The sequence below is a fragment of the Anabrus simplex genome, chromosome 1, assembly GCF_040414725.1.
Source record: "Anabrus simplex isolate iqAnaSimp1 chromosome 1, ASM4041472v1, whole genome shotgun sequence".
NCBI lineage: Eukaryota > Metazoa > Arthropoda > Insecta > Orthoptera > Tettigoniidae > Anabrus > Anabrus simplex.
Window position 1 is genome coordinate 114,343,875 of NC_090265.1, and position 72,089 is coordinate 114,415,963.

Genomic DNA, 72,089 nt, shown 5'->3' on the forward strand with positions numbered 1-72,089 from the left:
TCACTTGCCTACTGGCATTCACAATCAGGTTGGGAAGTTTACATTATAATTGCAGGCCCCATTGCCTACTATGCGGACAGAATCGATTTGGGGAGTTTTCGTTAAAATGGCAGCCCCCCTTTCCTACCTCCAGACAGATTACAGTTTTTATTATAATGGCAGGCAATTACCCTACTATCACTCGAAATTGAGTTGTGCAGTTATCATTATAATGACAGGCCCCTTTTCCTACTGCCAGCCAGCGTACTGCCAGTCACACCAAGTTGGTGAGTTTCCATCAAAATAGCAGGCCACTATGCCTAATGCCAGTCACATTTTAGATGAGTACATTTCTTTATAATGGCGGGCACCCTTGCCTACTGCCAAACACAATCGGGTAGGGGAGTTTTAAACAAAACTGCATGCTCACTTACCTTCTGCAAGTCAAATCGAGAAGGGAACTATTCATTACAATTGTAGGCCTTCCTTACTAATGACAGTTACACAGGAGTTGGAGAAGGAACCCTTTCCTACTGCCAGTCAAAGTCGGTGTGGGGAGTACTGATTACAATAGCAGACCGACCCTTTCTCGATCGCTAAATCGACATCAGTGAATATATATAGATCGACATACGAAAGTATATGCGTGTTTACAATATTGAAGACCTTCATTTACAGATTAACTGCTACTAAACGTACGTCATATCGACAAAGGATTATACCATAAGACACGCCGGATTTAGTAGCCTAAATGGCTGGTCCAATGATATGTCATCTATTCTTGGGTCAGATTTAGAAACGTGGAACAGGGTAAAGGTTTTGTAAGATCATCTCACATTACATTACTTTTCGGATAATAATGTGACAGCTACATACGTAGCATTTGGCTCACATATGGCTACTGAGTGGGCCAATTTTCGTGAAGAGTTTGATGATTCTGTATTTCATATAAGTAATTGAAAGTATGAATAATGCATGTGAAAATTCCAAATTGACTTAACATCGATTAATAGAGAAAAATCAAACGTAAAAGGGATACAGATACGGCATAAAGTCATAAGACCAAGGTTGTAGATCATTCCAAATTGAACGGAGATTGTGCAATCCGTTACGTGATAGGAATTTCCGAAGGTCTGCACCATCATTAAAATTGCCTGCATATTTCGATATTCTTCTATATATATAAAAGCAAGTCGGGCTGGAGCGATGTATATATAAATATTTAAAAATGAAAAAAGACGTGAATTAATGAGGCACTTCCAGAAATCTCAGAAATTTGAAACTTGGTACGAGGGAAACTGATGACCCCAGGATCCCTAGAAAAATCGGAAATTTTCAAAATTCCCTGAAGGGGGCACGCTGGGGGGGCTCAAATTTTGGGCTCGGTATAAGAACACAGTCGTATAGTATATCCAAAACGATAACCTCTAGGTTTCGTGGGCTTAAAAATTTTCGGGAATTTCCTCATTTTTATCCCCCATCCCCCCAAATCAAGATGGCGGCACAACCTGCGAGACGAGGTAGACAATTGAAATTTGGTGAAATTATAGCTTTTGAACCCTAACCGACGGGAAAATTCCAAGATGTTCAAATTTTTCACTTTTTACCCCCAAGGATATCGAAATATGGAGGCAATTTTAATGACTGTGCAGACATTCCTTCTGAGCTATTTTTTGGCTAAACGGTAAGTCGTATCACAAAAAGGATGGCACAACGTCCCTTCAATTCGGCGTGATCTACAACTTTGGTCCTGTGACATTTTGTCGTATCTCTCTCCCTTATACGTTAAATTTGGCCGTATTTCTGGATTGTTCGTAAATTTGGTGATTTTTACAAGTATATTTTATTGTTTGACACACTTATAACAATGATAGGATCATCACGTTGTGTGCGCACATTGGCACGATTAAGGGACATATGTGTACCAAATTTCATGATTCTAGCTTATACATAAGTAGGCAAAATGTAATGTAAAATGTTAAAAATGCACACAAATTTCACCCTATTCAAAATTTGAACTCAATTTACCCCCTTAATATGGGAGATACGAGGAAATGGTTTAGAAACAAACATGTAGAGCGATACATCAGGCGTCTGATGGCGCAAACCGTTTCTTAATATCATAAACCGTTTAGGAGATATGAATCTCGAAGTGGAAGTCTGCACTTTTCAACGTGCTCATGCTTATCCGTCATCTATCTATATATATAAAAGCAAGTCGGGCTGGAGCGATGTATATATAAATATTTAAAAATGAAAAAAGACGTGAATTAATGAGGCACTTCCAGAAATCTCAGAAATTTGAAACTTGGTACGAGGGAAACTGATGACCCCAGGATCCCTAGAAAAATCGGAAATTTTCAAAATTCCCTGAAGGGGGCACGCTGGGGGGGCTCAAATTTTGGGCTCGGTATAAGAACACAGTCGTATAGTATATCCAAAACGATAACCTCTAGGTTTCGTGGGCTTAAAAATTTTCGGGAATTTCCTCATTTTTATCCCCCATCCCCCCAAATCAAGATGGCGGCACAACCTGCGAGACGAGGTAGACAATTGAAATTTGGTGAAATTATAGCTTTTGAACCCTAACCGACGGGAAAATTCCAAGATGTTCAAATTTTTCACTTTTTACCCCCAAGGATATCGAAATATGGAGGCAATTTTAATGACTGTGCAGACATTCCTTCTGAGCTATTTTTTGGCTAAACGGTAAGTCGTATCACAAAAAGGATGGCACAACGTCCCTTCAATTCGGCGTGATCTACAACTTTGGTCCTGTGACATTTTGTCGTATCTCTCTCCCTTATACGTTAAATTTGGCCGTATTTCTGGATTGTTCGTAAATTTGGTGATTTTTACAAGTATATTTTATTGTTTGACACACTTATAACAATGATAGGATCATCACGTTGTGTGCGCACATTGGCACGATTAAGGGACATATGTGTACCAAATTTCATGATTCTAGCTTATACATAAGTAGGCAAAATGTAATGTAAAATGTTAAAAATGCACACAAATTTCACCCTATTCAAAATTTGAACTCAATTTACCCCCTTAATATGGGAGATACGAGGAAATGGTTTAGAAACAAACATGTAGAGCGATACATCAGGCGTCTGATGGCGCAAACCGTTTCTTAATATCATAAACCGTTTAGGAGATATGAATCTCGAAGTGGAAGTCTGCACTTTTCAACGTGCTCATGCTTATCCGTCATCTATCTATATATATAAAAGCAAGTCGGGCTGGAGCGATGTATATATAAATATTTAAAAATGAAAAAAGACGTGAATTAATGAGGCACTTCCAGAAATCTCAGAAATTTGAAACTTGGTACGAGGGAAACTGATGACCCCAGGATCCCTAGAAAAATCGGAAATTCTCAAAATTCCCTGAAGGGGGCACGCTGGGGGGCTCAAATTTTGGGCTCGGTATAAGAACACAGTCGTATAGTATATCCAAAACGATAACCTCTAGGTTTCGTGGGCTTAAAAATTTTCGGGAATTTCCTCATTTTTATCCCCCATCCCCCCAAATCAAGATGGCGGCACAACCTGCGAGACGAGGTAGACAATTGAAATTTGGTGAAATTATAGCTTTTGAACCCTAACCGACGGGAAAATTCCAAGATGTTCAAATTTTTCACTTTTTACCCCCACGGATATCGAAATATGGAGGCAATTTTAATGACTGTGCAGACATTCCTTCTGAGCTATTTTTTGGCTAAACGGTAAGTCGTATCACAAAAAGGATGGCACAACGTCGCTTCAATTCGGCGTGATCTACAACTTTGGTCCTGTGACATTTTGTCGTATCTCTCTCCCTTATACGTTAAATTTGGCCGTATTTCTGGATTGTTCGTAAATTTGGTGATTTTTACAAGTATATTTTATTGTTTGACACACTTATAACAATGATAGGATCATCACGTTGTGTGCGCACATTGGCACGATTAAGGGACATATGTGTACCAAATTTCATGATTCTAGCTTATACATAAGTAGGCAAAATGTAATGTAAAATGTTAAAAATGCACCCAAATTTCACCCTATTCAAACTTTGAACTCAATTTACCCCCTTAATATGGGAGATACGAGGAAATGGTTTAGAAACAAACATGTAGAGCGATAAATGAGGCGTCTGATGGCGCAAACCGTTTCTTAATATCATAAACCGTTTAGGAGATATGAATCTCGAAGTGGAAGTCTGCACTTTTCAACGTGCTCATGCTTATCCGTCATCTATCTGTATATATAAAAGCAAGTCGGGCTGGAGCGATGTATATATAAATATTTAAAAATGAAAAAAGACGTGAATTAATGAGGCACTTCCAGAAATCTCAGAAATTTGAAACTTGGTACGAGGGAAACTGATGACCCCAGGATCCCTAGAAAAATCGGAAATTTTCAAAATTCCCTGAAGGGGGCACGCTGGGGGGGCTCAAATTTTGGGCTCGGTATAAGAACACAGTCGTATAGTATATCCAAAACGATAACCTCTAGGTTTCGTGGGCTTAAAAATTTTCGGGAATTTCCTCATTTTTATCCCCCATCCCCCCAAATCAAGATGGCGGCACAACCTGCGAGACGAGGTAGACAATTGAAATTAGGTGAAATTATAGCTTTTGAACCCTAACCGACGGGAAAATTCCAAGATGTTCAAATTTTTCACTTTTTACCCCCAAGGATATCGAAATATGGAGGCAATTTTAATGACTGTGCAGACATTCCTTCTGAGCTATTTTTTGGCTAAACGGTAAGTCGTATCACAAAAAGGATGGCACAACGTCGCTTCAATTCGGCGTGATCTACAACTTTGGTCCTGTGACATTTTGTCGTATCTCTCTCCCTTATACGTTAAATTTGGCCGTATTTCTGGATTGTTCGTAAATTTGGTGATTTTTACAAGTATATTTTATTGTTTGACACACTTATAACAATGATAGGATCATCACGTTGTGTGCGCACATTGGCACGATTAAGGGACATATGTGTACCAAATTTCATGATTCTAGCTTATACATAAGTAGGCAAAATGTAATGTAAAATGTTAAAAATGCACCCAAATTTCACCCTATTCAAACTTTGAACTCAATTTACCCCCTTAATATGGGAGATACGAGGAAATGGTTTAGAAACAAACATGTAGAGCGATAAATGAGGCGTCTGATGGCGCAAACCGTTTCTTAATATCATAAACCGTTTAGGAGATATGAATCTCGAAGTGGAAGTCTGCACTTTTCAACGTGCTCATGCTTATCCGTCATCTATCTATATATATAAAAGCAAGTCGGGCTGGAGCGATGTATATATAAATATTTAAAAATGAAAAAAGACGTGAATTAATGAGGCACTTCCAGAAATCTCAGAAATTTGAAACTTGGTACGAGGGAAACTGATGACCCCAGGATCCCTAGAAAAATCGGAAATTTTCAAAATTCCCTGAAGGGGGCACGCTGGGGGGGCTCAAATTTTGGGCTCGGTATAAGAACACAGTCGTATAGTATATCCAAAACGATAACCTCTAGGTTTCGTGGGCTTAAAAATTTTCGGGAATTTCCTCATTTTTATCCCCCATCCCCCCAAATCAAGATGGCGGCACAACCTGCGAGACGAGGTAGACAATTGAAATTTGGTGAAATTATAGCTTTTGAACCCTAACCGACGGGAAAATTCCAAGATGTTCAAATTTTTCACTTTTTACCCCCAAGGATATCGAAATATGGAGGCAATTTTAATGACTGTGCAGACATTCCTTCTGAGCTATTTTTTGGCTAAACGGTAAGTCGTATCACAAAAAGGATGGCACAACGTCGCTTCAATTCGGCGTGATCTACAACTTTGGTCCTGTGACATTTTGTCGTATCTCTCTCCCTTATACGTTAAATTTGGCCGTATTTCTGGATTGTTCGTAAATTTGGTGATTTTTACAAGTATATTTTATTGTTTGACACACTTATAACAATGATAGGATCATCACGTTGTGTGCGCACATTGGCACGATTAAGGGACATATGTGTACCAAATTTCATGATTCTAGCTTATACATAAGTAGGCAAAATGTAATGTAAAATGTTAAAAATGCACCCAAATTTCACCCTATTCAAACTTTGAACTCAATTTACCCCCTTAATATGGGAGATACGAGGAAATGGTTTAGAAACAAACATGTAGAGAGATAAATGAGGCGTCTGATGGCGCAAACCGTTTCTTAATATCATAAACCGTTTAGGAGATATGAATCTCGAAGTGGAAGTCTGCACTTTTCAACGTGCTCATGCTTATCCGTCATCTATCTATCTATATATATAAAAGCAAGTCGGGCTGGAGCGATGTATATATAAATATTTAAAAATGAAAAAAGACGTGAATTAATGAGGCACTTCCAGAAATCTCAGAAATTTGAAACTTGGTACGAGGGAAACTGATGACCCCAGGATCCCTAGAAAAATCGGAAATTTTCAAAATTCCCTGAAGGGGGCACGCTGGGGGGGCTCAAATTTTGGGCTCGGTATAAGAACACAGTCGTATAGTATATCCAAAACGATAACCTCTAGGTTTCGTGGGCTTAAAAATTTTCGGGAATTTCCTCATTTTTATCCCCCATCCCCCCAAATCAAGATGGCGGCACAACCTGCGAGACGAGGTAGACAATTGAAATTTGGTGAAATTATAGCTTTTGAACCCTAACCGACGGGAAAATTCCAAGATGTTCAAATTTTTCACTTTTTACCCCCAAGGATATCGAAATATGGAGGCAATTTTAATGACTGTGCAGACATTCCTTCTGAGCTATTTTTTGGCTAAACGGTAAGTCGTATCACAAAAAGGATGGCACAACGTCCCTTCAATTCGGCGTGATCTACAACTTTGGTCCTGTGACATTTTGTCGTATCTCTCTCCCTTATACGTTAAATTTGGCCGTATTTCTGGATTGTTCGTAAATTTGGTGATTTTTACAAGTATATTTTATTGTTTGACACACTTATAACAATGATAGGATCATCACGTTGTGTGAGCACATTGGCACGATTAAGGGACATATGTGTACCAAATTTCATGATTCTAGCTTATACATAAGTAGGCAAAATGTAATGTAAAATGTTAAAAATGCACCCAAATTTCACCCTATTCAAACTTTGAACTCAATTTACCCCCTTAATATGGGAGATACGAGGAAATGGTTTAGAAACAAACATGTAGAGCGATAAATGAGGCGTCTGATGGCGCAAACCATTTCTTAATATCATAAACCGTTTAGGAGATATGAATCTCGAAGTGGAAGTCTGCACTTTTCAACGTGCTCATGCTTATCCGTCATCTATCTATATATATAAAAGCAAGTCGGGCTGGAGCGATGTATATATAAATATTTAAAAATGAAAAAAGACGTGAATTAATGAGGCACTTCCAGAAATCTCAGAAATTTGAAACTTGGTACGAGGGAAACTGATGACCCCAGGATCCCTAGAAAAATCGGAAATTCTCAAAATTCCCTGAAGGGGGCACGCTGGGGGGCTCAAATTTTGGGCTCGGTATAAGAACACAGTCGTATAGTATATCCAAAACGATAACCTCTAGGTTTCGTGGGCTTAAAAATTTTCGGGAATTTCCTCATTTTTATCCCCCATCCCCCCAAATCAAGATGGCGGCACAACCTGCGAGACGAGGTAGACAATTGAAATTTGGTGAAATTATAGCTTTTGAACCCTAACCGACGGGAAAATTCCAAGATGTTCAAATTTTTCACTTTTTACCCCCACGGATATCGAAATATGGAGGCAATTTTAATGACTGTGCAGACATTCCTTCTGAGCTATTTTTTGGCTAAACGGTAAGTCGTATCACAAAAAGGATGGCACAACGTCGCTTCAATTCGGCGTGATCTACAACTTTGGTCCTGTGACATTTTGTCGTATCTCTCTCCCTTATACGTTAAATTTGGCCGTATTTCTGGATTGTTCGTAAATTTGGTGATTTTTACAAGTATATTTTATTGTTTGACACACTTATAACAATGATAGGATCATCACGTTGTGTGCGCACATTGGCACGATTAAGGGACATATGTGTACCAAATTTCATGATTCTAGCTTATACATAAGTAGGCAAAATGTAATGTAAAATGTTAAAAATGCACCCAAATTTCACCCTATTCAAACTTTGAACTCAATTTACCCCCTTAATATGGGAGATACGAGGAAATGGTTTAGAAACAAACATGTAGAGCGATAAATGAGGCGTCTGATGGCGCAAACCGTTTCTTAATATCATAAACCGTTTAGGAGATATGAATCTCGAAGTGGAAGTCTGCACTTTTCAACGTGCTCATGCTTATCCGTCATCTATCTATATATATAAAAGCAAGTCGGGCTGGAGCGATGTATATATAAATATTTAAAAATGAAAAAAGACGTGAATTAATGAGGCACTTCCAGAAATCTCAGAAATTTGAAACTTGGTACGAGGGAAACTGATGACCCCAGGATCCCTAGAAAAATCGGAAATTTTCAAAATTCCCTGAAGGGGGCACGCTGGGGGGGCTCAAATTTTGGGCTCGGTATAAGAACACAGTCGTATAGTATATCCAAAACGATAACCTCTAGGTTTCGTGGGCTTAAAAATTTTCGGGAATTTCCTCATTTTTATCCCCCATCCCCCCAAATCAAGATGGCGGCACAACCTGCGAGACGAGGTAGACAATTGAAATTTGGTGAAATTATAGCTTTTGAACCCTAACCGACGGGAAAATTCCAAGATGTTCAAATTTTTCACTTTTTACCCCCAAGGATATCGAAATATGGAGGCAATTTTAATGACTGTGCAGACATTCCTTCTGAGCTATTTTTTGGCTAAACGGTAAGTCGTATCACAAAAAGGATGGCACAACGTCGCTTCAATTCGGCGTGATCTACAACTTTGGTCCTGTGACATTTTGTCGTATCTCTCTCCCTTATACGTTAAATTTGGCCGTATTTCTGGATTGTTCGTAAATTTGGTGATTTTTACAAGTATATTTTATTGTTTGACACACTTATAACAATGATAGGATCATCACGTTGTGTGCGCACATTGGCACGATTAAGGGACATATGTGTACCAAATTTCATGATTCTAGCTTATACATAAGTAGGCAAAATGTAATGTAAAATGTTAAAAATGCACCCAAATTTCACCCTATTCAAACTTTGAACTCAATTTACCCCCTTAATATGGGAGATACGAGGAAATGGTTTAGAAACAAACATGTAGAGAGATAAATGAGGCGTCTGATGGCGCAAACCGTTTCTTAATATCATAAACCGTTTAGGAGATATGAATCTCGAAGTGGAAGTCTGCACTTTTCAACGTGCTCATGCTTATCCGTCATCTATCTATCTATATATATAAAAGCAAGTCGGGCTGGAGCGATGTATATATAAATATTTAAAAATGAAAAAAGACGTGAATTAATGAGGCACTTCCAGAAATCTCAGAAATTTGAAACTTGGTACGAGGGAAACTGATGACCCCAGGATCCCTAGAAAAATCGGAAATTTTCAAAATTCCCTGAAGGGGGCACGCTGGGGGGGCTCAAATTTTGGGCTCGGTATAAGAACACAGTCGTATAGTATATCCAAAACGATAACCTCTAGGTTTCGTGGGCTTAAAAATTTTCGGGAATTTCCTCATTTTTATCCCCCATCCCCCCAAATCAAGATGGCGGCACAACCTGCGAGACGAGGTAGACAATTGAAATTTGGTGAAATTATAGCTTTTGAACCCTAACCGACGGGAAAATTCCAAGATGTTCAAATTTTTCACTTTTTACCCCCAAGGATATCGAAATATGGAGGCAATTTTAATGACTGTGCAGACATTCCTTCTGAGCTATTTTTTGGCTAAACGGTAAGTCGTATCACAAAAAGGATGGCACAACGTCCCTTCAATTCGGCGTGATCTACAACTTTGGTCCTGTGACATTTTGTCGTATCTCTCTCCCTTATACGTTAAATTTGGCCGTATTTCTGGATTGTTCGTAAATTTGGTGATTTTTACAAGTATATTTTATTGTTTGACACACTTATAACAATGATAGGATCATCACGTTGTGTGAGCACATTGGCACGATTAAGGGACATATGTGTACCAAATTTCATGATTCTAGCTTATACATAAGTAGGCAAAATGTAATGTAAAATGTTAAAAATGCACCCAAATTTCACCCTATTCAAACTTTGAACTCAATTTACCCCCTTAATATGGGAGATACGAGGAAATGGTTTAGAAACAAACATGTAGAGCGATAAATGAGGCGTCTGATGGCGCAAACCATTTCTTAATATCATAAACCGTTTAGGAGATATGAATCTCGAAGTGGAAGTCTGCACTTTTCAACGTGCTCATGCTTATCCGTCATCTATCTATATATATAAAAGCAAGTCGGGCTGGAGCGATGTATATATAAATATTTAAAAATGAAAAAAGACGTGAATTAATGAGGCACTTCCAGAAATCTCAGAAATTTGAAACTTGGTACGAGGGAAACTGATGACCCCAGGATCCCTAGAAAAATCGGAAATTCTCAAAATTCCCTGAAGGGGGCACGCTGGGGGGCTCAAATTTTGGGCTCGGTATAAGAACACAGTCGTATAGTATATCCAAAACGATAACCTCTAGGTTTCGTGGGCTTAAAAATTTTCGGGAATTTCCTCATTTTTATCCCCCATCCCCCCAAATCAAGATGGCGGCACAACCTGCGAGACGAGGTAGACAATTGAAATTTGGTGAAATTATAGCTTTTGAACCCTAACCGACGGGAAAATTCCAAGATGTTCAAATTTTTCACTTTTTACCCCCACGGATATCGAAATATGGAGGCAATTTTAATGACTGTGCAGACATTCCTTCTGAGCTATTTTTTGGCTAAACGGTAAGTCGTATCACAAAAAGGATGGCACAACGTCGCTTCAATTCGGCGTGATCTACAACTTTGGTCCTGTGACATTTTGTCGTATCTCTCTCCCTTATACGTTAAATTTGGCCGTATTTCTGGATTGTTCGTAAATTTGGTGATTTTTACAAGTATATTTTATTGTTTGACACACTTATAACAATGATAGGATCATCACGTTGTGTGCGCACATTGGCACGATTAAGGGACATATGTGTACCAAATTTCATGATTCTAGCTTATACATAAGTAGGCAAAATGTAATGTAAAATGTTAAAAATGCACCCAAATTTCACCCTATTCAAACTTTGAACTCAATTTACCCCCTTAATATGGGAGATACGAGGAAATGGTTTAGAAACAAACATGTAGAGCGATAAATGAGGCGTCTGATGGCGCAAACCGTTTCTTAATATCATAAACCGTTTAGGAGATATGAATCTCGAAGTGGAAGTCTGCACTTTTCAACGTGCTCATGCTTATCCGTCATCTATCTGTATATATAAAAGCAAGTCGGGCTGGAGCGATGTATATATAAATATTTAAAAATGAAAAAAGACGTGAATTAATGAGGCACTTCCAGAAATCTCAGAAATTTGAAACTTGGTACGAGGGAAACTGATGACCCCAGGATCCCTAGAAAAATCGGAAATTTTCAAAATTCCCTGAAGGGGGCACGCTGGGGGGGCTCAAATTTTGGGCTCGGTATAAGAACACAGTCGTATAGTGTATCCAAAACGATAACCTCTAGGTTTCGTGGGCTTAAAAATTTTCGGGAATTTCCTCATTTTTATCCCCCATCCCCCCAAATCAAGATGGCGGCACAACCTGCGAGACGAGGTAGACAATTGAAATTTGGTGAAATTATAGCTTTTGAACCCTAACCGACGGGAAAATTCCAAGATGTTCAAATTTTTCACTTTTTACCCCCAAGGATATCGAAATATGGAGGCAATTTTAATGACTGTGCAGACATTCCTTCTGAGCTATTTTTTGGCTAAACGGTAAGTCGTATCACAAAAAGGATGGCACAACGTCCCTTCAATTCGGCGTGATCTACAACTTTGGTCCTGTGACATTTTGTCGTATCTCTCTCCCTTATACGTTAAATTTGGCCGTATTTCTGGATTGTTCGTAAATTTGGTGATTTTTACAAGTATATTTTATTGTTTGACACACTTATAACAATGATAGGATCATCACGTTGTGTGCGCACATTGGCACGATTAAGGGACATATGTGTACCAAATTTCATGATTCTAGCTTATACATAAGTAGGCAAAATGTAATGTAAAATGTTAAAAATGCACCCAAATTTCACCCTATTCAAACTTTGAACTCAATTTACCCCCTTAATATGGGAGATACGAGGAAATGGTTTAGAAACAAACATGTAGAGCGATAAATGAGGCGTCTGATGGCGCAAACCGTTTCTTAATATCATAAACCGTTTAGGAGATATGAATCTCGAAGTGGAAGTCTGCACTTTTCAACGTGCTCATGCTTATCCGTCATCTATCTATCTATATATATATAAAAGCAAGTCGGGCTGGAGCGATGTATATATAAATATTTAAAAATGAAAAAAGACGTGAATTAATGAGGCACTTCCAGAAATCTCAGAAATTTGAAACTTGGTACGAGGGAAACTGATGACCCCAGGATCCCTAGAAAAATCGGAAATTTTCAAAATTCCCTGAAGGGGGCACGCTGGGGGGGCTCAAATTTTGGGCTCGGTATAAGAACACAGTCGTATAGTATATCCAAAACGATAACCTATAGGTTTCGTGGGCTTAAAAATTTTCGGGAATTTCCTCATTTTTATCCCCCATCCCCCCAAATCAAGATGGCGGCACAACCTGCGAGACGAGGTAGACAATTGAAATTTGGTGAAATTATAGCTTTTGAACCCTAACCGACGGGAAAATTCCAAGATGTTCAAATTTTTCACTTTTTACCCCCAAGGATATCGAAATATGGAGGCAATTTTAATGACTGTGCAGACATTCCTTCTGAGCTATTTTTTGGCTAAACGGTAAGTCGTATCACAAAAAGGATGGCACAACGTCCCTTCAATTCGGCGTGATCTACAACTTTGGTCCTGTGACATTTTGTCGTATCTCTCTCCCTTATACGTTAAATTTGGCCGTATTTCTGGATTGTTCGTAAATTTGGTGATTTTTACAAGTATATTTTATTGTTTGACACACTTATAACAATGATAGGATCATCACGTTGTGTGCGCACATTGGCACGATTAAGGGACATATGTGTACTAAATTTCATGATTCTAGCTTATACATAAGTAGGCAAAATGTAATGTAAAATGTTAAAAATGCACACAAATTTCACCCTATTCAAAATTTGAACTCAATTTACCCCCTTAATATGGGAGATACGAGGAAATGGTTTAGAAACAAACATGTAGAGCGATACATCAGGCGTCTGATGGCGCAAACCGTTTCTTAATATCATAAACCGTTTAGGGGATATGAATCTCGAAGTGGAAGTCTGCACTTTTCAACGTGCTCATGCTTATCCGTCATCTATCTATATATATAAAAGCAAGTCGGGCTGGAGCGATGTATATATAAATATTTAAAAATGAAAAAAGACGTGAATTAATGAGGCACTTCCAGAAATCTCAGAAATTTGAAACTTGGTACGAGGGAAACTGATGACCCCAGGATCCCTAGAAAAATCGGAAATTCTCAAAATTCCCTGAAGGGGGCACGCTGGGGGGCTCAAATTTTGGGCTCGGTATAAGAACACAGTCGTATAGTATATCCAAAACGATAACCTCTAGGTTTCGTGGGCTTAAAAATTTTCGGGAATTTCCTCATTTTTATCCCCCATCCCCCCAAATCAAGATGGCGGCACAACCTGCGAGACGAGGTAGACAATTGAAATTTGGTGAAATTATAGCTTTTGAACCCTAACCGACGGGAAAATTCCAAGATGTTCAAATTTTTCACTTTTTACCCCCACGGATATCGAAATATGGAGGCAATTTTAATGACTGTGCAGACATTCCTTCTGAGCTATTTTTTGGCTAAACGGTAAGTCGTATCACAAAAAGGATGGCACAACGTCCCTTCAATTCGGCGTGATCTACAACTTTGGTCCTGTGACATTTTGTCGTATCTCTCTCCCTTATACGTTAAATTTGGCCGTATTTCTGGATTGTTCGTAAATTTGGTGATTTTTACAAGTATATTTTATTGTTTGACACACTTATAAGAATGATAGGATCATCACGTTGTGTGCGCACATTGGCACGATTAAGGGACATATGTGTACCAAATTTCATGATTCTAGCTTATACATAAGTAGGCAAAATGTAATGTAAAATGTTAAAAATGCACCCAAATTTCACCCTATTCAAACTTTGAACTCAATTTACCCCCTTAATATGGGAGATACGAGGAAATGGTTTAGAAACAAACATGTAGAGCGATAAATGAGGCGTCTGATGGCGCAAACCGTTTCTTAACCCGGGAACGCCGGAGTTCTCAATTTTCGATTTTTAAATTTTTGTTTAATATTCCCAGCTTTCACATCCTATAGAACACTTACAAGTCATTTTTCTAAAAATTGGATGATTGGTTTCTAAATGAGGGCCTGGTACCGTATGGTACCGCACGGCGCTTGACATACCTTTTGGGTGAAACATAGAAATTGTTACCTCCTTCGAATACCATAAAATTTTATGCTTAATATTGTTACAGAATATCGCTTACAAATTACTTAGTATTGAATTAAAGAAAAACTGTGTTTATACGTTCATTTGTGACATCCCTTTGGGAATTCCGAAAAATAACATTAGCTCAGACGTGACATATCTTTAGGAAATTGGAATGATACTATTATAGACTTCATTTTTTATTAACCTATTCCCACTTTTCACTAGATCAGACTGGCAAAAGTAGTTTACACAGACTCCCACACTACACTGGACGCGTTCTTTTCGGCCGCGGGATTCGAATCCTGCGGCAGCGCAGTGCCGGCGTTGGTTTGTTGGAACGATATAGTGATATAGGTCATTGAATCTCAAAGTGTCAGATACTCTAAAAAGAAAAGAAGCGTGAACAACTGTATTTATTTCTCTTCAAAATACCACCCATATATATAGTGTTACATAACCTATCTTGCACCTATGGTGGCATTTGTACATAGCCACTGAGAAGTAAGGTCATGAAGAATACTTTCCTTTCTTCGGGGGTTACTTTAGGATCTTCTTCTTATTTAAAAAGCACATACTTGCTGGCTTCAGATCACAAGAAATTCATAATTTCATCGTTAAAATTAAACTCAAAATATTTCGGTCAGCATCATATTTCGAAAAGTGGAACATTTAGCACTACGGTAATGGATTGTTGTGGGGAACTAGGTTATCTGCCATCCGGACAGCTGGTGTACAAGGTGATGATTTTCTCTTTTTGCGGGCTATTAATCATTATCGGACATGGATTCTGTACTCTTGTGCGGAATTTACTCGCTCAGCACTACTTCAGCTGGTGCTCGGAGTTCACCTCCAGTAAGGTTATCTGCGAGACTCGCTTCATTTTCCTTAGCCGGATCTTCATCAGATAATACATTACATTCCGGCGGTTCAATGTATATGGCTTCAGCATCAGTATCCTCTTCTTCAATAACATGTAGCACCTCTTCAAGCGTCAAACCGTCTCTACTGTATTTGGTCAAACCACTCGAATGAAATTCATGTATCATTGGACGCGATACATCGCGCTCGCCACGTGTGTTATAACGTGGATATCTTCTAGTAAAATCCACAATTACACAATTTAATGACAAATATAAATCATTATTTGCAACTACAGTATGAATTGTTTCTTTAGAATCGCCCTTAGAAGCATGGTGGAGAAAAGGAACAGAGAGGTGCGGTAAGCGCCGTACGGTACCATACGGTACCAACAGATTATTTAGTGTCATAACAGCTAACACAGAAATGCTGACCAATTGCCTGTTATTTCAAATCATGGAGTGATATTTCAAGATAATAAACCACGCAACACAAAATTGTATTGTCAAAATTTATAAATAAAATAAAGCAACTTACCGTAGACGGGCAGTCATTTTTATTCCTCTCAACACGATCTCAAATTCCAAGCAGTTGTTCTCGCAAACAAACGCTCAAAATAAAACCCTATGTTGATTTCAGACATTGTAGGGAGTATCACCTTGACATTCTAAAGCGGAGTTGTCATATTTAGGTCGCGAGTAATGATCAGCATGAGAAAATCTGAAGTAAGGCGCAGTGGTACCATATGGTACCGCACGGCGTTGCCGGGTTAATATCATAAACCGTTTAGGAGATATGAATCTCGAAGTGGAAGTCTGCACTTTTCAACGTGCTCATGCTTATCCGTCATCTATATATATAAAAGCAAGTCGGGCTGGAGCGATGTATATATAAATATTTAAAAATGAAAAAAGACGTGAATTAATGAGGCACTTCCAGAAATCTCAGAAATTTGAAACTTGGTACGAGGGAAACTGATGACCCCAGGATCCCTAGAAAAATCGGAAATTTTCAAAATTCCCTGAAGGGGGCACGCTGGGGGGGGCTCAAATTTTGGGCTCGGTATAAGAACACAGTCGTATAGTATATCCAAAACGATAACCTCTAGGTTTCGTGGGCTTAAAAATTTTCGGGAATTTCCTCATTTTTATCCCCCATCCCCCCAAATCAAGATGGCGGCACAACCTGCGAGACGAGGTAGACAATTGAAATTTGGTGAAATTATAGCTTTTGAACCCTAACCGACGGGAAAATTCCAAGATGTTCAAATTTTTCACTTTTTACCCCCAAGGATATCGAAATATGGAGGCAATTTTAATGACTGTGCAGACATTCCTTCTGAGCTATTTTTTGGCTAAACGGTAAGTCGTATCACAAAAAGGATGGCACAACGTCGCTTCAATTCGGCGTGATCTACAACTTTGGTCCTGTGACATTTTGTCGTATCTCTCTCCCTTATACGTTAAATTTGGCCGTATTTCTGGATTGTTCGTAAATTTGGTGATTTTTACAAGTATATTTTATTGTTTGACACACTTATAACAATGATAGGATCATCACGTTGTGTGCGCACATTGGCACGATTAAGGGACATATGTGTACCAAATTTCATGATTCTAGCTTATACATAAGTAGGCAAAATGTAATGTAAAATGTTAAAAATGCACCCAAATTTCACCCTATTCAAAATTTGAACTCAATTTACCCCCTTAATATGGGAGATACGAGGAAATGGTTTAGAAACAAACATGTAGAGCGATACATCAGGCGTCTGATGGCGCAAACCGTTTCTTAATATCGTAAACCGTTTAGGAGATATGAATCTCGAAGTGGAAGTCTGCACTTTTCAACGTGCTCATGCTTATCCGTCATCTATCTATCTATCTATATATATAAAAGCAAGTCGGGCTGGAGCGATGTATATATAAATATTTAAAAATGAAAAAAGACGTGAATTAATGAGGCACTTCCAGAAATCTCAGAAATTTGAAACTTGGTACGAGGGAAACTGATGACCCCAGGATCCCTAGAAAAATCGGAAATTTTCAAAATTCCCTGAAGGGGGCACGCTGGGGGGGCTCAAATTTTGGGCTCGGTATAAGAACACAGTCGTATAGTATATCCAAAACGATAACCTCTAGGTTTCGTGGGCTTAAAAATTTTCGGGAATTTCCTCATTTTTATCCCCCATCCCCCCAAATCAAGATGGCGGCACAACCTGCGAGACGAGGTAGACAATTGAAATTTGGTGAAATTATAGCTTTTGAACCCTAACCGACGGGAAAATTCCAAGATGTTCAAATTTTTCACTTTTTACCCCCAAGGATATCGAAATATGGAGGCAATTTTAATGACTGTGCAGACATTCCTTCTGAGCTATTTTTTGGCTAAACGGTAAGTCGTATCACAAAAAGGATGGCACAACGTCGCTTCAATTCGGCGTGATCTACAACTTTGGTCCTGTGACATTTTGTCGTATCTCTCTCCCTTATACGTTAAATTTGGCCGTATTTCTGGATTGTTCGTAAATTTGGTGATTTTTACAAGTATATTTTATTGTTTGACACACTTATAACAATGATAGGATCATCACGTTGTGTGCGCACATTGGCACGATTAAGGGACATATGTGTACCAAATTTCATGATTCTAGCTTATACATAAGTAGGCAAAATGTAATGTAAAATGTTAAAAATGCACCCAAATTTCACCCTATTCAAAATTTGAACTCAATTTACCCCCTTAATATGGGAGATACGAGGAAATGGTTTAGAAACAAACATGTAGAGCGATACATCAGGCGTCTGATGGCGCAAACCGTTTCTTAATATCATAAACCGTTTAGGAGATATGAATCTCGAAGTGGAAGTCTGCACTTTTCAACGTGCTCATGCTTATCCGTCATCTATCTATATATATAAAAGCAAGTCGGGCCGGAGCGATGTATATATAAATATTTAAAAATGAAAAAAGACGTGAATTAATGAGGCACTTCCAGAAATCTCAGAAATTTGAAACTTGGTACGAGGGAAACTGATGACCCCAGGATCCCTAGAAAAATCGGAAATTTTCAAAATTCCCTGAAGGGGGCACGCTGGGGGGGCTCAAATTTTGGGCTCGGTATAAGAACACAGTCGTATAGTATATCCAAAACGATAACCTATAGGTTTCGTGGGCTTAAAAATTTTCGGGAATTTCCTCATTTTTATCCCCCATCCCCCCAAATCAAGATGGCGGCACAACCTGCGAGACGAGGTAGACAATTGAAATTTGGTGAAATTATAGCTTTTGAACCCTAACCGACGGGAAAATTCCAAGATGTTCAAATTTTTCACTTTTTACCCCCAAGGATATCGAAATATGGAGGCAATTTTAATGACTGTGCAGACATTCCTTCTGAGCTATTTTTTGGCTAAACGGTAAGTCGTATCACAAAAAGGATGGCACAACGTCCCTTCAATTCGGCGTGATCTACAACTTTGGTCCTGTGACATTTTGTCGTATCTCTCTCCCTTATACGTTAAATTTGGCCGTATTTCTGGATTGTTCGTAAATTTGGTGATTTTTACAAGTATATTTTATTGTTTGACACACTTATAACAATGATAGGATCATCACGTTGTGTGCGCACATTGGCACGATTAAGGGACATATGTGTACCAAATTTCATGATTCTAGCTTATACATAAGTAGGCAAAATGTAATGTAAAATGTTAAAAATGCACCCAAATTTCACCCTATTCAAAATTTGAACTCAATTTACCCCCTTAATATGGGAGATACGAGGAAATGGTTTAGAAACAAACATGTAGAGCGATACATCAGGCGTCTGATGGCGCAAACCGTTTCTTAATATCATAAACCGTTTAGGAGATATGAATCTCGAAGTGGAAGTCTGCACTTTTCAACGTGCTCATGCTTATCCGTCATCTATCTATATATATAAAAGCAAGTCGGGCTGGAGCGATGTATATATAAATATTTAAAAATGAAAAAAGACGTGAATTAATGAGGCACTTCCAGAAATCTCAGAAATTTGAAACTTGGTACGAGGGAAACTGATGACCCCAGGATCCCTAGAAAAATCGGAAATTCTCAAAATTCCCTGAAGGGGGCACGCTGGGGGGCTCAAATTTTGGGCTCGGTATAAGAACACAGTCGTATAGTATATCCAAAACGATAACCTCTAGGTTTCGTGGGCTTAAAAATTTTCGGGAATTTCCTCATTTTTATCCCCCATCCCCCCAAATCAAGATGGCGGCACAACCTGCGAGACGAGGTAGACAATTGAAATTTGGTGAAATTATAGCTTTTGAACCCTAACCGACGGGAAAATTCCAAGATGTTCAAATTTTTCACTTTTTACCCCCACGGATATCGAAATATGGAGGCAATTTTAATGACTGTGCAGACATTCCTTCTGAGCTATTTTTTGGCTAAACGGTAAGTCGTATCACAAAAAGGATGGCACAACGTCGCTTCAATTCGGCGTGATCTACAACTTTGGTCCTGTGACATTTTGTCGTATCTCTCTCCCTTATACGTTAAATTTGGCCGTATTTCTGGATTGTTCGTAAATTTGGTGATTTTTACAAGTATATTTTATTGTTTGACACACTTATAACAATGATAGGATCATCACGTTGTGTGCGCACATTGGCACGATTAAGGGACATATGTGTACCAAATTTCATGATTCTAGCTTATACATAAGTAGGCAAAATGTAATGTAAAATGTTAAAAATGCACCCAAATTTCACCCTATTCAAAATTTGAACTCAATTTACCCCCTTAATAGGGGAGATACGAGGAAATGGTTTAGAAACAAACATGTAGAGAGATAAATGAGGCGTCTGATGGCGCAAACCGTTTCTTAATATCGTAAACCGTTTAGGAGATATGAATCTCGAAGTGGAAGTCTGCACTTTTCAACGTGCTCATGCTTATCCGTCATCTATCTATATCTATATATATAAAAGCAAGTCGGGCTGGAGCGATGTATATATAAATATTTAAAAATGAAAAAAGACGTGAATTAATGAGGCACTTCCAGAAATCTCAGAAATTTGAAACTTGGTACGAGGGAAACTGATGACCCCAGGATCCCTAGAAAAATCGGAAATTCTGAAAATTCCCTGAAGGGGGCACGCTGGGGGGGCTCAAATTTTGGACTCAGTATAAGAACACTGTCGTATAGTATATCCAAAACGATAACCTATAGGTTCGTGGGCTTAAAAATTTTCGGGAATTTCCTCATTTTTATCCCCCATCCCCCCAAATCAAGATGGCGGCACAACCTGCGAGACGAGGTAGACAATTGAAATTTGGTGAAATTATAGCTTTTGAACCCTAACCGACGGGAAAATTCCAAGATGCTCAAATTTTTCACTTTTTACCCCCAAGGATATCGAAATATGGAGGCAATTTTAATGACTGTGCAGACATTCCTTCTGAGCTATATTTTGGCTAAACGGTAAGTCGTATCACAAAACGGATGGCACAATGTCGCTTCAATTCCGAGTGATCTACAACTTTGGTCCTGTGACATTTTGTCGTATCTCTCTCCCTTATACGTTAAATTTGGCCGTATTTCTGGATTGTCCGTAAATTTGGTGATTTTTACAAGTATATTTTATTGTTTGACACACTTATAACAAGGATAGGATCATCATGTTGTGTGCGCACACTGTCGCGATTATGGGACATATCTGTACCAAATTTCATTATTCTAGCTTATACATACGTAGGCAAAATGTAATGTAAAATGTTAAAAATGCACCCAAATTTCACCCTATTCAAAATTTGAACTCAATTTACCCCCTTAATATAGGAGATACGAGGAAATGGTTTAGAAACAAACATGTAGAGCGATAAATGAGGCGTCTGATGGCGCAAACCGTTTCTTAATATCATAAACCGTTTAGGAGATATGAATCTGGAAGTGGAAGTCTGCACTTTTCAACGTGCTCATGCTTATCCGTCGTCTATATAAATAAAATCGTAACGACCGTGTGTCTGTACATTGATTATTTTGGCGAAATTTCGGTACAGTTATCCGTTTCAGGTGTAATAATGACCATCTGCATCATTTTTAGCTTTGGTGTCTGTTTGTCTGTTTGTTTGTTTGTCTGTTTGTCTGTCCTTCTATAACTTGAAAACTACTGGATATATTTCCACCAAACTTCATATTTAGAATCCACCTGTCCTTGGGTAGGTTTTAGCGCAAACTGTGGGTCTGTACACTGATTATTTTGGCGAAATTTCCGTACAGTTATCCGTTTCAGGTGTAATAATGACCATCTGCATCATTTTTAGCTTTGGTGTCTGTTTGTCTGTTTGTTTGTCTGTTAGTCTCTTTGTCTGTTTGTCTGTTTGTCTGTCCTTCTATAACTTGAAAACTACTAAATATATATTTCCACCAAACTTCATATTTAGAATCCACCTCTCCTTGGGTAGGTTTTAGCGCAAATATCGTTTCTAAATCCCTGAACTGAGTGGGGATTTTTACGAAACGGAAACTGTGATTTTGCACTCCCTCAAAGTATACACAACCGAACTTAATGGAAATCAACCTGCCTTAATGAAAATTAATTTTTAAACCTTTTTTTCTCATGTGCATCATTTCGATAACAGGATTTAGTAAGGGAGATATCATTAACGGACCGTTTTTCGGTACAAATCCCAGCGGACTTAACGCAAGAGCGGGTGCGTGTAAAGCGTACTTCTTACAACTTGAAAACTAACAAGATATTTGAACCAAATTTTATATATAGCATCCATCTGTCCAAGGGTAGGTTTCCTTGGTGTCAGTTAGTTAGTTAGTTTGTTTGTTTCTTTGTTTGTTTGTTTTTTTGTTTGTTTGTTTGTTTGTTTGTTTGTTTGTTTGGTCTGTTTGTCTTTCTCTACCTTGAAAACTACTGGATATATTTCCACCAAACTTCATATTTAGAATCCACCTATCCTTTGGGGAGGTTTTAGGGCAAATATGTTTCTAAATCCCTGAACTAATTGGGGGTTTATACGAAACCGAAACCGTTATTTTGCACTCCCTCAAAATACACACAACCAAACTTAATGGAAATCTACCTGCCTTAATGGAAATTAATTTCTAAACCTTTTCTTCTCATGTGCATCATTTCAATCACTTACAGGAAAGATAGTATGATCAAACTCTACACGAACATTGGCCCACCCAGTACCCATATGTGAGCCAAATGCTATGTCACATAATTATCCGAAAAGTAATGCAATGTAAGATAATCTTACACAAATTTCAACCTATTCAACGTTTCTGATTCAATCTGACCCATGAATAGATTAGATGCGAGAAAATATCATAGGACCAGCCATTTAGATCGCTAAATACTGCGCCTTACGGTACAATCCTTTGTCGATATGACGTACCGTTTAGCAGCAGTTAATCTGTAAATGAAGGTCTGCAATATTGTAAACATTCATATACTTTCGTATGTCCATCTGTATATATTCATTGATGTCGATTTGTAGCGATCGAGAAAGGATGTGTCTGCTATTGTAATCAGTACTCCCTACACCGACTTTGACTGCTGGCAGTAGGAATGGGGTCCTTCTCCAACTCCTGTGTAACTGGCATTAGTAAGGAGGGCCTACCATTTTAATGAATAATTCACTTTTCGATTTGTCATGCAGAAGGCAAGGGATCATGCAGTTTTGTTCGAAAGTCGCCTACTCTATTGTATTTGGCTCTAGGCCAGGGTGCCCGCCATTATAAACGAATGTTCCAATCTAAAATTTGACTAGCATTAGGCATAGTGGCCTGCTATTTTCATGGAAACTCACTAATTCCGTGTGACTGGCAGTAAGCTGGCTAGCAGCAGTAAAAAGGGACTGTCATTATAATGATAACTGCACAACTCAATTTTGACTGGTGGTAGGGAAGTTGCCTGGTATTATAATAAAAACTCCTCAACTGTAACCTGTCTGAAAGTAGGAAATCGGTCTGCCATTGTAACTAAAACTCCCCAAATCGATTGTGACCGCGCAGTAGGCATTGGGGCCTGCAATTATAATGTAAACTTGCCAACTCGATTGTGAATGGCAGTAGGCAAGTGAGCCTGGCGTTATCATCACAACTCCGCAACCCTCACTTTACATTGGAAACAACGTATGTGGACCTCCCCATGCTATTTCTCGGATAAGGCTAAGGGACATGCAATTTTAAAACAATCTCATTTGCTGCACGCACAGTATTTACGTCGATATCCGTATACAATGTAGAATACCGTAGCGAAGCACGGGTACATTTGCTAGTCGGGGATAAAAAATGAAAAATTTAATGATATAGGATTTTTCATTCGTTACAGGCTAAAACGTATAATTTTGTCAAATTTCAATTATCTTCTTATTCTTCTGGCAGATTATGCCACAATGTGGATTTTGGGCGAGGCGGGTAAAAATTAGGACTTTCAGGAAATCAAAAATTATGGAGATTGTTATTATTACCCCTTAAACGGAAAGCTGTAGGAAAATTTCGCCAAAATAGTCAGTGTAGAGGTACACAGTCGTTACGATTTGATTTATATAGATAAGGAATCTGCTCCATGTAAAACACCTTTTGGGCTATGTCCGCTGGACTTAACCTGCAAAAGTGACCATTCATGATATCTCCCTTATTAATCCTCCTGACGAAAAAATGCACATGAAAAAAAAGGTTTAGAGGTGGAATTCCATCAGGTTTGGTCGATTTCCAGTCAGGTTGGTCTTGTTCTGTATATATTGTGGAAGAGTAAAATCACCATTTCGGTTCCTTATAAACCGCCAGTCCATTCCGGAACATGAAATGTTATTTACGTTTAAAACCTACCTTTGGACAGGTGGATGCTAAATATAAATTTTGTTTCGAATGTCTTCAGTAGTTTTCAAGTTGTAAGGAATACGCTTTACACGCACCCGCTCGTGAGTTAAGTCCGATGGGACTTGTACAGAAAAACGGTCCTTTAATGATATCTCCCTTATTGATCCTCGTATCGAAATGATGCACATGAGAAAAAAAGGTTTAGACATTAATTTCTACCAAGGTAGGTAGACTTCCATAAACTTTTGTTGTGTATATTTTTTGGAAGTGCAAAATCACTGTTTCGGTTTCGTATAAACCCCCAGTTAGTTCAGGGATTTAGAAACAATATTTGCCCTGAAACCTATCAAGGACAGGTGTATTCTAAATACGAATCTTGGTGGAAATGCATCCAGTAGTTTCTAGCATTCACGTACATACGGCGTAATTAAGGAAGAAAATAATACAGTTAAGAATGTTGAAACTAATAGAAAATGGATTATAACTGAGGACAGCCGGATAACGACAAATAAATAAATGCCGTGAGTTATGGATATAATAAAGCGCTAACAGAGGAGAAATTTAGGTTCAGTGATTCTTAGGTAAACAAATATGAAGATGACTAATGGTGTTATTACTTAATCTATTCGAGGGCGGTTATAACCTCCAACGATATTCCGCCAATATCCCGCAGATGAGCCGATTGATGCCTCTCTTGCCATCTACCCAAGGAACAACCACGAATTTAAAAGCATGATGAGGAAAATGGCAATACGTTACTTCCCTACTGGCATGCAGTCAGAGACGTTGCCATGGTAACCTGTAGGTTCGTTGTCGGTCTGTCGGTCACTAAATGCAGAGCATGATACCAGCAGAAAATTGTAAATTTCTCCGTCATGTGAAGAGTAAGGTAAATTATGAACATAACGAAAGTTGTTTATAATGAAGAGACGTTTCACGTACGGTAAACGAAGTTTACAGAAAATCAATAGTATAAGAGAAAATAGAGGAAAACCACTGTGGTTTTCCTATAAACACCCCGTCTATTCAAAGATTTTAAAATTATATGCATATCGGAACCTTTCCTGGGATGAGTATACTCTAAATATGAAGTTTGGCTGAGATCTATCCAGCCGTTTCGACGTGATGGTGGAAAACCACTCTGGTTTTCCTATAAACCCCCCGTCTATTCAAGGATTTTAAAATGATATGCATATCTAAACCTTCCCCGGGATTAGTATACTCTAAATACAATGTTTGGTTGAGATCCATCCAGCCGTTTCGACGTGATGGTGGAAAAACCATTCTGATTTTCCTATAAACCCCCCATATATTCAAATATTTTAAAATGATATGCATATAGAAAACTTCCCCGCGATGAGTATCCTCTAAATATGAAGTTTGGTTGAGATCTATCCAGCCGTTTCGACGTGATGGTGGAAAAACCATTCTGGTTTTCCTATAAACCCCCTGTCTGTTCAAGGATTTTAAAATGATATGCATATCGAAACCTTCCCCGGGAGGAGTATACTCTAAATATGAAGTTTGGTTGAGATCTATCCAGCCGTTTCGACGTGATGGTGGAAAAACCATTCAGGTTTTCCTATAAACCCCCCGTGTATTTAAAGATTTTAAAATGATATGCATATCGAAACCTTCCCCGGGATGAGTATACTCTAAATATGAAGTTTGGTTGAGATCTATCCAGCCGTTTCGACGTGATGGTGGAACAGACAAACAGACAGACAAACAGAAACAATTTTATTTATATAGATTTTTACACTCGTTCTTCACCCCCTTTCCATCCCCGCCCAAAGGAGTCCTATGAGTGCCTTACACAACAGTATATTTTTTTCCCAGATATTAAGTCTTATTTGTACCTATTTTGGTTGACAGCTATGCCCAAACGTACATGCATAATCTCACTGCTCTAGAATCCTGGAGCTGACGTTGCCATGGTTACGGCAGTTCATTTCTTTATCCGATTCCTAGAGCAGGGGTAGTGTGGTGCCAATATCTCCGTAACGGTTGGTTTTAGGGCCTTAAAACATGGTTTTCGGGCCCGTAGGGCTCACCGAGTTTTGTTCTTTGCGTCAAGAGGATTAAATTGAGCTTTGTCTCGTCCTTATACGACAAATTCGATATTTTGCCTATAATAGTATAAGAGAAAATGGAGGAAAACCGTTTTTCCTATAAAACCCCCGTCTTTTCAAAGATTTTAAAATGATATGCATATCGAAACCTTCCCCGGGGTCAGTATACTCTAAATATGAAGTTTGGTTGAGATCTATCCAGCCGTTTCGACGTGATGGTGGAACAGACAAACAGACAGACAAACAGACAAACAGAAACAATTTTATTTATATAGATGCAATTTGTGTGAGGCACATGGAGACTTACAATATAAGTAAAAGATTCCGCTCTCGTGCAACGACTGTCAGGGGCAGTTTCTCACAGTTCAAAAAGCTGAAAAACCCACCCGTGATTGGGATTGCAAAATATAATGTTTGCAGGAATGTTGTCATTCGGAAGGTAAAAACGAACTCATGATCCCCTCATGACAACATTTCTGCAGGTAGAGGGAGGTTACGAATATAAAGTAAAGTAAAAATTATAATAATAATACTACTAATAATAATATAATAATTATGATAATAATACTACTAATAATAATATAATAATTATGATAATAATACTACTAATAATAATAATAATAATAATAATTATTATTATTATTATTATTATTATTATTATTATTATTATTATTATTATTACCGAATTCGCCAAGGATCCTATTCCCATTCCGTGTTAAGGCCTTTCCTGTTTTATTTACGGCAAGTGCATAGTTTGAACTGAGCTGACACATCGACCTTTCGCTGGAGACTTGGATTTTCCGTGGAGTTTAAATTCCAAGCGAGCGGCGTAAACACTGTACACAGAAACGCCGGTCAGCTGCGCGGTCTTTTTCACGTCTTCCACAGTCCAGAGCGGATTCTTATTTCGTAGCCTACTGTAAACGTTTAAAACAATTTAGTTTAGATTTCCTTCTTAATTTTTCTCCACTTTTGTTAGCTTTAAAGTATTTCACAGGGGACTCAAGCGTCACAGCATCACACACGTCTTGCTCACAGCTGGCAGCCATTATGAATACTGAACATGCTGTTGCAGCCAGTATTGCCAACAGTTTTCTTGGATCCATCTTCAACGTCGCACATATTATGCGAACTTATCAGCAATGGAATGAACTCGAACAAAGCTTACTAAGTACACAGTGCAATAAGACGCCAATATCATATTAAACAATTATTGTTTTGCTACATACACCACTGAGAACAATAACTATTCATAGCCATCTACGTATGAAATATAAGAGTTGGTAACGACCCCGAATAACATACAACTTGTGATATATTTTCCATATTTATACAAGGCAAAAAATTTCAATTCGTCAAGTCAGTTCACCAGAATATCTAACCAAACTGAAGAAAGCTCCTGACTTCAGGAACAAGTAACAAACCTAGGGAACCTTTTGGCGCTGCGGAAGCCTGTTCACTGACCAGAAGTCCAACATCAAAGGGAGCGCTAAGGTCTTGAGTTGACTCTCAGTATAGTTTATATGTAAAGCTGAGGTCATTAACACCCAACGTTTACCCACAGGAGTTATCTTACGTTCTATTAATCTATCAACATGACGCTGATGTGCTTAAGCTGATTCGTACACCATAGTATATAAATCATTGGACTGAACTAGAATCGAACCCACCTAGTTGGATTCAGTTGGCCAGCGCTCTACGATCTTAACTATTCGGCTAAGCAAATAAGCGACTAGTCCCTGGTGCCAACAACATTTAGGGGAAGTTATTATTCTTATTTTGCTTTATGAAAAATATGTCGTAAAAACTGCATAAAATTCGGGAGAAATCAAAGAAATCTCGCAAATCTTGCGTTTTTCATTGACGAATCTTAAACTTGTTTGCTCATTATTGTTACGGGATTTCCGTGGTTCACAGAGGGATAAGAACCGTCTGAGTTGAATGGCTGAACAAGGAATTAACTAGAGCAGAACTTAACACACAAATTAGGACATGTTCTTCCTTTCGTTTTCTTTTTTCTAGTTTAAAATTGATCGATAGAAAACCTGAATTAATAACATACAAACATGACAGGTTATTAATGAGCTCGTCAACTCTAACAATATCAGGGACTTAGACGTCCGAACATCGGATACAAAAACTTGTAATAATTACGAGGAAGTTTCTTATTGCCCTTGATAGGTACAGTATTTACACGAGCACGATTTGTTTCCAGGAGGTACACTACTCAGGAGTCTGAGCTCCGAAATACTCTAGTCTAGCCTCGCCGGGGCAGTCATTTTCTTTTGATACACTGAAATGACATTAGACCATATTGGGTGACCTCACTTTAAAGTTTTCATTAATTTATCCACAATAGCATTGATCACTGCTCCAAGAAAACCTAAACCCCATGGCACTACAGCCCTTAACGGGCCTTGGTCTACCAACCAACCGCTGCTCAGCCCGAAGGCCTGCAGATTGCGAGGTGTCGTGTGGTCAGCACGACGAATCTTCTCGGCCGTTTTTCTTGGCTTTCTAGACCGGGCCGCTATCTCACGGTCAGATAGCTCCTCAATTCTAATCACGTAGGCTGAGTGGACCTCGAACCAGCCCTCAGGTCCAGGTAAAAATCCCTGACCTGGCCTGGAATCGAACCCGGGGCTTCCAGGTAAGAGGCGGCACGCTACCCCTACACCACGGGGCCAAAAGGGAACCAAAATCGAAGAAACAGTTACCCTAAGAATAATACAGGAGAGACAGTGGCGTAATTGCCCATACTACATGGCCTTAATGAAAAGAATGCTCATAACCAGCCATAAGGAAACTGCAGGGAGGCGAAACACCTGCACTCCTTCTAGAAATTATTAAAACCCGAAGATACAGAGGTTAATCCTATACTGACTGAAGGAGAAACAATAATGCCAAGACAATATTTAAGAAATTTTGATGTTGAAAGCTTTAGTCATGGGAAACGACACAGGGTCATCACTCTTTGTTCCTTCACATTACATTTCCCAGTATGGAATAGAATGCGTGTCTTTAGATTTTCCGAAATCCTACATTGCAAACCAGCAGCTAATAAAATCACATTAAAAGGGAGCTTGAAGCCTTCCCTTCAACCTATCCGCAGGGGATATCACATGTCTACGAAAATTCTGCCATTACCTTGCGCCGCTGGATCCTCCTCGAGCAGGTCGTGCCCCTGCCTCCTGGTAAAACGACCCCAACGTGCCCTGCATTTATAAGTATCATAAAGGGGAAGCCTCCAGAACTGTTGACTGATAGGCTGGATTCCTGTACACACCCCCGGTTTTAATTGGCTGGAAATTTTTTTTATAAGTATTACAATCGAGGAGGAACCAGTTGAAGTGTTGACAACTTCGGTGCATTAAGAAATCAATCCTTAGAACGAGGTTTGCAAACTTCAAAATAAACATTACTCTATCAAGTAATTACGAATCGATGGTTTAGCCATCCAACGGTAGACGCCAAAATCTTAGGAAGTTTACAAGTTCAAGTCCATTGCATTGATAGCCTTATAAAAGGCCCGCATTTTAAATAGCCGAGGAAGGTGCACCTGTGGTACAATTATAATTGCTCATTTTCATCAAAGAAATCTCTTAAGTGAATGGTCAATGAAATAACTGAAAATTGCAACCACATTCCAGATTCAGTTAAAATTTGCAAAAGCCAAAGGTACGGAGATTCAATCTCAGATATTAGAAATATAGCTGGTAGGAAGAAGAGCCATACGCCATACTCCCTCTTCCTTTTTATGTGATCCCCACCTTATAATGTCACTGTTTTCGAAAATCAAAACACTGAAGCTGCCAACCAATGTCCTCAAGTCGACCAATATACGAGTATTAAACAGGCTATATTTAGGCCTCTTGTTTACAGGCCTTTCTCTGTGATCAAATATTCAATACTCAAAGCTGGATCGTATTTTATCCAACCTATAGGCTAACTTATTCCTTGAAACTCACGGATATTCGAAATGACTACTTGGCAGGGCCAGATATTCATTCTTCAAATCAACAACTTTAGTTCATCATGCAATTTAGAATCTTACACCAGGTGAATCATCATCATCTACCGCTTTTCCCACATATGTAAGATCACGGGTGCGAGCTTTGTCGCACATGTGGATTTGGCTCTGTTTTATGGCTGGATGCCCTTCTTTATACCAACCCGATATGGAGGGATGTAATCACTATTGCGTATCTCTTTGATAGTTGGCAGTGTGGTGTATGGTCTGAATATGAAGAGGAAAATGTTGGAAAACGAGCAAGAAGATTTAATAAAATGAATCATACGCGATTAAAATCCCCGGGCCGGCCGAGAATCGAGCCCGGACCCTCTGAATCTGAGGCCTCAACGCCGGCCATTCAGCCAAGGAGTCTAACACACATTGTGAATATAGATTAACGCATATGTTAACAACTGAAAATCGCGACACACACCGTTCCTCCTTTAAAAAGTTATTCCTGCTTCATTTTAAAATCATATTTCGTAAAATTGTTGCGTAGAGATAGAGAGCACGTCCGTCTTTGCAAAGAACAACTTCTAATCACTTGCACTGGTATTCAAAAAGAAAGCCGAAATTTTTCCAACGTCGGTCAATGATTTTATTTTCAGATATAAAATCTGCAGAAAGTACATTAAATTGGAATTTTAAATTACATTTAGTATTGTGGCATACTTTCCTTCTTTCATAACTGAAGGGGACTTAAGCTTGATTAAGCAAATTTTGGAGGGAAGAAGTAAAGAAACTGTTTCCTCAAAGATTTGAACACACTTCCAGATATACAGTATATGATCAACGTGATGTCTTTCCATTATGATAAGTACACAGCTACGCTGTCTGTGTAGCACAGTAACTTCCATACTGTCACAGCCATAAATGACATTGTCCAGTGTTCCAATTTAATATTTTTATGAAGAAAAGACTGATCAAAGTGTCTCAAGCGGGGTGTACTCGTCACAAATAGGAAACGACCGGTTCAGTGTTCCCGGAAGTTATATTCCTTTGTTACTTCCTGACAGACAAAGTACCTTTGTAATTATCTCTTGGCATAAGCGTGTACAAAATGTAGCTTCCTCTTAATTTCCAGGAAGAGGAAATTTCTACAGTGGAAATACTTTTCATGAAGTTCAAAGTTTAATTAATTGTGGATTCTTAGTATCTTGCATTTTAGAAGGACAACGGAATTGGCTGTGAATTATGGATTCTTCTGAGGTAAGGATTGTGATGAATAATGACGTTCAGAGCAGAAATAATGCGTCAGGGTGTTATAAAGGTCATTACTCATAGGAACAGTCATGCAGAAATAAAGCAAGGGAAAAATTACGCACTTCTTATCATGCCTAGTGCGGCTCATTTGCATAATACTATCGTTTTTTAAATCGTCCTTAACTACATAAAAATCGGTGGTGCATTTTGTTGATCCAACCAAGCTCCAGGACAATATTTAAACAGACACTTTCTACTTGATTTTCATGTTACTGAAGCTGGCATGTGACTCAAGATAAACTTAAATGTCATTGCCTTCCCAAAGCTCACCACAAACAACTACATATACACACAGGTATTTAGAGACCACAGACTACATCAGTACCATTCATCACTCATAGTTCACATATACTAAACTAGCAAGATACCCGTGCTTCGCTACGGTATTATACTGAAATATGTAATTGAATGCTTAACGTTTTATATATAATCCTCCGAAATTCGTGATCTGACTCGTTTTCTGAGAGATTATGGCAAAGTTCCTCAAATTTTTCAATCTTTCTTTCCAGAAATCGATTTCGTACTTCCCGGGCTATGTCCAGGTAATCCACGCGGTCAGTTGGGTCCCTAAATCTTTGCCATCCTTTCCTATAAGCATTTTTAGTGTGGATCAAATCCTGAAGGAGATACGGCGTGGTGTCGTCTTGGGTGCCTTGGCGGTACTGAACCCGCGGCCGGACTCTATTCGTAGTCATTACCAGGCCAGGACCCGTTTCCAGCGCGGTCCGCTCAATTTGACGGCGGTCCAGGACATTATTATTATTATTATTATTATTATTATTATTATTATTGTTATTAGTATTATTATTATTATTATTATTATTAGATGTTCTGGACCCCACAGCAAGATGCAAGAATGACATACTTCCGTGCATTATTGACCTTATCATAGAGGTGAAAAATTTGACGGTCAATCTCATTCTTATCCTTTATTTCAAATGTGTTTAAATTTTTATTTATATGCCAGGAGAGTCTACTGTAATCTATGAACGTTCTCCGAAGGAAAAATGGCTGTTGAAATCGAACCCAGGAAAGATTAAAAATGATCGGTTTATGATCAGAATAAGTACATCGAAAATCTACAGCCTGTTTCCAGTCATTCGATAGGGTCAGGAATGGAATGAATAAAGCCCCATCTAGCGGCGACAATAGGAATTGTGCCGGCTGCCGAAGCACTCCTCTGGGGGCAATGATCGATGAATGACAAATGAAATTAAATATTGGACAGTATTGCTGGAATGAATGATGACAGGGAAAACCGGAGTATCCGGAGAGAAATCTGTCCCGCCTCCGTTTTGTCCAGCACGAACGTCACATGGAGTGAAAGGGATTTGAACCACGGAACCCAGCTGTGAGAGGCCGGCGCCCTGCCGCCTGAGTAACGGAGGCTCCTGATAAGATACATTATGAACAGTAAATTCAATTGGTCTCACCTCCTTTTACAACCCACCGCCGTCAAGTTTATTTACCCCCCCCCCCTCCCAAAAAATTAAAAGAAGGCGTGTTTCTTAATGTTAAAAGAGATTCCAAACACCAATGTTCACGTCTATTACCTTCAGTTTTGAGATATAAGAATCCCCATAAAAATAATTCACTTTCTTTCACTTCCTATCACACTCACCCCACCCCCACCCTAAGTGAATTATCCGGCAAAAAATACTTGTTTCTTTAATAGTAAAGGATCTTCTAAATACAATTATCACGACTCTAACTTCTTCAGTTTTTGATTTATGTGTCTTCGTGAAAGGAATTCAACTCTTTTTCACTCCCGCCTCGCAAGATCCCCCCCCCCCCAAAAAAAACACGCGTTTGTTTTTAAAGGAAATCCAAATGCCAATTTTCACGTCTGTAACAACTTTATTTTAGTAGATGTTTGTATTCTTATACAATTAAGTCAATTAATTTATCTATTTTTTAGCCCGCCCCCCCCCCCCATCATTGGATTTTCCGAAAATACGCGTTTCCTTACTTTTAAAGCAGATTCCAAATATCAAATTTCACGTCTGTAACATCTTCATTTTTGAGGTATCAGTAGCCTAATTAAAAGAAATCAACACCATTTTCAATCACTTTTACCCCCCTCCACCCAAGTATTATTTCCGAAAACTAAAAATACACGTTTCTTTGTTTTTAATAGAGATAAGAAATACCATTTTTCATTTCTGTAACATGTTAAGTTTGTTTATATATACTGTAGAATTTTTCATTTCTAAAATTTCACCCCTTTTTATTTCCCCTTAAGGGGAGCTTCCAAAAACAAATCACCTATGTTTCTTTACGTTTAGAGGTAATTCCAAATACCCACCTTTTATGACTAAGATTTTACGTTTCTGACATATTCTGTAGATATAGTCCTTCGAAAAATCACCCCAATATGTCACTCCTGTTTAACCGCCATTAATTGGTTTTTCCAAAAACCAAAAATACGTGTTTCTTTATTTTTAAAGGAGATCCCATATACAAATTTTCAGTTCTGTATTTCAGTTTCTGAGATATGTTTAATCTCATTAAAGGCATTCAACCCTTTTACACCCCTCCCATTGGAATTTACAGAAAACAAAAACAAAAAAACGTATTCCTTTATTTTTAAGGGAGATTCTAAATACCAATTTTTACATCTGTAAACTTTTAAAGTTTTGAGATATAGATACACTCATTTTAAAAATTCAACCCCTTTTCACCCCCCCCCCCCATTAATTGGATTTTCCCAAAGCAAAAGTATATGTTTCATTATTTTTAAAGGAGATCTCAAATACCAATTTTCAGTTCTGTAATATCTTCAGGTTCTGAAACATAAGTAGCCTCATTAAAGGCATTCAACCCATTTTCACCCTACTCCACCCTTCCTATTGGAATTTTCCGAAAACAAAAAATACGTGTTTCTTTATATTTAAAGGAAATTCTAAATACCAATTTTTACATCGATAAACTTCAAACGTTTTTGATATATAGATGCAATCATTTTAAAATCCACCCTCTTTTCACCCTCCCATTAATTGGATTTTCCAAAATCAAAAAAATACGTGTTTCTTTATTTTTAAAAGAGCTCAAAAGTACCAATTTTCAGGTCTGTAATATCTTCAGTTTCTGAGATATAAGTACCGGTATCCTGATTAAAGGCATTAAACCCCTTTTTTCACCGTTTTTCACCCCTACTATTGGGATTTTCTGAAAACAAAAAAATACGGGTTTCAGTCAGTCAGTCAGGACAAGTTATTTTATATATATAGATTAATAAGTAAATGACCACAACATCCCCTTCCATGCGGCAAAGAAACGGAGCACTATATATCGCTGCCTACATTTATCAGTCTATTTATCCTGATATCAACTCAGACACGTTTCCGAATTCGGTACTGAAATCATGACATACCATGCCTATACCGAGACGAGGCGCTTTATAGAATCAAGTGGAAATTGTCTTCAAAAATAGCTGACCCAGCTCCTCTGGCGGATAAACGCTTAGGAGATGATGATGTGATGATTATGATTCCCTGAATTTGTAATCATTTATTAAAAGTAAAACGGAATCAAGTTTGTAGCTTTATGTGGTGGGTTGGGAGGAGAACCATGTATTCCCTTGGCGAAAATAATGTAAATATTAATAAATAGTAGTACAATGGCAGTAGCAAGGGAAACCAGAAATCTTGGAGTAAATGTATCTCATTTATGCGTTGTGCTGTATTAATTTCACACATAGTTCGCATAGGAATGCGGGATACTGCTGCAAATGGACAAAGACGAACAATATGAATCGCAGAGGGAGATTGTTTTTATGTATTAAGCATACGAAGCACATCCCCATTTTTTCATTAAACACAACATTCTACAACTGCAGTTTAAAACAAGTGAATAACACCGTTCTACAAAAAAAACCAGTCCTATTGCTGGAGGCAAACTCTGATTTTTATAGACATTTGAACGCTGAATTCTAATATGGATTTTGTTTTCATACATCAGGGATAACTGAAGAGTAATTTGATTTTAATTTTCTTTTAATATTATTGTATCATTATATATATAGCTTTAATTTGGAGTCAGACGTACTGACTGAAATTCAATTAAAGGGGTTGTAAAAATTAGGATAGTAACAGATGGTGATAGTTGAAGTGTTCACATAATGTTCTCACTTTTAACAGTCATGCACTGCCTTGAGGAATTCCGCTCTTAGTGATTACAGGATCAGATAAATCTTCACCTACTCTAATTTTCCGAGTTCTATTTTCTAGAAATATAGCCACCCAGTCAGTCACTCTTTTGCCTAGTCCAACTGCACTAATTTTTGCCAGTAGTATCCCATGATATACCCTATCAAACGCCTTCGATTGCTCCTTAAGTGACATTAATCAGTAATAGTATTATACGGTACTTCGAAAATTAAGCCAGTAAAAATTGTAACCTATTACATTGATATTACTTCTAGAATAATCATGAAGATTGTATTGTTCAGACGGTAAAGACATGTTCACTTCGAAGGTTAGTTTCACCATTATGGAGAAAAACATTTACCAATTGGAGAGGAACGTGGCTTAGGGGTTTAATCATCCTACGTCAGAAATAATTACCTGGTTAATAGGACACCGGGTGGAGAGCTAACTGATCTATTCCACTAAATGTCAAAGTTATAAATAGTAGAAAATCTTACCTTCCAGTTTTACAGAGCCTGCATGGAAGTAGCTTCAGCAAGAAGAGTCAAAACTTCAACATTTGTGGTTGTAATTAGACTAACATATTTTGAAGGAAAATTTGTTTTCTACAGTGGAAATACTTTTTATGAAGTTCAAAGTTTAATTAAATGTGAATTCTTACTATCTTGCATTTTAGAAGGACAACGGAAGTCAAACAAAATGAAAACTCTATTCTTCATTTGGGTAACATAAGCAAAATACATACACTCATGGTCGACTGCACGTACCATTCAAGTGAGTTCCATTGAATATTGTCATACCATGGGGTATTCTCACAACGCATCTCGACATTTGATGCTGTTCTCACATAGCACCAACTTTATATCTTTGTAGAGTTTCGAAATATATTACGCACAGTGTTTTGAATGTCACTGCACGTACAACAACAAAACCATGTGATGATCTCATCTATTTAATATTTTCTATAGTTATGTGAAGGATCATAAATGTAGGATTAATAGGCAGTCTGAAATTGTTAATTGAGAAAAATTTATATGCCCAGTCGGTGCTTCTGATAACAATTACATACTGATCCACTGATCAGAAAAATGGATCAGAAAGTATTCTGAAGCAGAAAATGGTCAAACGACTTCTTCGTTCATTAAAACGGTGAGTCTTTGGTTAAAGTAATATAAACCAAGGAGATGGACAGTGGGATTAACAACACTGTTGTTTCAAGCTAGTAAAATAAATAGTAGGGTGTGTGTTTTAACATCTAAATGTAATGAAACTTTATATGAAATAGATTTATGGTATTTGAAGGCGCTCAAATACGTCAGCCTTGTGTCATTAGATTTACTGGCACGTTAAAGAATTCCTGTGGGACTAAATTCCGGTACCTCAGCGTCTCCGAAAACCGTAAAATTAGTTAGTGGGACTTAGGGCCAAATACATTCTTATTCTTATTCTTATTCTTATTCTTATTCTTATTCTTATTCTTATTAACTCTCAGCAGTGGATTAATGCAACTAAATGTTAACAAACACGAATCAAATTTCTTCAGAATGTGTTTGGGCTGAGTACAAGAGTGCCATCCCAGAAAGTCGACCGACAGTTCTTCAGGCGAGTTTTGTCACGCGTTTAATGTCTAAACTACGCAAAGGGTCAATGTATCCAGCATCATATTGAATTGGATCCAATAAAATTATCGAGTCATACGAATTGCCAGGTCAGATGGCAGCCGAAGCAGTGCTGTAAGTGATGTAATATTTGCAGTGATTTCAAATGATTCATAAGAAACCAGGCTACAATTTCAGTTGAACAACTAACAAGTTCCACTGAAAAACATCGCGAGTGAAGAAATAAGTTCTTAATGTCAAGGCAGGTGCAGAGCAAATGGAATTTGAGGGGGGGGGGCGGTAGAGGGTATAAGGAAAGGGTATACTGTGTCGATATGAAGAGAACAATCCCAAACATAACAATGCTGAGAGATGCAGAAGGTACAGAGAGTGAAGGAAATTGCAGTTGGTGCAGCGATTCGATATCGACGCGAGCGCATCTAGCAAGCCTATGGTGGAGCCAGTGGATCTCGACGAGCATATCGATGTATTTCGAACTAGCGATCACAATGCGTTAGAATTTGAAGTAAAAATCCAGAGATCGTCAAATTTCGAAATGCACCGTAAGTTCGCGAAGGAGATGGATCTGTTTAAATCTCTTCCAGAGGAACGTATTCACGCAAAGAACTTGCGGCTTTCTGTCCGATACAGCCGACCCCGTTTTTAATTTAGACTAATACTGTTTCTAGAATATGTATTGTATTACTAGCCCGATCATGTAACTTCCATTTACGTCACTGTTATCAATTGCAGAATCAATTTCCATTTTTTAAAATTTGCTTTTTACGTCACACCGAGACTGACAGGTCATATGGTGACGATGGTGTATAAAGCGTTAGGGTAGGAACATACCGAAGATGCATCGCAGCTCGCGGTCGCGGTCGAGGTTGAAGTCGCGTCCCGTTTTACGTCGCGGTCGATGGAGGCTGAACATACCGGGGAGGTTTACCTTTCAGTGTTCTGAGATGTGTTTACAGTGAGTGGACGTAATGTTTAGATCTCCGCGTTCAAGCTTTTACAAGTATAGAGTATATATTCAAGTGACAGTGGAGATAGTGATTCATTGTGCATAAGCACACGATGGTGGCTACTTTCAAATTAGTCAGCCCGCCAGTGGAATGCTCATCCTATAAACCAATGAAGGCAGACGCTGGGGGAATATCACAACTTATTTGAAGAACTGAAACACCACCCGGACATATTCCCATCATACATGAGAATGTCCCTTGAGACGTTCCAATATATATACAACAATGTGGAATCAGAAATTGATACTGTGAAGTACAAGAACTACCACACGAATACACACGCGGGCTCTGTGAACACCTGGATTAAGGGCACAGTAGAACGGGGGGATATATCACGTGATCTCAATCCGGACAAGCCAATCACGAGCAAGCTACATCGATGCCTCCCGTTCTACAGCGATGGAAACACAAACTTTCTTGTCATCGCGCTAGACCTCCTGGAAAATCGCGATGGTGAATGGAAGCGAGCATCTTTGACATGAACTGTTCCATTTAAAACTGTGTGTTTGTGTTACCAGGAGGTGACATCGAGGCATCGACCGCGAGCTGCGATGCATCTTCGGTATGTTCGTACCCGTAGAAGTTGGAAGTAAGCGACCGTGATCTTAATTAAGGTACAAATCTAGCAATTGTCTGTTGTGAAAATGGAAGAAAGAAAAAATACTTCTTCAGGGCTTCTGACAGTAGGGTTTAGAACCTATTAAGACCCGAATGTAAGCTGGTAGTTACGTGAACCAAAACGTCCAGCCACCCCTTAATCGGTGTTTGCAAATATATGTACCAAAATATAACTATTTAATGCCTGTACTTTTTTCAAAGAAACATTGTACATTGTTGTTATTGTGCATATGTCAGTCAATTGATAAAATGCCAAAAGTGGACATATTTCACGAGGAGAGTGTCGTCTTAATGTCAGACAGAAGGGAACTCACACAGAGAGAAGACGTAAATTAAATGGAGCCCCATACTTGTATACCATGAGTAGTGTATTCCTTAGATTATTTCCCGCCTGTTGCCATTTCTTGATGGATGCAGTACATTGTATCCGTCTCTTGGCACAGGCCAGAGCAAAGTGCAGCTTCCATTGAAGTCCCAGTCTCATCCATGGCTGTGACAATACGGAGGCTGCTGGGGTATGGGTGGATCTGAGTGTTATGAAAGGTGTTGCTCAATGAAGAGTTACTTATAGCACTATTAAGAACTGCGAAGTCGTGGTGCAATGGCAACTTCTGGTCCAGTGAGGAAAGCAATGGCAAACTACCTCACTCATCATCTTGCCTAGTACACTTCATTTGGGCTCTGCCATTAGTTTTTGCGGTTTCCCTATTACTGCATAGCCTTTGGTGGTGCTATTTGAGAATCAAACCAGCCTCTGGGCTGATGACCTAACGGACAGATATGAATATTTCAGGAGAAATTAAAATATTAAGTTGAAACACACACTTACCATGTACATAGTACATAAGTATAGTATTAGGTTTCATATTTTCATTTTGATTCTATATATTATCTATAGCATTAGAAATAAGAAATGGAAATTTTATGCAAGTGGGCAGAAATGACTGTTGAAGCACACATCAAACAAATAAATTAGTATTCTAATGTTCTACCTTATGAATTTATTAATGCTGCCTACTCACACAATCAATGGAAGAGTTACTTATAGCACTATTAAGAACTACTGAGTATAATATGTAACTGCGAAGCTCTGATAAACTCTCGACCTCTCATTTAGATGTCAGAAAATCCTCAAGATTTGAGTCCAGTCACGCCTAGCATGTTTCTACAAGACATGTCCAATGTGGGTACTCCTGATTTGGACTTGAGGAAGCGATTCAGGGACGAATATCTGGGTCAGCCTGTACATAGTCGTCATCTATATATATAACTTGTTCTGACTGACTGACTGACTGACTGACTGACTGACTGACTGACTGACTGACTGATTCATCATCGCTGAGCCAAAACTACTGGACATAAAGGAATGAAATTTTGAGGATACATTTATATTACAATATATTAATTTGGTCTTTCTCTTGAGAAAACTAACACAAAGGTTGCTAAAGAAGATCAATTACACTCGAGTACACTTTACAGAAGAAGTACAGTATACCTCTTTCTCTCTCTCTCTCACACACACACACACACACACACACACACATACACGCGCGAAGCAACGTAGACTAGCGTGCAGAAGCTGAAGTAGATAGCTAGCTACTACACTTATATTAATGCAAAAGAGAACTTTTAAATGGCATGCCCCATGTCCATTAAGGCAATTGAATATTGATCTACACAATGATTTCATGCTTTTATAGGTAGTGAAGTGTTACAAATTTGATTACTCTCCCGCCTAGTTTATCTTGTGCGGAGTTGAATTTATTAAAGTGTCCAAGTAGGACACGAAGTTCCGACTTGGCTCATATTGTCGCTGAGAATTGCTCAATCAGTGATTATGAAATTATTCTCACGCAACGTGCAGCTCGTACCATTCACTTTAGTACAGTAAGTATCGATCAAGTAGTGTTAACATGTATCACAATATTTATATACTACATAGTGATACAAAGGTCACACATTTTGCAGTGGCCCACTAGCTCTGCAGTACATAAACAACCAAAGAATATCGGTCCGTATTCCCATACAAAAAACATGCGACATGATTTGGTTTCAGGTCGACAATGCAGACTGAATCATCAGCGCGAATGTTATTTCAATCAAAGAATGCATGGAACAATCTCAGCTACAAAAAATCCACAGATCTAGTGCTTCAGGAAACCAACTCAATGTTGAAAATATCCTAGGGGTATCTTTTTTTTTTGCTAGGGGCTTTACGTCGCACCGACACAGATAGGCCTTATGGCGACGATAGGAAAGGAAAGACCTAGGAGTTGGAAGGAAGCGGCCGTGGCCTTAATTAAGGTACAGCCCCAGCATTTTCCTGGTGTGAAAATGGGAAACCGCGGAAAACCATTTTCAGGGCTGCCGATAGTGGGATTCGAACCTACTATCTCCCGGATGCAAGCTCACAGCCGCGCGCCTCTACACGCACGGCCAACTCGCCCGGTCCTAGGGGTATCAACAACGAATGGACTTATTTACATATGTTTTTTCTGTAATGTGTTCCATGATTCAATACCTTCAGGATTTTTTTGATTTTTGAAAAATTTCCACACCGAATGTAGCTATGAGGGCTTAAGTGAAACTCTGCATTGACTCATATTGGCACTCTTAGTGGTGCTAAAGTTAAACAATTCATGGACTCCCTTAGCCCTTAGAAATTCTAGCAACATCTGTATTTTTTTAACTGCAATCACTTGCCTGAGTCACACTTGACTACTCCTCATCCAGATTCTCAAAAGCTCCTCTGGAACGCTTGATTCAACAAGTGGAAACAAAAATGCCGCATGCTTGTCGAAAGTAACTTCAATGGATTCCAGTGCTCTTAAGTAACACTTAAGTTTATCGTGCAATTGCAAAGTATGTCTCTTACCTTTCACACTGGTGGCATTTTTAATGACCAAACCTAGCAGCTCTGTGATGTAGAACTCTGCTAGCAACTCCTCCTTACCAAACCTTTCAGCCAGTCCATCCACTGCCTTCTGATATTTTTCTGCAGTCGACGATTTCTCGTGCTCTTGTTCCTGGAACTGTCGCCTGGATCAGGCACTGGAATTTGTCTTCTGCTGCTATGTCTTCATTTTCATGGATTCTGTGGTACTGACTCCAAAAGGAAAGACAGTCCTTTATGTCACCGCTAAATTTTTCCAATTCTATTTCTGGTCATTTTCTCTCTTTTTATGTGATTCAACAGAACATGCTATTTCAAACCTGTTATTTCTTTGGGTTACACCTAACCTCTGTGTATATGCTTCTGTTTTGAATCTCACAAATGTCTGTTTTATCCCTACGTTCTTCAATATTGGTATACTCACCTTCATATTTCTTATCACCCCCTTCTTCCTGCAAAACCAAGTCCAGTATCTGCTCATCTAACAGCGAAAGTTCTTGAAATAATCGTTCCAATTTGACTGACATTAACCTAATATGTTCGTCATTTATCGCGTCTTTATTTAGCTCATCTAGTAAAAATCGGGAGGTTTTCCTGAATGATATCCTCACAAGTTTCCGTTTCTTACACAAATTCTCTATTGTGGCACGTACAGGTATTACCAATCACGTCGCGGTCACCAAATTAAATGTTGGGTTAGACACTCGCGCACTAACCGTGTCGCAGATCCTTGCACCAACAATAACGAAGATAATTTACAGCGACAACGCAAGCAATTTTGTAGGAGTAAAACCCCACTCAGATTCATTGACTGGAGCAAGATAGATTAAGATGTCAGATGTAAAATTTGGTATTAAAAATCTCCTTTAAAAATAAAAAAGTATTTTTTTGTTGCTAAGTCTGTGAAAAAAGGGGGGGGTGAAATTTTGAATGAGGATATCTACATCTCAAAAACTTAAAAGTTTACAGACGTAAAACTTGGTATTTGGAATCTCCTTTAAAAATAAGGAAACAGGTGTTTTTTGTTTTCGCAAAATCCCATTAAGGGGGACGAAAAAAGGGGAAAATTACTTTAATACCTTTTATGAGGATACTTATATCTCAAAAACTAAAGATGTTACAGACATGAAAATTGGTATTTGGAATCTCCTTTAAAAATAAACACTTATTCTTTTGTTTTTGACAAATCCGACGAATAGGGGATGACCGGGTGTGACACACGGGGTGGAAATTAAAAAAATTATATCTAGGACTACAATATATCTCAGACACTTAACATTTTGCAGACTTGAAAACTGGTACTCCTGTAAAAGTAAAGAGAAGTAGATAACTTTTTTCGGAAAATGCACGTAAGGGGAACGAAAAATGGGATGAATTTTTAGAATGAGAATATCTACAGTATATCTCAAAAACATAACATGTTACTGAAGTGAAAGTTGGTATTTTTAATCTTCCAAAATAAGAAACACGTATTTTTTGTTTTCGGAAAATACACTTGGGGGAGGGGCGGGTAGAAAGGACTGAAATCTGGGTTGAATTCTTTGTATTAGGATACTGATATCTCAAGAACTGAAGACGTTACAAACTTAAAAATTGGTGATTGGAATCACATAACGAAATGAATATCTTTTGTTTTCGGAAAATCCGCTTAAGCGGGGGTGAAGCAATTGAAAAATTAGTTAAATTATTTGCATGAGTCTACTTATATCTAAAAAAAGCTATAGATGTTGCAGACATTAAAATTGGTGTTTGGAATCCCCTTTAAAGGTAAAGTAACACATATTCCTTTGATTTCGAAAAATCCAATTAAGGGGGGTGAAAGAATAGAAAAAATTATTGAATTATTTGTATGAAGATACTTATACCTTATGAAAATTAAAGTTGATACAGACATGAAAATTGGTATTTGGAATCTCCTTTAAAATAAAGTAAAGCGCGTTTTAGGGGAAAAATAAACTTGGGGGGAGGGGGTGAAAAGGAATTGAATTCCTTTTATGAGGACAAATATCTAGAAAACTGAAGATGTTACAGTCGTGAGAATTGGTATTTAGAAGCTACTTTATAAGTAAACTCGTATTTTCCCCGGAAAATTCACTTCAAGAGGGGGGAGTGAAAGGAAGTGAAAAATTGGATTTTTTAATATGGGCACATGTGTCTCAAAACCTGATGGTTACAGACGTGACAATTGTTGTTTGGAATCTCCTTGAAAAGTAAATAAACACGCATTTGGTGGGTTGGTTGGGGGGGGGGTTCAATTTAACGGGAGTGGGGTGAAAAAAGGAGTTGGAATTCCTTTTCTGAGGATATTTATATCTCGAAAAAAAGAAAAGATGGTACAGAAGTGAAAATTGGTATTCGGAATCTATATAAATAAAATTGTTTCTGTTTGTCTGTTTGTCTGTCTGTTTGTCTGTTCCACCATCACGTCGAAACGGCTGGATAGATCTCAACCAAACTTCATATTTAGAGTATACTGACCCCGGGGAAGGTTTCAATATGCATATCATTTTAAAATCTTTGAAAAGACGGGGGTTTTATAGGAAAAACGGTTTTCCTCCATTTTCTCTTATACTATTATAGGCAAAATATCGAATTTGTCGTATAAGGACGAGACAAAGCTCAATTTAATCCTCTTAACGCAAAGAACAAAACTCGGTAAGCCCTACGGGCCCGAAAACCATGTTTTAAGGCCCTAAAACCAACCGTTACGGAGATATTGGCACCACACTACCCCTGCTCTAGGAATCGGATAAAGAAATGAACTGCCGTAACCATGGCAACGTCAGCTCCAGGATTCTAGAGCAGTGAGATTATGCATGTACGTTTGGGCATAGCTGTCAACCAAAATAGGTACAAATAAGACTTAATATCTGGGAAAAAAATATACTGTTGTGTAAGGCACTCATAGGACTCCTTTGGGCAGGGATGGAAAGGGGGTGAAGAACGAGTGTAAAAATCTTACTATATATAGAAATGGAAGTGTGTGTGTAAATGACACATCTCCAACTAAACCACTGGAGCAATTTCAACCAAACTTGGTACACGAATCACTTACTATCGGGAGACGATCACTGTGGGGGGTAAGCCATCCCTAGCGCCCTTAAGGGAGAGGGTCAGGGGGGTGGTAGTTACAATAATAATCGAGAATAGTGTCGAATTCATAGTTTTCGGGGTCGCTGAGTTGAAAAGTGATACTCTAGAATTTTTTTAAAATCCAGCCCCCTTTTAGGTTGGGGTGAGATATTGAAATAATTAAAAACAGTTTCGAATCCATAGATTTCAGGGTCTCTGAGATGAATAGTATTACTCCGGATTTTTTGCAAATCCAAGTGGGGAGCGAAGGGGGTGAGATATAAAATTAATCGAAAAACTACATATAAAAATATTATCTTCTTCTTCTTACTATATATAAAAATTGATGTATGTGTGTGCGTGGGTGTGTGGGTGTGGGTGTGTATATGACACATCTCCTCCTAAACCACTGGAGCAATTTCACCAAACGTGGTACACTTATCAATTAGTATCAGGAGACAAACCGCGTGAGGGTAAGACACCCCTAGCACCCTTTTGGCAGGGGGCGAGGGGAGTGGTATAAAAATAATCTTATAAATAAAGTTGTTCGTTTCTGTTTGTCTGTTTGTTTGTTTGTTTGTTTGTTTGTTTGTTTGTTTGTTTGTTTGTTTGTTTGTTTGTTTGTTTGTTTGTTTGGCTTAAGTGCGGCCAATATCCAGTATTCGGGAGATAGTAGGTTCGAACCCCACTGTCGGCAGCTCTGAAAATGGTTTTCCGTGGTTTCCCATTTTCACACCAGGCAAATGCTGGGGCTGTACCTTAATTAAGGCCACGGCCGATTCCTTCCAACTCCTATCCCTTCCCTGTCCCATCGTCGCCATAAGACCTATCTGTGTCGGTGCGACGTAAAGCAACTAGCAAAATAAAAAGAATAAAAATGTTTGTTTGTTCCACCATCACGTCGAAAGGGCTGGATAGATCTCAACCAAACTTCATATTTAGAGTATACTCACCCCGGGGAAGGTTTCGATATGCATATCATTTTAAAATCTTTGAAAAGACGGGGGTCTATAGGAAAACCACAACGGTCTTCCTCCATTTTCTCTTATACTATTGATTTTCTGCAAACTCTGTGGACCGTATGTGAAAGGTCTCTTCATCACAAACAACTTTCGTTGTGTTCATAATTTACCTTACTCTTCAAATGACGGAGAAATTTACTATTTTCTGCCGATACCATGCTCGGCATTGAGGGACCGACAGAGCGATAACGAATATATGGGTTACCATGGCAACGTCTCTGACTGCTTGCCAGCAGGGAAGTAACGTATTGTCATTTTCCTCATCATTCCTTTAAATTCGTGGTTGTTCCTTGGGTAGAAAGCAAGAGAGTCGTCAATCGGCCATTCTGCGGGATATTGGCGGAATATCATTGGAGGTTATAACCGTCCTCGAATAGCATAAGTAATAACACAAATATTCATCTTCTTATCTGATTACCTAAGAATTCCTGCGCCTAAATTTCTCTCCGATTACCGCTTTCTTATATCCATAACTCACTCCGGCATAATTTATTGAGGAGCATTTGATTTTCCAATACATTCACTTGGTATTTATATATTTGTCGTCATCCGGATGTCCTCTGTTATAATCTATTTTCTATTAATTTCAACTTACTAAACTGTATTACTTTCTTCCTTAATTACCACGTATGTATGCGAGTGCTAATCCCGAATGCTGTACACTCTTTCCTTTGAGGAAATATTCTAAGCTATGCAAATGTATAACTTCTGGCCCAGGAAAATTCCGAAATATGGATGCAATTTTAACGGCGGTGCAGACCTTCGTTTCGGGGTAATTGGTGGCTAATCAGTAAGTCGTATCAAAAGTCACAAAGCAAATTGCGTTTCATTTTGGAGAGATCTACAACTTTTGTCCTGTGACTTTTCGTCGTATTTCTATCCCTAATACATTAAACACAAGTTGATTTTGTACTTTTACACGTATATGTTATCATTTGGCACACTTATAGGAAAGGTAGAATCATGACATTCGGCACGCACATTGACATGATCATTGGCAATGTTATAGCCAAATTTTATGATTCTAGCTGTCACATGAGAATCAAAAATATAAAGTAGCATTCAAAAACTGTACAAGATTTCACCCCATTCAATGACTCTAACTCAATCTAACCCATAAATAAAGGAGATACGAGAAGATGTCATAGGACCAACCATGTAGAGCACTGAAAGGGGCGTCTGATGGTGAAGTCCGTTTGTAGATACGTCGTACAGTTGCAAAGCAGTAACTATCGAAATAAAGGTCTACACTTCTAGAGTATGTCTGTACATTGACAATTTTGGCGAAATTTCCATACAGTTATCCGTTTCAGGTGTAATAATGACCATCTGCATATATTCTGTTTTGGTGTCTGTCCGTTTGTTTGTTTGTCTGTTTGTCTAAAACTTGGAAACTACTGGATATATTTCCACCAAACTTGATATTTAGAATCCATCTGTCCTTTGGTAGGTTTTAGGGCAAGTATTGTTTCTGAATCCCTGAATTGACTGGGGGATTATACGAAACCGAAACCGTCATTTTGCAACCAAACTTAATGTAAATTTAGCTGCCGTAATGGAAATTCATTTCTAGGCCTTTTTCCTCATGTGCATCATTTCAATACGAGGATTAATAAGGGAGATATCATTAACGGACCGTTTTCCGGTACAAGTCCCACCGGACTTAACTCAAGAGCGGGTGCGTGTAAAGCGTATGTTTTACAACTTGAAAACTACTGAAGATATTTGAGTCAAACTTTATATTAACATCCACCTGTCCAACGGTAGGTGTTAATCGTCAATAACATTTCATGTTCCCGGAATGGACTGGCGGTTTATAGGGAACCGAAATGGTGATTTTACTCTTCCAGAATATATACAGTACAAGACCAACCTGACTGGAAATCGACCAAACATGATGGAATTCCATCTCTAAAACTTTTTTTCATGTGCATTTTTTCGACAGGAGGATTAATAAGGGAGATATCATAAACGGTCCGTTTTTCCGGTTAAGTCCAGCGGATATAGCCCAAAAGGTGTTGTACGTGGTGCAGGTTCCTTATTTATCTATGTAAATAAAATCGTAACTACTGTGTGCCTGTACATAGACTATTTTGTCGAAATTTTCGTACAGCTACACGCTTAAGGGGTAATAATGATCATCTGCATATTTTTTGGTTTAGTATCTTGAAAGTTCTACTTTTTACACTTCTCACTGAAAACCCAGATTGCGGCATAATCTGCCAGTCGAGAAAGAAAACTGAAATTTGGCAAAATTTTACGACTTAGCCTGTAACGGGCGGAAAACTTCCAAGAGCTTTAAATTTCTCCATTTCTATCCCGAAGAATATCGAAATATGGAGGCAATTTTAATGATGGTGCAGACCTTCGGGAAGTATCATCACATAACGGATGGCACAATCCCCGTTCAATTTGGAGTGATCTACAACCTTGGTCGTACGACTTTTTGTCGTATTTATATCCATTTTACGTTTGACTTTTCTCTATTTCTCGATCTTAAGTAAAGTAGTACTTTTCACATACATAATTCATACCTTCCATCACTTAGAGGAAAGATAGAATCATCATACTCTACACGAAAATTGGTCCACCCAGTAGCCATATGTGAGCCAAATGCTATGTATGTAGCTGTCACTTAATTATCCGAAAAGCAATGCAATGTGAGATAATCTTACACAAATTTTACCCAAGTTTCTAACTCAATCTGACCCATGAATAGATGAGATATCATATGACCAGCAATTTAGGCCGCTAAATCCGGCGTCTTATGGTACAATCTTTTCTCGATATGATGTACCGTTTAGAAGCAGTTAATCTGTAAATGAAGGTCTGCAATATTGTAAACAAGCACATACTTTCGTATGTCGAACTATATATATTCACTGATGTCGATTTTGTAGCGATCGAGAAAGGGTGTGTCTGCTATTGTAATCAGTACTCCGCACACCGACTATGACTGGCAGTAGGAATGGAGTCCTTCTCCAATTCCTGTGTAACTGGCATTAATGAGGCAGGCCTACCATTGTAATGAATAATTCACTTCTCGATTTGACTTTCAGAAGGCAAGGGAGCATGCAGCATACAGTCTTTGGCTGTAGGCAAGCGTTCCCGCAGTTATAAACAGATGTACCCATCTAAAATGTGACTGGCATTATGCATACTGGCCTGCTATTTTGATGGAAACTCATCAACTTGGTGTGACTGGCAGGAAGCTGGCTGGCAGTTGGAAAAGGGGCCTATCATTATAATGATAACTGCACAACTCAATTTTGACTGGTTGTAGGGAAGTTTCCTGCCATTATAATAAAAACTCTTCAATTTGTAATATGTCTGGAGGTAGGAAAGGGGGCCTGCAATTGTAACGGAAACTCCCCAAATAGATTGTGACCGCGCAGTAGGCAATGGGGCCTGCAATTATAATGTAAACTTCCCAACTCGATTGTGAATCGCAGTAGGGAAGTGAGCCTGTCGTTATCATCACAAATCCGTAACAAGCACTTTACACTGGAAACAACGTATGGGGACCTCTGCATATTGTTTCTCGGATAACGCTAAGAGACATGCTATTTTAAAACAATCTTATTTACTGCATGTACAGTATTTACTTCAATATTCGTATACAATGCAGAATACCGTAGCGAAGCACGGGTACATTTGCTAGTCTCCTTTAAAAATAAAGAAACACGTCTTCTTTTGTTTTCGGAAATCCACTTACGGGGGAAACAACTAAAATATTCGTTTAATTATTTGTATGAGGATACTTATATCTCTAAAGGATAAAGATATTACAGACGTCAAACTTGGTATTTGGAATATCCTTTAAAAATAAACACGTATATTTTTGTTTTCGGAAAATCAACTTGGTGTGGGGAGGGGTGAAAGTAAGGAAGGAGTCGAATTCTGTCTAAGAGGATATTTTTATCTCAGAAACTGAAGATGTTACAGACGTGAAAGTTGGTATTTTGAATCTCCTTAAAAATAAAGGAACACATATTTTTTGTTTTCGGAAAGTCCACTTAAAGGGAGACGGGGTGGAATGAACGGAAAATGTTTAATTCATTTTGCGAGGATACTTATATCTCAAAAACTGAAGATATTACAGACGTGAAAGTTGGTACCATATTTTGAATCTCCTTTAAAAATAAAACACGTACTTTTTGTTTTCGGAAAATCCACTTAAGGGGTTGAAAAGAATTGAAAAAGCGGGTGAATTTTGAAAATGAGTACCGGTATATCTGCAGTATATGTCAAAAACTTAACATGTTACAGACATAAAACTTGGTATTTGGAAAGCCCTTTAAAAATATAGAAACTCGCAGTTTTTCTCTTCGGAAAAGGCGCTTAACGGAGGGGGGGGGGGGCGGTGAAGATAAGTGAAAAAGGAAGTGAATTATTTTTAATGAGGATGCTTATATCTCACAAACTGATGATGTTTCGGACGCGAAAATTAGTATTTGGAATCTTCTTTAAATGTAAAGGAACATGTGTTTCTTTTTGTTTTCGGAAAATGGGAAGGACTGATAAAGAGGTTAATTATTTTTATAGGGATTCTTATAGCCTATCTCAAAAACTGAAAATGTTACGACGTGGAGATAGATACTTGGAATCTCCTTTAAAAATAAGCATTTTTTTTATTTGAGGGAAGACTGTCATATGTACAGTTCTATGTTGTATGGTCATCTCCCCAAAAGTTAATAACACAAACGTGGTTTACAAGGAGTTTGCGGGGTAAATGAAACTCAATTTGTAGGTGAACGTTATACATTAGTGATTTTCAGATAATGTCTTAGTACAGTACCGAGGAACGATTACTTTTATTATTTTACGAAATCCACGCGAGCGAAGCCGCCGGTAATTGCTAGTAACACAGGTGTATGTGGGCGAATGTGTATGCGTGCGCGTGTGGGATTGGTTGTGAATTAGTGTATATACAGGGGTATGCGTGAGAGTATAAATGGCTGGGTCTCCTTACTCTAATATTTTCAGGATAAATCAAGATAATTATTATTCTTCTAAGGAAACAGTGTTAATAAATATGTAAATTTAAAATTGTATACATAAGTTTGTATGTAAATATTCAGTAGAGTTTATACACTGACTGACAGAGCAAATGCAACACCAAGGAGGAGTGGTTCGAAAGGGATGAAAGTTGGGGAAAAAACAGAGTCGGCACGGAAGAATAATTGATGTTTATTTCAAACCGATATGCAGGTTACACAATGCGCACGGCATCGACTCAGTAGGATATAGGACCACCGCGAGCGGCGATGCACGCAGAAACACGTCGAGGTACAGAGTCAATAAGAGTGCGGATGGTGTCCTGAGGGATGGTTCTCCATTCTCTGTCAACCATTTGCCACAGTTGGTCGTCCGTACGAGGCTGGGCCAGAGTTTGCAAACGGCGTCCAATGAGATCCCACACGTGTTCGATTGGTGAGAGATCCGGAGAGTACGCTGGCCACGGAAGCATCTGTACACCTCGTAGAGCCTGTTGGGAGATGCGTGCAGTGTGTGGGCGGGCATTATCCTGCTGAAACAGAGCATTGGGCAGCCCCTGAAGGTACGGCAGTGCCACCGGCCGCAGCACATGCTGCACGTAGCGGTGGGCATTTAACGTGCCTTGAATACGCACTAGAGGTGACGTGGAATCATACGCAATAGCGCCCCAAACCATGATGCCGCGTTGTCTAGCGGTAGGGCGCTTCACAGTTACTGCCGGATTTGACCTTTCTCCACGCCGACGCCACACTCGTCTGCGGTGACTATCACTGACAGAACAGAAGCGTGACTCATCGGAGAACACGACGTTCCGCCATTCCCTCATCCAAGTCGCTCTAGCCCGGCACCATGCCAGGCGTGCACGTCTATGCTGTGGAGTCAATGGTAGTCTTCTGAGCGGACGCCGGGAGTGCAGGCCTCCTTCAACCAATCGACGGGAAATTGTTCTGGTCGATATTGGAACAGCCAGGGTGTCTTGCACATGCTGAAAAATGGCGGTTGACGTGGCGTGCGGGGCTGCCACCGCTTGGCGGCGGATGCGCCGATCCTTGCGTGCTGACGTCACTCGGGCTGCGCCTGGACCCCTCGCACGTGCCACATGTCCCTGCGCCAACCATCTTCGCCACAGGCGCTGCACCGTGGACACATCCCTATGGGTATCGGCTGCGATTTGACGAAGCGACCAACCTGCCCTTCTCAGCCCGATCACCATACCCCTCGTAAAGTCGTCTGTCTGCTGGAAATGCCTCCGTTGACGGCGGCCTGGCATTCTTAGCTATACACGTGTCCTGTGTCACACGGCAACACGTTCTACAATGACTGTCGGCTGAGAAATCACGGTACAAAGTGGGCCATTCGCCAACGCCGTGTCCTATTTATCGTTCGCTACGTGCGCAGCACAGCGGCGCATTTCACATCATGAGCATACCTCAGTGACGTCAGTCTACCCTGCAATTGGCATAAAGTTCTGACCACTCCTTCTTGGTGTTGCATTTGCTCTGTCAGTCAGTGTATACACCTGTGGAGATAGAGGCACTTCCGTGTATGTGGGGCTTGCCCTTTCTCCATCTACCACCCCTAAATTGTACATGTATAATTTAAGGAAAATAAATAATAATAATAATAATAATAATAATAATTGTTACCGTGTTTTGGTGGTAGTTATGCATGAAAGAAGGTGCTGGGTGGTGAATAGGTCTCAAGCTACTAAAGTGAAATTAATTTTAAAATTTAACAAGGTTATATTTTCTTTTCAAAATTAGGTAACAACCAATAGAACAGGTACTTAGTAGCCGAAACACGATTGAAAAAATACATTTACATAGGTACCCCATTTGGGGCTTCAAAAGTCAGAAACATAATTCTTGAGCAATGAGCCCAACCTTACAATGAACACCATACAACAAAGGGGCCGAAAACCCCCAAACATGCCAGAAACATTTGCTTCCAATTACACCCAAAAGCCTCCTTTAGGCAGAAACACAATTTTCAAGAAAGGGCAACTTCCCCCTAAAATACAAGCCTATCATAGGCCACTCCGAACTCCACCTTTAAGCTGTCCTCAAAGGACATATACACAGGGGTAAAATACCCAACCTACTGAGGTCTGTTAAATGATAAGAAGGTTAATACATGACCTCTAAAATACAATTTGAGAGGAGGCGAACTTGCACTCCTAATACACTTTGCTTAAGACCTACTTGGCACTAGGCCGTTAATACAAGGGCTAATCCCATACTACAGAGGTGACTTAATAGCAATTTACATTACATTACGGAAGAATTAGTTGAGAAAAATAAGTTCACCTCAAGACGATGTGAGTGGGAGCTCGAGAGGGTTAAGCACTCTCTATCCCGATATGTCGTTTGAAGATAGAATAGACACCAGTAGTTTTTACATTTTAAAGGAAAGTTACATGGTGGAAGGCCTAGAACCCGCCCCGAAAGTTAAACTGCTGAGCTAGCAAAGAAAGAATTTATTAATCGGCCATTACCTCGTGTTGAACGGCTGGAGAAGAAAGAAGCGCTTCCCGCCCCCTGCTGTGTACCTTACGCACTGAAAGATGGAACAGAAGTGGCCCGGAGACCCGAAAATCAGCAGTTTATATCCTCTCGCGGAAGGTTCTAGGCGTTAGGGGAAAGAAAACACCCTCCCACAAACTCTTTATTGGGTAGGACCCCGCAACAGATTCAAGTTGGGGGAAGATACACCAGATTGGTCAGAAATTAATAGAAGAAATTCGGGATTGGATACATTCATAACAAGGGGAAGAAAGGGGTAAATATTGCCAACTTAAACAATGACAGAAAGAAATTTAACAAAGAACAAACTCTTGAAATTAAATTTTCTCCAAAAAAAATAGTTCTTTGACTCCGCACTAGGTTGCACTATTGTAGATCTTCAGTAGTGTCCTCTAGAAGAGAAAGTTCACACTTCTTACTTCAAGCGAAACAAAAACACATCAAAAGTGACACAGTTCTAAAACTCCAAATTTTACAGGTAGTGACATCTTCTGAGAAGGTAGAAAATTAATACCGTCAATAAAGTTCAGACTTCCTCCAGCAGAGGAGTTTTAACTGGCGCGCATTTAAATTAGCGGCGTGGAGGTGTACCACCCGGTACAATAATAATAATAATAATAATAATAATAATAATAATAATAATAATAATAATAATAATAATAATAATATAATAATAATAAAAATAATAATAATATGGTGAAACAACAATTTCAAGGAAGGGGGCATCGTGCTCATTGGTTGCGACCAGAAGAAAAGGATCGAATGGCCTATTGCCAAGGTGCTTGAAGTATATGCTGGAAGAGATGGTGTGTTAAGAGTGGTACGGTTGAAGACCTTCTCGTCGGCCTTTGCAGAGACTCTACTTGTTGGAAGGATCTTTATATCCAGACCACAGTCCTGTCGTTAACGTTGGTAACAGAATATTTCAACCTTCATTATCTTCACTGAGGGAGGGAGATACAGGTGATGAGAAGTGGAAGGAGAGTAAAATTTCCTGAAAAACTGAACCTTAAGGGTAGTTGATGTGGTAGGATGTTAGAAACCAGTATGTGTTCCTTGTGTTGTTTATTTTCTTGAACTTGGTAATGAACTCATTGGAAATGTTTAGCTTTGGAAATGTTAAAAAAAGAAAATGGTGTATTTGTTTGTAGTTTGTAAAAGCGTGGAGAATTAAACCTGGTATGAAAGTATGTTCTGTGTTCAGAACTGTATTTACACGTGTAGATGACATCCTGTTGTTGTTATTGTTGGTGCGCAGTGTCTAACCTAATACCACTACGAGCGCTAATGTGAGTCAATGCAGAGTTTCACTAGTGCCCTCATAACTGCATTCGGTGTGGACATTTTTCAAAAATCAAATCCTGAGGGTATTGAACCAAGGAACACTTGGATAGGATCTGAATCAAACAAGAAAACTAGTAAGGATACATACGATTTTAGGCTGTTCTTATTTCGGAGCTGAATTTAGGCAGGGAGCGATATTCGACATTTGTCTTTTTAGTTTAATAGAGCTAGCCAGAGCTCTCAATATGAAGCCGTTCCGGGCCCTTTACCCCTTCAACGTTCCGCACATTTGGGAAAATTTCTTATTGTTACGTTTTCCGTAATATGGGGATCCCTACTTTGTCTCCTGGGAATTGTTTTCAAATTAAAAGATTTAAGGAATTGGAAAGCAAACCTATTAACAGATACCATGTAGACAACTAACTTCCTTTCCTGCTAAGCCTTGTCTTAGCTAAGGAAGCAAAAAAACATCTGTACGGTTAAGAACCCATATGGCTGACTGATGTTGGGGTGTTGTACAAGTGCCTTTGTAACAATAAACATGAGAGGCATTACGGAGAGTGTATGAAAAGGAAAACCTCGTCATTATCACCAGGCATTACACGAGATTTCCTCCCAAGTGCGCCAGCTGCCTACATGTATCCTACAGGGGTATTAGTTTAATTGTCATTTACCTTCTCCTAGGAAATCACTTGTGATACAGGCGTTGTAAGTGTCAGGATTGCTGCCACTTAAATTCATAAATGAATAATATATCAAATTATTCGTCACATATTCGCCACAATTATGCTCGCTTCCACTACACGTAAAATAAATAACCTTTGGTTCGTAAGCTACTGTCGTAACTGGGGAGCTCAAACGGCACACTGTATTATTGCTTGAAAGGAGACACTCTACCATAGATAGTTGTACAATTAATCTTTGAATATCTTCAACAACGAGCGAGTTGGCCGTGCAGTTAGAGGCGAGCAGCTGTGGGCTTGCATTCGGGAGATAGTGGGTTCGAACCCCATGTCGGCATCCCTGGTTTTCTTGTGGTTTCCCATTTCCATGTCAAGCATATGCTGGGGCTGTACCTTAATTAAGGCCACGGTCACTTGCTTCCCACTCTTAGCCCTTCCCTATCCCATCGTCGCCTTAATACCTCTATCTATATAGGTGTAAATGATACTTTCAGCTTTGTATGAGAATAGCGTATCGATGGCCTAGTTCTAATACCACGTGCCTGACAAACTGCTTCCTGTCCATTACTTTGCTTAAGATTGGTCAATCCTAACAGCCACATACGGACATCCAGTCCATCAGAACAATTGTTGCTGTGTTCATTTTCATATATATATTTTCAAGAATACCTGCATAGAACAGGATTTGAACCATGGATTAATTTTTCAGATCTCAATGATTTTGTAAGTACCTTACCGAAACTTACACAAGGAAGAGTTACTACTGGCTCTTAAGAAGCGCCTTACTTATGCATTCCCCTTTCCTATGATGATGTGTAAAGGTAAATGAACTTTACCGCACAATACTATAGGAATGTCTGCCTGCATGGCGTATTTACGTACTCCTACAGTACAATGATTTTAATGTTCATTTTATTTTACACTTCAGGATAAAAAAAATGAACACAATGAAAAATGCTCTGAAGGACTGCATATCCATATGCCGTCGGGTATTTACATATTTTGTTTGTTCACTCTTTGGTTGTGTTTCACTTATGAAGGACCTTATTGTAATGTTATAATAATGTTATTGGCTTAACGTCCACTAACTATTTTTACGGTTTTGGGAGACACTGAGGTGCCGGAATTTAGTCCCGCAGGAGTTCTTTTACGTGCCAGTAAATCTATCGACACGAGGCTGATGTATTTGAGCACATTTAAATACCACCGGACTTAGCCTGGATAGAACCTGCCAAGTTGGGGTCAGCGCTTCAACCGACTGAGTCACTCAGACAGGCGTTGTAATGTTATGATGCCATACGATAAACAAATAATAATCTCATACTAAGGATGCATTAGAATTTCAAACATGGTTAGATGCAACTGGATAACAGCCCCAAATGCAGTTCAGTGGCGACTGATTGACTCAACCTAAAATTTCAGAAGTGACTTCATAAACACTTTGGTTTTTCAGGTTTTGAAAACAAATTCTTCGTAATGTCATACTACCTTGAAAACAACAACAACAATAATAATAATAATAATAATAATAATAATAATAATAATAATAATAATAATAATAATAATAATAATAAGGCTCTGCAAATAACCTCAGCCTTTGTGGATGAGGTTAACTTCCGAAGTAACCAGGGGAACCCGACCCCTACAGAGCGCGTCCCCAGGTGGCGGATAGGGGGCCCCTACCGTTTGTAGGGCTGGTTGAAATACCCAATACAACCGGCGGACCAACGGGTAGCCCAATTCCTGGGGGATTTAAAATACTGGGACACCCTCTCTCCAGGGGTCAAATATGGAGGGACCGAATATGCATCCACGGCGGAGAAGACGACCTTCGGAACAGTGGAGATGGCGGAAGGGGCAAACATTGCCTAGGGTTACTAGGTGAAAACTGGTCAACGGTCTCAATGGCGAATGATGAGAAGAATATCCCAACGGCAGAGAGGGCGGATGAGCTAGCTCCAAGAATTCAATCTTGGTTGAATAACAAAATTCCCCACGCGTCTGTCCCCAGATTGGGCGGTCTTAGGTCAGCGTCTGTACCGCAGGTTAGGGGTGGCTGGAAGAAAACTCCGGGGCTCACAGCCTTGGTTGCAAATTGGTGACTCAAGTAGTTACCCCAAACTCATGTTTATCGTTCATGGGAAAGTGTAATGTGAAACAAATTACCTCAGGTGCACCGTTGTGCACAAGCGGACATTCAGATTCTGGGGAGTCTGCAGCGTTACACAGAGACGAGTTGGAGCGTCTTGGAACCTCAAATAAAATAAAATGCAAGTACCCGAATTTCATAGCCACCTTCAATGCTAATTCTCTTCTTAAAACAGGAAAGTTGAAACACCTTACAGACACTCTCAGAAATCATCGAATTATCATAATGGCACTTCAGGAGACCAGATATATAGATGAAATCAACTTCGACTCTGAAGGGTTCAGGATATGCAAGGGAAAAGTTTGTTAAAGAGTCTGCGAAAAATATGCCACACCTAGGAACTGGCTTCATAACAAACAAGAAAGTCCTGGATTCCATAGTCCAGTTTGAGTCCCGACTTTGGTTTTCAAATCTACCAAGAGAATATACACTAATGTGAATGCCCTTGCCCCCATAAATGAGGACAACAGAAATAACAAGAAAGTGGAACTCTATTGGGATCAGTTGGACGATGTCATCCAAAGGGTACCTGAAAAACACAACATCATACTGAACCCATGACCTTTGTGCCCTAAGAACATTATGCATTATATAACAATTAAACTAAAAGTGGGATTCTTGATAGCATGGATTTGACACGTGACGAGGGGGTGATTACCTTCGGTCCCACGCTCTGGGGTACGTGACGTCAACCACACGTGTCGACGGCGGAAGAATCTCAATTCATTTTTATGAACTATTTCAAAGCGCGTGTACACGGCGTGACCACGCCAAGTCAAAAAAATATAGTGCCTATCAAAGGAGGTCAATCATCTCACAAATCGAACCCGTAAAATTTTTAAATGTCCATGAACACTACCATCAGAAATGTAGCAAGCATGTAGTCACTTTCAAAACTCTTGAAATTACAGTTTAGGTAAGTCAGAAAATTTATAGGAATTTTCTTGGCGGCAAAGGGAGAGATCCGAAGAGAGGGGGTAACTGCTATAAATATGAAGGGACGCCATGACGAAGCTTCCTTCTCCGGCATTTGTGATACATAGCGGACGACAAATTGTTGACCTGCTCTGCGAAATCAAACCAACGAAAGTAGACTGAGTTCGGCTGCAGATTTTAGCCATTGCGGCTAAGTCTTGACTCCATGGGGAGATAGTTTTCTTGAGAGAAATAAGTGTATCAGATAGGACGGTCAAAGTACTGAAATATTCTAATGTGATTAAGTAATTCGTGTGCGGGAGTAATTATAATCCATCGTGTGCGCTCCGCAAACAAGTGAAGGGTATTTTTTTTTATGCTTTATTCCAGGAAACCTGAAGAAACATAATGAGATGTACAGCCATGAATGTAAAGATGGCTAAATAAATGCCTGGGTCACAGGTGAGCCCTAAGACGAATACTGGCGTGGACATGAGGTAGGTGGCTTTCCATCTTACTACCTCTTATATCTTGTCTCGTGATTTCTTGTATTTGAATGGGGATTTACGACGCAGTGGTCACCCCTACTAAGTTTTGTAAATGTGAGGGTACGACTAAAAGAGTCATTTGTTTTATTTTCCACTTGGATAAAATTTTGAAGTCTTGCGAGTGCCATATAATGTTGTAAAAGGTTATTGAATAGGGTTCGGAAGTGATATCACGTCCAATGTAGATCGTCATCCGTGTGAGTGTACTGCCTGTATTTTGGTGATGTCGGAGTAAGATGTTCATTCGACGTAAAATTCTTCTGTCTGCAATTTGACGTTAATAATAATAATCCATGGTCACTCATTTTCAATCGAGTGGAAGCGCGCTGTCGGGTGAGAACCTGGGGTGATGAGTTTGGTCACGGAGAGAAACGTTTTTATTTAATGCCCATTTTAAACTGTGTCTGACTGACAATAAAAAGATCTAGTAGAATGTTTCAGTCATTTCTCGTAAAATCAAGTTATTAAATACGATATCATTTATGCGAAGTTATTCATGAGTAATGCATTGTGCGATATTAGACGTTGGGGATTTCTAGTGAGGATTTTATTCCAGTTCTTTGTCGATGATAATTGTGGAGCTGGGAAACAGAGGTTAGTTTTGTGAATCAGGTTGGACCTGTCATTGAAGCCGGGACACAGAGCCCGAGGAGTGTTTTATATGAGTTGAGATGAGATGTGCGAATCAGGTTAGAGTCCTGTCATTGAAGCCGGGATATGATAACCCGAGGAATATTTTATAATGTTGGGAATGGAAAGAAATTCATAGAAATCCATAGCGGTATAATTGGCGACGCGTATAATTAGTGTGGGCATCTTGAAGCATATCTGTGCATTTTGTTGGTTAGAATATCGTATTTGTTTAATCATGTCGGCAGATTTTAAAGGGAGCATTTTGAGAAGTCAGTCAGGTAGAACGAACCGAGTGGTTTATGTAACTGCCAAGCGAGCATGGGGTGAGAGACCTAAGCGGACAGCGGGGATAATAACGGGAATAGGAGTGGAGTCGAGATTGTACTGCATTTCTTGGCCAGGGAAAACGTTAAAATGCTGGATTCAGTTGAAATTCATAGCCGGTAATGATCTGAGTATTGTGAAATACTGTAATTGAGGACGTAATGAACATTTGAAATCACGAACTTTGAGTATAAGGAACAGAGTAACCCAATTTCAAGGTTGTCCAAAATATAGAGCGATGGTCGTGATGATCGATTTGTCTGCGAGGGGTGTGCAAAATTCATAATGGTAATGACGAGATATGACATCGTAATTATATGGCGAGTTGTTTGGTTTGTACGTAGATTATTAGGATATCCAAGTGTTAAACGGTTAGGATTAGATTAGATTTTTAAGCATGATATCACGAGATGAGATATATAGCTGGACCTGAATGATGTAACAAATTCTTTTCCAGCCAGATAAACATCGCAATATTGAATTTACATCACAGCTGCGTAGAAAGTTGTGAAGAAACCAGAGTCCGCGGAGATAAAATTTACTGTTCTTTAACATTTCGATAAATCATTTAAATTTATTAAATTATTAAATTCAGTGAAACCGCATTTTGAAATAACTTTAATCAAGCGAATAACTTGGAGATGCATTCTGGAAATTTTAGTTTGTTTTTCTGGGGAATATTAACATGTAAAGTAACGATTAAGGGGACATATCCGAAGGAAATGGATTTTACTGCCACAAAGTTTGTGAGCATTGTTGTTGTTGTAATTATTGAACTTTGATTGATTGAGCAGTGAATGTGCTGGGGATAGTAAAGTGGAAACTTTGGTCATCAACCGGTGTAACTTAATTGTGTTTAGCCTTCAGCCTAGAAACTTGGATGGTCAGGGGGTCATCAACCTCAGTGACTTAGATTAGGGCCATAGGCCATTGTAGCATCATTTCCTTGCGGTCATCATCCACAATGACTTTAAAGTAACTTAAAAGATTAGAGGTCGGTCCATGACATAGACGCAGGTCACATCGATTCAATTAAGGGTCCATGCCGTAGAACCACTGTGTGGCACACACCGATTGGACGGCCTTAATTATACTCAGAGTCCAGAGTTCGTGTTACGAGGGCTGGACCATAACGAATCACTATGATGGTACATGTGGTCTCACATGGAAGCCGAATTTAAGGATTTCCAGACTTTCCTTTCTTAAATGATTAATAATTGAGACAATGGTTTCTAGTAAGAATGCCCATCAGGCGATTGCGTTAAAGTCTCACACCAGTGTTCTGACATTTATGTAAAAATGATTGTGGTGTCCAGTGGACACAATTGACTATGACATCGTTGACATAGTAAATTACTTCATTTCCCTGAATAAATAGGAATCTTATAAATAGACCTTTCATTCCAGTAGATAGATTAGAATTAATGAACCCTACCTTTAGCTCAGCAAGTGACGAAGAACCCGAAACGACCCAAGAGACAGATCTCATGAACTTTGCTGATAGGTAAGGAAGGTAGGTATCCCTCAATAAGGACCTAAAGGGTTCAATACTAATGGGCGACTTCGACGCCCAGATAGGGAAGGACAGCAAGTATCGACATGTAGTCGGGAAATACCCACCGCATAACAGTACCAATTAAAATGGTGTCAGACTTATAGTGTTGTACCAAGCCCACGGTATGATACTGAATTCCACAGCTTTAAAAAGCTTCCTATAAAACAAAAAACGTGGATCTCACCAAAATCCTAACTTGGGTGAATTTCAACTGAACCCTGTGGCTATTAGACAGAAGTTCAATAGGGAGATACAAAATGTCAAAGTCCTCAGGGGAGCTAATTTAGACTCGGATCATTACATGTCGAACATTAAGATCAAAATTATCCCCAGAAGGAGAGACAAGGTCCTTAAACACACAAGCAAACGATATGACCCGGAGAAAATTTTAAATTCAAAAAATACCACCTTGTGACAAAGGATATACACAAACAAAATTGGGATCATATAAAAAGGAACTTATTATTAAAAGCCGAAAAATTTACCCCTATAACAAAAGTAAAAAAAGGAAAAACGCATGCATGGTGGTCGGAAGAATGTGACGATCTATTGAAACAAAGGAAGGAAGCATGGCACAAATGACAGTCGCAACGAACGGAAAGCAATAGACAAATATCAGAAAGATGGTTGTTTGACCGAGATGAAAATGTTTTGTTCACGATCTAACTTTACCTCTGGTGGTCGCTTATGATAACCACATAATAATGTACACTTTCGGAGGACCAATTAAATGTTATTAAGAAAATACAGGTTTTAAAACATAAAGAGCACACAAGTCATTGATTTATTCAGTGTACGTGTACTAACAACACACCAGTACTGTAAGTACTGCTTGTACATATACAGTTATACATTCACACATGAGGTACGAACTGACACTAAAAAACACTACAAAATACGTCATTGTTATTGTGCCAATGGTTTGGCCGCACTTAAAATGTTAGCACTGTTGTGCAATTACATGATTTCATGAGACTGTTGTCTCCACACATGTTACTCGTGTCATGTTTGACGCGCTTCTCGCCTCGTTTCTAGCCAGTCACTCGCGCCAGCAAGCAGTCCCGGAAGCGAAGTGCTGCCCTCTATTCACAACTTCATTAATAAATACATTTTATAAATGAAATACTAAAATATTGTAGATTTAAAAACACAAATTAATGACAAAATTTCTTAGGTATAATTGTTAATGCGATATGTGCAGTAACAGTGGTCAATAAAAAATTCGATACAATTAAAAAGGCTTACGACAACCAGATACTTATTCAAATAGATGAGGACTTTACTAAAAACAAGACGAGAAGTTTCTACAGAATCTTTAAACAGAGAGCAACGAAGTACAAGCCACCCACTCTACAGTTACGGGACAAGAATGGAAATATAGAACATAATAACACTGATAACTGCAGGATACTAACCGACTACTTTGAAAATATCCCCTACTGTGAAACGCCAGTAGAGAAAAATTACATTTAACGTCCCAACAATTACCAATCCTGAATCACAGCCGCCAACCTTCGAGGAACTAGAAAATATCATTTTGAGCCTTAAAAATAGCAAAGCATCCGGAGAAAACCAGATCACAGCCTAACTTTGGAAGAATGCCAACAAGGAAGCAATAGAATCCCTACAAAAAGTTTTTGAAGAAATCTGGGTCAAATAATTAATTCCAGAAGAATGGAAGATGGCCCTTATCCACCCAATCCACAAGAAGGGGATAAAATGAACCGCAACAACTAAGAACCACAGTTAGATCATCAATTAGGAGAATATCAAGCGGGATTCAGAAAGGGGAGATCATGTCCGGAAGAAATCCTGAACCTTAAAAATCTCATAGCATACTAGAAATCTAGGGCAAAAACATACGTCATCACCTTTATTGACTTCCAAAAGGCGTATGATTCACTAGACCGGGAAGGTCTCCTTTCTGTACTCAAAGAATTGGGTCTAGACAACAAAACAAACCTCATTAGGGAAGCTCTCACTAATATATTTTCCAAAGTCAAATTCATGTGAGAATTGTCGGCTCCTTTTGAGATCAAAACTGGTGTCCGACAGGAAGACGGACTGTCCCCCATACTGTTCAATTGTGCCTTGGAGAAGGTAGTCAGAGAATGGGATAAGACAACCGGGGGTGGGATTCGATTGGGATCGGTAAACAAGGGTATCAAGATTAATGTTTAGCTTTCGCAGACAACATGGCCTTAGTGGCTGAGACGTGGAAGGAAGCTAAGGAGCAGTCCTTCGAACTGCTGAAGCAAGCAGAGAAGATAGGTCTCAAAATCGCCTTTGGAATGACTAAAATAATAACCAACATTAAGAATCCTCCAAAATATTTGAAAGTGGGGGAACAAGAAATAGAGATCGTTACAGATTTCAAATACCTTGGTGAATGGATCAGTTTGAATGGTCTTGAGAAGAAAGCAATGGAATCTCGACGAACCAAAATAGAAACAGCCTTCCAGCTTATGAAAGACACCTATAAAAAAACTCCTGGAATTCCAAGATCAGACATTATAACACAGTAGTCAATCCTGAAGCCCTTTACGCTGAAGAAACGCTGTATATAACTACACATGGTCCAATTGGAAAAGTTGGAGATAAAGGAAAGAAAAATACTACGAAAAATTCTACGCCCCAAATTCCATAATAACGAACTTTCACACATCAGCAATTAAACCCTGTATAGGAAATCAGAAAGGATTTCCGACACAATAAGGAAAAGGGGAATTGACTTCTATGGCCACATCCTAAGAATGGACCCGAAAAGAATAACTAAAAGAATCTTCGACTATTTCCGTAATAAAACCAAGTCGAACTGGTTTAAGGAAACTGAGAAGGACTTACGAGAATTCTTAATTACAGAGGAGATGCTTGTAAATAGATCTGCGAAGAAAATAACCAAACATAGAATAAAGAGATTTCAGAACAGGCTGAATCCCAAACGACTATACAGAATTTCTGAAAAAGAAAGCAAGGCAAGATCTGAAAGACTGAAAAACAGGACAGGAAAACACGACTCACTAACCATTGATAGATCTATCGTACCCCAAAAACGGTGAAATAATAATAATAATAATAATAATAATAATAATAATAATAATAATAATAATAATAATAATAATAATAATAATAATAATAATAATATGCCGTCTTCTGTAGTGTAATCATCTGAAGTTAATAGGAGATGACAAGTTACTTACGGTAATATTTAACTCGGTCATGAAGGAAAAGGAAAAAAAGTGGGCTATGGGACAACGGTTAGGCAAGAGGTATGGAATTCAGTCAAGCCACCGGATTAGTTGGAAACAGAGGATTGTGGAGGTTATACCTAGTTTATTTACAGAGGCTTATAGACTGGATTCAAAAAGGCATACAAATGTATTCTAATAATGAAGATAGATGTATGTACAGTATAATAATAATAATAATAATAATAATAATAATAATAATAATAATAATAATAATAATAATAATAATAATGAAAATGAAAACCTACAACCTGTTTTCCAGTCATTGACCGGCTCAGGGATGTAATGAATGAAGCGGATATAGGCTGTTAGTACAATGGGGTCGCCACTCCCAAAGTGATTATTAATGAATGATAGATGCTATGAAATGATAATGGAGAGTGTTGCTGGAATGAAAGATGACAGGAAAAACCGGAGTACCCTGAGAAAAACCTGTCCCACCTCCGCTTTTTCCAGCACAAATCTCGCATGGAGTGACCGGGATTTGAACCACGGTATCCAGTGGTGAGAGGCCGACGCGCTGCCGTCTGAGCCACGGAGGCTACAATAATAATAACAATAATAATAATAATAATAATAATAATAATAATAATAATAATAATAATAATAATAATAATAATAATAATAATAATAATAATAATAAGTCATTTTTCACCGTTGCACTAGACATTATTAGCCGCGAACAGCAGTAAGTTATAATAGCTCTCGAGTTTTATTACTGAAGAGACCTCTTTATCTCAGACTGCCATCGCAGAGCAAACAACATGGTGGAAACAGAAGGCCTCCCATAGCTGATACTCAAATGAGTTGGCTCAGCCATATGTCGATTAAAGAGCATCGTGTGCAATTCTGACAGGTGCGCCTGGAATGTTTCTACTTGCTATTCGAGACAAGGCTAATGAGGTGAGGAACTGTAGAAAGCACAAACTGAAGACCAATCAGAACAATTCATCCCATCCCACCAATGTTAAACATCCATCGAAACACTACAATATATAAGACGTGATCAAAAAGTTTATGTTTGAAGGCGGACATGAAACGTAGCCAGTGGCGTAAGGCAGGATCAAGACGTGGGCTGCCACTAGACTTAGGTTACCTCTTTTCGATGGTTGGTTTAGTGAACGTCAAGCCTTCAGCATTTTGAGCTGCAGCCAGTAGCCAACGGAGAAGCCTGCTGTGTTGTCAAGGCTGCTTCACAAGCTACTGCCCTGGCCTCTGTAACTGTCAATGCTCAGCCCCTGATCGGTGGAGATGGTAGCCTAACGCTTAGCAAATTAAAGACCGACTTTGTGGCTTTGGTTCGATGGCCACGGTTCAGTCTTCAGGATCAACCCCCTCATACTGTTAATTACCATGGCTTGGGGACTAGGTGATTATGACGTCTTCGCCATTCATTTCATCCTCATTAGGTGACCACCAAGGCAATACAGATACCATGGCCCATTATTATTACCATTATTATTATTATTATTATTATTATTATTATTATTATTATTATTATTATTAAATGAAAATGTTGAATTTTACAGCGGTCGTTACCCATCGTTCACTGGTTAATTAGCTTCCTCGGGAGATCTGTGGTGGTGTCCGACCCATGATCACGGATTCGATTCCAACTAACAAAAGAAAACACTAAACCTGAAGGATGGCATTTCATTTTAGCAGATCTACCAATAAAAATAGAACTACATTACTCCAACAACGGCAGCCCTGCAGTCTTTTCCTACAAGGATGTAGAAGTAAACGGGAATAAAATACCCGCACTCTGTTATCTATATCATCCGATATCCAGCAGCAAGCCACGTATTGGGAGTCGAGGGGAGAGGGGCGAGAGTCTGGGTTGCAATATCAGTCTCCGATGCATTGCTCTCAGAAATATGTGCGACGTTTTTTCTCACTGCTTTCGAGTTTTGTAAATTGAACAGTGTTTCAGATGCTTACATTATAATGTGCTTTAGACTTCCATCATTCTTAATTGAGATTTGGGCTTCATTGATAGCCTTGGTAGCCCTAAGTATACGACACTGAATGTAGCGTAACTCCAATGCGGGTATATACCGTAAGCACGGACATGTAGGCAAAGGGATTAGTGTGGCGGTCGTGTCGTGTCTAGGTACCTGCGTTAAATGCCGCCACGTGAATTATGACGACGTAATTACCAAATGCGTCCAAACATTACCTACGTGCTGTTATTCTGTTCTAGGCTGCCGAAGGACGAACACCGGTAGACATCCATCGGAGAATGAAGACTGTGTATGGCGCAGCATGTCTGTAGCAAACCACCGTTGTGGAATGATGTACGAAGTTCCTTGCGGGTTGCGTTTCGACACAAGACACCAGTCGATCTGGAAGGCCAGGCTAGTGCAAAGAGCGAAACGCCTGCTCCGAGTGATTGAATCGGTAGTAGCGGTTACAGCGCCCCTACGGAGATATCCGAGTGGCAGCGATATACTCACAGCAGCGAGTGACATCGAAGTAACCGGAGGACGTTAGGAAGGAAGGAGCAAGTGAGCCCTGCTCAGTGTCCACATTTTCCGCGTTCTTCGAACGAGACACAGGCAAGAAGAGGGCCAAATGCAAAGTGTATGAGCGTTCATTTGCAACAGGAGTAGGAACAATCAATATGAAACGCGTTCACCCCAACAAGCTCCATTTGGACAAGAAAAAAAATGTGCCCATCACCAGTAGATTTTGTAACGTGAGATACGGTCAGGACTGGACATCCTGAAATCGGGTCCCGTTAAGAATGAGAAAGACAACACTATTCTACGATCCTTTCTACAAAGGCGAAACGGTAGCCGTTCGTGATTACAGATCTTCCCATGAAAAATGGGTCATAGGTACAGTCCTAAATAAGGATGGAGTGCCGACTACAAGATATCAGTCAATGGTCAATTACAGCGGAGACATATCGACCAGACGAAGTCATACGGACCGTCACTTCAAGAGACATCCACTACGGTCTTCGTGCCATTACCTTTACATCATCCAGAAAAGACGACCAACCATAATGAAAACAATAACTCTATCAGAGACACCGATAACCAGATCGTGCCGCACACTTCAGTCGATGTGGACTGTGCCTTGCAGCCTGTGCCACGTAGGTCCGGCACCGGACCTATCAATGCGAATTCCCAGCCAACCGCGACACCTGAAGGAAAACAAATCCTGCAGCACTCTACTAGGACTACAAAGGCAGTGGAAGGATTTAATTTGTAAGGCACTTCCTTCTCTCCCCCTCTTAACGCCGGAAGAGAAGGGATGTTATATCGCTTAGGATTTCACTATCGATTTTATCGTAGCACCATTCGATACGTTATACATGCGATGTTCCTTTTGTAAAATCTGGGACCATGGTAGTACAGTAGGTTATAATTCAATATATTATTCCTTATTAGAGTACTTGTTTATATTATTAAACCGAATACATAACAAAACCCACATATATTGGCCGGGATTCGAACAGTGCCCGCATTGGTGAGAAACTGGACTTTTGTTTTTATTCCATGTTAGGGGTGTCAACTGATGTTATTGCAGGGCTTGGAAACGCATTACCGTGAAACACATCACATTATGCACTTCCTATAAACACGTGTTCACATCTCAGAACTTGTGCTGTAGAACCCATTTGTATTAGATATATTTTTCTTCTTTCGATGCATACTATCAGCATCTAACATATTGGATACTTTACCTTCAATACCCTGTAAAGTATGTATAATATTTGGTAAAGTCTCTGAGGTATCTTTTTTTCTTTTTAAAATCTGCTTTACGTCGCACCGACACAGATAGGTCTTACGGCAACGGTGGGATCGGAAAGGTCTAGGAGTGGGAAGGAATCGGTTGTGGCCTTAATTATGGTGCAGAATTATGGCAGTAGAAGAAGGAATATACAAGGTTTTGTGACCCGGTCGTTGGTTATTGTTAAGAAGTTTTGATTGATGGTCCAGCTCCATGGCTAAATGGTTAGCGTGCTGGCCTTTGGTCACAAGGGTCCCGGGTTCGATCCCCGGCAGGATCGGGAATTTTAACCATCATTGGTTAATTTCGCTGGCACGGGCGCTGGATGTGTGTGTTGTCTTCATCATTTAATCCTCATCACGACGCTCAGGTTGCCTACGGGCGTCAAATCGAAAGACCTGCACCTGGCGAGCCGAACATGTCCTCGGACACTCCCGGCACTAAAAGCCATACGCCATTTCCTTTTATTTTATTGATGAGGTAAGTGTGATGTGTATAGAATACTAATACGATAGATAAACCGCGGAATGTATAAATAATGAACTACAGTTCTCATAGGTTTTCTCCGACTACCATAGGGGCAATTATTCAACCAATGTGATTAATAGATGTGTGAAAATAGGAAACCACGGAAACCATCTTCAGGGCTGCCGAAAATGTGGTTCGAACCCACTATCTTCCGGATGCAAGCTCACAGGTGCACGCCCCTAACCGCACAAGCAACACGCCCGTTAGAGAAAGTATTAATTTATTATTATTATTCACATGTCAATATCATACGTAGGCGTATTACACTTAGTACACCTGCAGAATAGAGTTTGATTATTTAATATAGGCCTATTTTTTATGTTTCACAACCTCTAAAAATATGTTACCAATATGCCTTCTGTCAATAAATTATATTAACAGCATTTGCCTCTGTACTGAATAATGAAGAGAATAGTTCCTAATCAAAGTCAGTACTCGGAACAACAAATATGTGTTGTTACATGATTGCGAGTTGTAACCTCATTTGTTATAATTTGCTAATAGGCCCTACATCTATTCATCGTAATTACATACCTACTAAAACATTGTACAGCGTGTAAGTAACGTCCGAATGACAATGCAGCAACTCTACTGCATGTCAAGGAAAGCGGTGAGTGAAACGGAGGTTTCGGAGGAAACGATTGTTTTCTCGCCACGATTTCACGTGCGGTTGTACTCTGTGCCTCGGATTGAATACGCGGGAACCTCTGGCTCGGCTCCGCTCCGTTCGTTCCCAGCACAAGGCTAGTCTCAACTATTACGGACAAGAACAAGCGAGCGCTGGATGAGGCGATCTCTTGCCGTGCGATTATCACACCTTCAGTCTCCTCAACAAGGACTTGATGGATCGACGCTTCCTGTTGGATGAGGATGTGCAGCAGGCGGTTACGGACTTCTTCATTCAGTAGGCTAGGACAAGGTGTTTTATCACACGGGGATCTTCAACCTGGTGCGTCGGTAGGATAAATGCCCCAATGCTCACGGCAATTTTGCCCGATTGGCATCCCGATTCAGGACTGTAAGGCCATCGAATGGAAACTTTTAATCGTCCCTTATAGATAGTTCTTGTAATTTCGTCGTTAAGAACCAGCAAGCTTTTGAAGCCTAGCTGGCCAGCTTTATTTACGTACCTTTTCCGCGGGGTGCCAGAATTTCCCCAACTCAAGACACAGCGTTGTCAACTCTCCGTTGTAACTACTTAACCTCTGAGAGCGAGCAGCGAGTCTGGACAGAACTGCGTGCAGCTGTGAAACACTGGAAACCTGACAAGGGAGCCGGCTTCAGGACCGGCACGCTTTTGAAGTACTCCACGTGGACTGTCATTGACAAAGCAAGAATGCTATTGGTTAAGAGCCGTCTGCTGTTGGTCACTGTAGACAGACAGAGAGACAGATGACTGTAGACAGACATAAATCTTGTTACTGTCGGAGGTGGTACTGCGTAACATTTGAGTTGCCGGTGGTTAACGAGGAAATTAAGAGAACTATACCTTCAGAATGCCAAATTCTGGCAAATGCGAACTACAAATCATCAGGGAGCAGATGTATCCAATATAGAAAGGCTAATCTTTTCTAACGTATTCAGTACTCAACACCCTGCCAGAAGTACGTATCTCAATCAGTACTTCATAGCGAAATGTGTTTGGCTAGAGGTAGCTTTACTGATATGAAAATAATAGTGCTTAATAGACCAGAATTTGTTCTATTCGACAAGATTAAGACTTTCTGCTTCATCGTTGACTTTGTCTGACCCACTTCACGCAACCAGTAATTAACACATACGGGGAGTAGAATGATATAATCCCATTTATTATCCAAAATCCGTTGCGTAATAACCTCTTACTTACGGGCTTTTTGACTGCGCGTCAAGGGCGCCGGGTTTTGAAAATCGTTGGGCATTTTTTAACTCACAGTTCAACAGAACAAGTGGCTGCGCGGTTTGGTTCACGTAGTTATCAGCTTTCATTCGGGAGGTACAGCGTTCGATCCCCACTGATCACAGCAGTGAAAATGATTTTCCGTGGTTTCCCATTTTCACGCCAGGAAAATGCTAGGTCTATACCTCAAGTAAGGCAACGATCACTTCCTTTCCAGTCTTAGACCTTTCCTATCCCATAGTCGCCATAAGACATATCATAATAATCCACGCCCATATGTTTGTGAGGAACCGAACTTTCTTAGATATGGCAGGATAATTCTTCTTTCATTCTTTCTCTCTCTCTCTTGTTTTCATGACTGAGTATTACCTACAGTACTGCAGTTCAACGTCCATAATACCTTGCTTGTCGGGTCATCTTGGACTTTAAATTATGGGCGATACGCGTGCCGCATTGGGAAAATAATAAATGTTTCAATCTCGCCGTTGATAACTCATTGAGGATCGGACCAATTACAACTTGTGGGAAATATCAGCGGTGAAACAAGCCATACTATTATGCATAGTCATTTAAGAACTTCGTTGTGCAAGTTACTAACAGTAAATTTTAATGTATTATGTGTGCAGTATGGTCTACCATTTTGGAATTAAACGTGAGAGTACTATATTCAGTGTGTGGCCAACGTTTAATTATTTTGTGCATTCATTATGTACGTGTTGAAGTCACAAGGACCGTGCATGATAAAGGAAAGAACTGAAGGTGCCATGGACTTCACTACAGCGTTACTAGTTAAATTGTCTTATTAAATTAGCAAGTTATTTAGATGACATAGTGTGAATAAGAGTCAAAATTACTGGATTCCACAACACCAAGAATCAACGTGAGAATTACAGGATCGTGGTAGCACGGGGATGACAGCATAGAATGGCAAAGTGGTAGAATTCATTGTAGTCCAACGATGTTCGATGATCAATTACAGAAAATTCAACCCAATCTAATTTAATGGAGGGAAGTACCTACAACAAGGTGAGTGCATGAGAATTTAATTTGTAAAAGATATTACTGGGAA